Here is a 53,383-nt window from a genome sequence, read left to right as displayed (position 1 = left end):
GAAAAGCCGCGAAGCGAGACAAAGCGCCAAATAAAATGTATGAGCCTTGTCATAGGAATATTGAAGATAGAGAGCTTCAAATTTATTATGACATGACTCACTAGGCAATAACGCACCTAACACTTTGCTCTTTTCACTTTTCATGAATTAAGATCTTGTATATGAAACAAGTCTTATTTTCATCAAGTGATCTCCTTTGTGACCCTTACGCATGCAATGATAATGCAAACTACAACCACATGCGAAAGTAAAGTAAACATGAAGTGCACATCTATATGACAAGAAATGCATAACAAGAAATTAAGATCTACTTGTCAAGTTTGAACCCACGGGAAGCTTCCTCATGATGAGCCTTTCTACAAGCCTAGAGGAAAACAAGTGGACCACCACCTCTAGCTAAACCCTTGCTCGTCACTATCTTACCATGGTTAGACAAGTGTCCTATATGTATGCATTTTTCTATATGACATGGCAACTTACATGACGTTTGCCGCATCTAAAACATTAAGCTCATTCCTTAGCCTTACAAAAATACTCTCGTCTAATGGTTTTGTGAATATGTCCGCCAATTGCTCCTCGGATCTCACACCTTGAAGGGAAAGGTCCCCCATGGCTTCGTGATCACGCAAGAAGTGATGGCGAATATCAATGTGCTTTGTACGAGAGTGTTGAACCGGATTTTTGGCAATTTTTACGGCACTTTCATTGTCACAAAGGAGTGGAATCCTATCTAGTTTCACACCAAAGTCCAAAAGGGTTTGCTTCATATATAGAATTTGGGCACAACATGCACCGGCCGCTATATATTCCGCTTCCGCGGTGGACAAAGCCACTGAATTTTGCTTCTTACTCGACCAAGAAACTAGAGAACGCCCAAGCAAGTGGCAACCCCTGGAGGTACTCTTGCGATCCACACGGCTTCCGGCAAAATCCGAATCCGAGTATCCCAAGAGATCTAAGCTAGCGCCTTTGGGGTACCACAAGCCTATGCTAGGGGTGTGCTTGAGATACCGAAGGATCCTATTCATAGCCGAGAGGTGTGACTCCTTTGGGTTAGCTTGAAAGCGGGCACACAAGCACACACTAAACATTATATCGGGCCTAGATGCGGTAAGGTAAAGCAAAGACCCTATCATAGAACGATAGAGGGATTGATCAACCGATTTATCGTCCACATCCAAGTCGAGATGCCCATTGGTTGCCATGGGTGTCTTGATTGGCTTGCACTCATCCATCTTGAACTTCTTCAAGATATCTTTAATATACTTTTCTTGATGGATGAATGTCCCTTCCTTCACTTGCTTGACTTGAAAACCAAGGAAGAAGGTCAATTTGCCAATCATGGACATCTCGAATTCCCTAGACATCATGGTAGCAAACTCATGGCTTAGTAAATCATTAGTTGAGCCAAAGATAATATCGTCAATATAAATTTGACAAATGAAAAGATCCCCGTTGACGTCTTTTGTGAACAACGTGGTGTCCACCCTCCCGATCTTGAAGCCTTGCATGATTAGGAAGTCACGAAGCCTCTCATACCAAGCCCTTGGAGTTTGTTTGAGCCCATAGAGTGCCTTGTGCAACCTATAAACATGATTAGGATTCCTCGGATCTTCAAACCCGTGAGGTTGCTCAACATAAACAAGTTCGTTAATAACGCCATTTAAGAATGCACTTTTCACATCCATTTGATATAACTTAATATTATGATGTGAAGAGTAAGCAAGAAGGATGCAGATAGCTTCAAGTCTTGCGACCGGAGCAAAAGTTTCACCAAAATCCAAACCTTCGACTTGAGAAAACACTTTTGCCACAAGTCTAGCTTTGTTGCGTACCACCACCCCATGTTCATCTTGCTTGTTTCGAAAGACCCACTTGGTTCCGATGATGTTCTTGTCTTTCAGAGGAGCTTCGAGGGCCCAAACTTCATTGCGGGTGAAGTTGTTCAAATCTTCTTGCATGGCCATCACCCAATCCGAGTCCTCAAGTGCTTCCTCTATGCTAGTGGGTTCAATACAGGAAACAAACGAGTAATATTCGCAAAATGAAGCATGCTTGGAGCGAGTTCTTACTCCCTTGGAAGGACTACCAATGATTTGACCAATTGGATGATCCTTGGAGATGCGACCATGCTTCACTAGCGGTGCTTGCGTGGATGCTTGTTGGGGTGGATTATGGGTGACTTGTGCTTGTGGTGGAACACTTTGCTCTTCTTGTTCTTGGACTTGGGGTGTTGGCGTTGGCACATCTTCTTGAGGTTGTGTATCATCTTTGTCTTGATCTTCATCCACTTGGGGTGCCATGGAGGTGCTTGGTGTAGATGAGGAAGGTCCTCCCCCTTGACCATTGCCTTCATGCACCTCTTCCGGCTTGATATCCCCAATGGACATTTTCTTCAAAGCTTCATCAATCTCATCATCACCTACATTGTCATAGCCAACAACCTCCTCTTGAGAGCCATTAGATTCATCAAACTCCACATCACATGTTTCTTCAACTAACCCGGAGGTTTGATTGAATACTCTATATGCTTTGGAGTTTGATGCATAACCAAGAAAGAAACCTTCATCACATCTACTCTCAAACTTACCGAGCATTTTCTTCTTATAAATGAAGCATTTGCAACCAAATACTCGAAAGTAGGATATATTTGGTTTCCTCCCGGTGATGAGCTCATATGGAGTTTTCTTGATGAGTCGGTGGGGATACACTCGGTTGGATGCATGACACGCCGTGTTGATCGCTTCCGCCAAAAACTTCTCGGACGTGCCATAATCATCCAACATTGCTCTTGCTAGGGTGATGAGTGTCTTGTTCTTCCTTTCCACCACTCCATTTTGTTGTGGCGTGTAGGTGGCGGAAAACTCAGGCTTGATGCCCTCTTCATCGCACCATTCTTCAATCTTCATATTCTTGAACTCGGTGCCGTTGTCACTCCGGATCTTCACAATTGGAGAGTTGTACTCCCTTTGAGCTCTTCTTGCAAAAGTCTTGAAGATTTCCGGAGTTTCACCCTTATCGCCTAGAAACATGACCCAAGTGTAACGTGAAAAATCATCAACGATTACTAGGCAATAGAGGTTACCACCAATGCTCTTGTATGTAGTTGGACCAAAGAGATCCATGTGAAGTAGCTCGAGCGGCTTGGAGGTAGACAACATCGTCTTGATGGGATGATGTGTTGCAACTTGCTTCCCGGCTTGACATGCTTTGCATAATTTGTTCTTGTCAAAGGTAACATCCTTCAAGCCGGTGATCATCCCTCTCTTGTGGGCTTTCTTGAGGTTGCTCATGCCGATATGAGCAATTCTTCTATGCCAAAGCCACCTAAGAGACGACTTGGTGAAGAGGCATGTCATGGTGCTTGTTTGCTTTGAAGAGAAATCCACCAAGTAGATGTTGCCATGCCTAAACCCCGTGAATACCAATGACTTGTCTTTTTCAAGAGTTACTACAACACCATTCTTGTCAAAGGTACACGTTAGTCCAAGATCACACAATTGAGCAATAGAAATAAGATTAAAACTAAGAGATTATATAAACAAGACATTAGAAATAGATAAATCTTTAGAAATAGCTATTCTACCCAAACCTAAGACTTTCCCCCTTGAGTTATCACCATAGGTGACATGTTCATGATCACCGGGGTCTTCAAGAGAGGTGAACATGCTATCATTGCCAGTCATATGTTGAGAACAACCGCTATCAAGTACCCAATATTTTCCACCGGCTTTGTAGTTCACCTACACACATGAGAATTCACTTTTGAGTTTTAGGAACACAAACAAGCTTTGGGCCTTGCACATGTGTGACAAGAGCTTTTGGGACCCAAAGTTGCTTGGGGAGCTTCTTCTTTGACTCCTTAGCAATTTTGCCAATGAACTTGGCCTTCACCTTGCCCTTCACTTTACTCAAGAGAAAATGGTTATTTTGAAATATTGATGAGTAATTCTTGGGTAAATTAGGAAGAGCACGTGATGGTAAAGTGCACTCCCTAGTGTGGTGCCCGGTGACTTGGCAATGTTGGCAATATAAACCAACTTCCTTGATGAAGCTAATCTTGATCTCCGGAGAAGGAGTAGTAGCTATGTTTGGCTCCGGAAATGAACCAAGACCTCTCTTGCCATAGTCACGGGCATTGTTGAAGAGAATCTCCTTGTGGATGTATTCTCCTCTTGAGAGCTTCTCCACACTACTCTTGAGGCTTGCTACTTGATCCATCAATTCCTTTTCCCTAGAAGAAGCAAGCTTGGGCAAAGCATTAGTAGCATTATCATTGATGAGTAGGTCTTCACATGAAGTAGAAGCATTGACCTTCTCAATTGTTTCATGAGCAAAGTTCTCAAGACTTGGGTCAATTGCTTTATAGGCAAATTCAAGTTCTTGATACTTGTGAGCCAACTCTCTATGCTCTTGTTTAAGCTTTTTGTGTCTCTCTTCAACTTGCTTAGCGAGTACAAGTGACTCATTGTGCTTTTTAAGCAAGTCATTGTACTTGCCAAGCAAGTCGGAGTGGGCAAACTCTAACTTGGCATGAGTGCTCTCAAGAATCTTGACTTTGCCCTTTTCCCTCTTGATGACGGATGTATACTCATTAATGAGGTTAGTGAATTCATAAGGGTCAAGTTCTTCATCACTATCATCTTCACTATCCACCTCACATACCTTGGTGTTACCTTTTGCCATGAGGCACATAGGAGGTGGAGGTAGTGGTGGTTCTTCATTTGTGAGGGCGATGGTGACGATATCTTCTTCCTCATCACTTGACTCTTCACTTGATGAGACATCGGTCACCCACTCTTGTTTTTCCACCAAGAAGCTTCTCTTGGTGTGCCCTTTCTTCTTTGGGAAGAGCTTGGTCTTCTTGTCATGACTCTTCTTCTTCCCAAGTCTCTTGTTTTTGTTATTCCTTTCTTCTTCGTCATCATCGCTTGAATCATGACGATGCTTGCTCTTGTTATCTTTGTTTCTTTTGTTCGGCTTGGGGCAATTTGGACGGATGTGACCTTTTTCTCCACAATTGTAGCAAATTTTGTTCTTGACATCCATTGGCCGGAACATTCCCTTTTTAGAGTCAAAGTTGAAACCCTTCTTATTGATCTTGTCATTCAAGCGTGTGAACTTTCTCATCATGAGAGCAAGTTCTCCATCATCTTCAACATCGGATGAGCTTTCATGATGATCATCTTCTTTATTGCTTGAGCTTGAATCTTGCTTGATCATCTTGAGCTTGCGGGATTTGTTTGCCTTGGTCTTTAGAGCAATTGATTTGCTTGAAGTTGGCTCTTCGGACATACCAAGGATACTCATTTCATGTGCGCGAATTTCGCCCACAAGTTCTCCCACTTTCATTGTGTCAAGATTCTCCTTTTGAAGCATAGCATTAATGATGTTATACTTGGGCTTCAGTAGGAGCATGAGAATCTTGTGATTGATGGAGGCACTGTCAATTTTGGATATTTCAAGTGCATTAATGTCCTTGACAATGACATTCAAGCGAGAATGCATATCATTGCAATTTTCATGAGCTAGCATTTTAAAGGAATCATACTTAGCTCTAAACAAGTGATATTTTTGCTCACGAACTTTAGTGGAGCCTTCATAAATTTCAATGAGCTCCTTCCAAATATCACTTGCTAAGTCCATGCCATTAACTCTAGCAAAGACTTCCTCACTAATGGCTTCGAAAATTGCATTTCTAGCCTTGGCATTCCATTTTAATTGTTCCGATGTGGGAGTTCAGGTGAACCCGGTCTTAGTTGCCAACCACACTTCGGGGGCAATCGCATCAAGGTATGCGGCCATGCGAACTTTCCAATAAGCAAAGTTCTTGCCCTCGAAGTGAGGCGGCGAACCACCCATCTTGGCCATAGCTCTAGGCGGTGAGGCCTAATGATCCAAATGAGCAACGAGGCTCTGATACCAATTGAAAGGATCGATGGACCACGAGGGGGGGTGAATTGGGCCTTTTTCAATTTCTAAAACACAATTAAGCAACCTTAACCTATGCAATGCTAGTAAGGCACCAATTCACCAACCGGATAACTAAGCTACCTACACAAGCTATGAGAGATAAAACGAGAAATAAAGCCTAGCAAGGTAGAGCTAAGTTATGATCTCTAAGTCAAGCACATGAATAAATTGCATGAAAGAAAATGCTTGAATAAAGAGAGTGAACAAGAGACGACCGGATTTTTTCCCGTGGTATCGATGTGTTGGCACACACCCCTAATCCACGTTGTGACACTCACAAAGAGTCTTGTCACCTCCCAAGTCACCGAGACGAGGGTGCTCACTAAGAGTCTCCGTTCACCATCCTGGCGTGGTGGAGATCAAGCCACGTACAATCTTCTTCTCCGGGCTCCCACAATCCTTGGCAAGCTCCGCGAGAAACACCTCGATCACCAAGATCGCCTAGGTGATGCCAATCACCAAGAGTAACAAGCTAAGGCCTTCACTTGAGCAAGAACTGATCACCAAGAACGAATGCACACAAGCTTCTCTCTACTCAAGTCCTTAATCTTGCTTCTTGATTGATTGAATGAACAAGTATGTGAAAGATGAAGCTCAAGGTGGCTCTTGACTATAGTATGAGTGTTTGGATGTTGCCTGGTGTCAAGAGTGGCAAAATGACCCATTGGAGGGGTATATATAGGCAGCTCACACGGATAGAGCCGTTGGAGAAAAAGCTGCCAGAAAACTGCGTAGCGCCGGTTAATCCGACGTACCTCCAATAGACATCGTCGGTTTAACCGATGAATGTAAACTGCTCCTTCTGAAAACTAGCCGTTACAACTTGGGCAGATTAACTGACGTATCATCGGTTTAACCGGTGAGTGTAGTTGTCCACTGATCAACTGAAAAACCAAGTCTCTGGACAACTGCACCGACCTTAACTCAAAACCATCGTCGGTTTAACCGGTGAGTACAACTTCAGAAATCCATGGAAAAACCATCTCACTGGTCAATTGCACCAACGTCTCATTTCAAATAGCGTCGGTTTAACCGGTGTATAGAACTTGAATTACCCTGGAAAAAACCAACTCTGGACTAATGCACCGACGTTAAATTCAAACACCTCGGTTTAACCGGTGTATTGACTTGTCCAGACTCTGCTGACTTCGTTTAACCGACGTATATAAAAGGGAGAGCGTCGGTTAAACCGGTGTATTGACTTGTCCAGACTCTGCTGACTTTGTTTAACCGACGTATATAAAAGGGAGAGCGTCGGTTAAACCGGTGTTAACGACTTTTTCTGATTTTGCCTTTTCTGATTTGAGTCTTGAATGAAATCCAAATATTCTTGAGATATAAGTTGAAAGCCACTTATTTGAACTTCTAGGAACCTGAGTGACCATAGTGTGTATCCATTTTTGATTGACCATGTCCATGCTCAAGTTACTTGGCCTTAACCCCTCTTAATAGTGCGATCACTACAAAACTATAAAACCTATACTAACCTAAGTGTCCTTCTCAACCTTGTGACACTTAGGACTAGAAAGATCCTTAGTCTTGACATATATATGAGTTGAATACCGAGATCGTCTTTTTGAATAATGAAATTAAGGGGCCTCTTTTGACATATGACCAAATGAGCGATAATGATCTATTAAGCTGCACAAACTCATTAGTCACAATAATGGTTGTCATTAATCACCGAAACATACCTTGAGGGCCTAGATGCTTACAGGGGCGTCTGAGCGGGGCCTAGGCAAGCGGAGCAGGCTTGCGGGGGCGCATGGCGGAACGGCGCCGCCGACGAGTTAGCGCGGGCGAAACAGAACGAGAAGAAGGGAGAGAACAGGCCCGCACGGTTCACTACCTTGATGCGAACCTCGGGGGGGGCTCGAGGTCGTCGGGAAGGCGGTGGAACGGTGACTCCACGGAGCTCCGGCGAACCCCAACAATGGCGGCGGCTGTAGCTAGGGTTTGCGCGAAACGAAAGCGACGGCTGGGTAGGGTTCCAGGGTGCGGGCGGCGCCTTTTATAGGCCGGAGGAGGGCCTTGGCATGGCCCGCACGATCCGGACTCGGGACAGAGTCCCGGTCCGTCACGAGGTCGAGGATGACCCTGATGGGCGCGCGGGTTGGGCCGGGACAGGAAACGGGCCGGCGGTTTGGGCTGCGGGGAAGGAAAGGAAAAAGGAGAGGGCCGGCTGGGCTGAAAAGAGATGGGGAGAGGGAGAAAGGTTTTACATTTTCTTTTGAAATATATTCAAACATATTCAATTCAAATTCAAACTTGAGTTGAACAACAAGCAATAAAACAATGCAAAAGTGGCATGAATGCAACACAAACAAAACAACCTCAATTATTTTAGAAGACAACCAATTATTTTGTTTTTTTACTAAATTCCCTGTAAAGAAAAATAAATGTTGAGAAAATTTTAAAACTATGAGAAAATTGTTTATTTATTTTTAATTTTAATCACATCCTGAAATCCAAAAATTTCAGGGTGTGACAGTTTTTTTAAATATAAAAATGAAAAAAGGCCGAATCCGCCCTGTTTTCTCGGGGGTTTTGGTGGGCACCTGGGCCGCCAGCCAATCACTGCGTTGAGCCCGATGGGCTTGGTCGGCTGTTTTATTGGGTTGAGTGGGCCCAAGGCTTCTTTGCCGGATCGGAGAGTACTCCCTCCGTTCTAAATTGTAAAATTATAGTTCGTTTAATTTTTTTTATTTTAAATTTGACCATTCGTCTTATTCAAAAAAATTGTGCAAACATAATCAAATTTAAGTCATTCTGAAGAATCTTTTGTTAATAAAACATGCCACAACAAAAGAAGTGATATTTTACATAACTTTTTGAATAAGATGAGTGGTTAAATTTAGAGTTGAAAAAATAACGAACTACAATTTAGAACGGAGTTGAAGAGAGCAACTGGACATGCATCATCTGGCAACTCCCAACGAACAACGGCTAGAGCAAGTGCGTACTCTATTTCAGGCGCCGCCCAACCCCCCGAGGCCGTCCTCGTCCGTGAATTGGAAGGCTGGAGGCTGGAGCTCTCCCTGCCGCCGGTACTGGAACTGTAGGTCGCATAGCGGCCCTGTTTGTTTTTTGTTTTTCTCTAGTAAAGCATAGCACATAGTTCTCGAGAAAAAAATCTTATATGCATAGAGTACTAAATGAAGTTTATTTGCAAAATCTTTTCACAAATGGGTATAACTTTTTACAACGAATCTAACGATAGTAATTAATCGATGATTGGCTACAGTGATGCTACAGTAATCATCATCTAATCGTGCGGTCAAAGACCTTATTAGGTTCGTCTTGCGAAGTAGAACAAGACTGTGAAGTTAGTTTTGTAAATTATTTTTATTTAGTACTCCTAATTATTATTCAAAATTTTTGTGCTTCCTGTGCTACTCTCGTCCATACAGGCCAGCATGCGCCTGGGCCTGGCTGCGCTTCCTCGCTGCAGGGCCGCAGGCAGTACGGTCTGGGTATTGACTATTGACGGATGGCAGCGGGCCCCGTATCCCATCGCACGGTTGCTCCACGTGCTATGCTAAGCCCCTTGACACATCTATGGATAGTTAAAATTCTGATATAGCTATTATGTAAAATAAAATAGCTAGCGAAAAAAAGATAAAATCCAACAGCTTCTCCAAAATCCAAAAAGAGATGGCTAGCGCTCAGCGCTAGGCAATACCTAGCGGCACCCTCTGGATAGAAAACGAGGTAGATAGAGTTTCTGTTGAATAAGAGTTTTTTTTGTCTTTTTTTTAACTAACTCACCCAAGATACAAGAGCTCTTGGAGATGCTCTAACTCGATGACATTCGTTTGATTGCATTGAGTCACTTACATGTAGGGTTATATATAGGTCTTGTTTAGTTACCTTTAAAATTCCAAAATTTTACAAAATTTCACATCACATCGAATCTTTGAACGAATGCATAAAATATTAAATGTAGTTAAAAAATAATTAATTACACAGTTTGTCTATAATTTGTGACGAATCTTTTGAGTCTAATTAACTTATGACGGAACAATAATTACCAAATACAAACGAAAGTGCTAGAATATTTTATAGATTCACTTTTATGCATATAAACAAAACCATATACTAAGATTTTAGAGAGCAAGCAAAGACTTGTTGAGAGGATTAATTGTCCCCTACCCCGTTTTCTTTCACGAATACTGAACCTCGAGAGTTACATGTCGTGGAGCATTTCTAAGCTGGTACCGCCAATAAAATTCAGTATGCTCGGTGTACTTCAGTCTGCAGGCTTGGAGCAACGGCCCTGTTTGTTTCTTTTGCGCTACAAAAATAAATTTTCATGCATGAAGTACTAAACGAAATTTATTTATAAATTTTTTTTCACAGATGGGTGTAATTTTGCGCGATGAATCAAATGAAGATAATTAATTCAAGATTGGTTACAGTAATGCTACATTAACAATTCTCTAATCGTGCGATCAAAGATCTCATTAGATTCGTTTCGTGAAGTAGCACAGAGGTTTAGTTTTGTAAATTAGTTTTATTTAATATATCTAATTAGTGATCAAAATAAGCTGCAATATCCTGTGCTACATAAACCAAAGAGGACCAACAATGACTTTCTCGTCATCTGATCCAACACAATTTCCATGGTTGAGCCGCCCTGACTCATTTCTGATTCGATGGTGACTAGAGAGGAAGAGCGAGGACAATGTGGGCCAATACGACGACTCATCTTGTTCGTGTGTCAGTTTATTAGTTGAAAAATAAAATTTTTATGAGAAGCACATGAATGGTGAAATTTGGACCTTTGGACGTTGGAGTGTGCCGGAGACGGAGATGCTCAGCAGTCCGCACCCCAACCACAACGGCGGAGAGGAAGACAACTGCCGAGGCTCCACATGAACGATGAACCACGGCGGCCACCTGCCGCACAAGGAAGACCGTCCGTCGTCCACTCCCTGCCCCAACCGCAGGCACGCCGCGCGCGCACAGGCCAGGTGTCGGGGCGCCCCTCCAATCTACCACCCTCGCACGCCCCCACGCCGGACCCACCCCAATGTGACGGGCGACCTTTCCAGAGCGACGCCGCAGTTCGCTGTCCGCGAGGGAAGGGAACCCAGCCAGCAAGCCATAGCCATAGCCATCTGCCTCACCAAACCACTCTCATCAGGCCGCGTTGCCAGCCGCTCAAGCCAAGACAGCCGCCTAATCCCCCTGGGATCGCGGCTCGTGCTGGGCTAATCGGGGCGCCCCAATCATCCCTCGCCAAGATCTCGACAGGACTAGCCCATGGTGAGCTGCGCCGATTTTTTTATTAGCTCGCCAGATTGTGTTACGCTACTGCTAGCTTAGCTGGTAGCAGCTGCTCACCTGATGGGACTGGGTTTCGTTTTAGTTTAGCTTAGCCTTTGATTTGTCCTCTTCGCTTCTCTGGATCAACCTGCCATGGTGAGCATCGGCGCATCGCTTTCCTTTTCTTTTTCGCCTTTTCATTTCATCTTTGCCTGCAAAGTGTGTGGTTCTTGCTGAATAATTCGGCCTTGGTACGAATCTACGGCGGAGCTTGCTTGAGCCGTATTGCTGGATGTTCTCCAGTTCGGTTTGCTCATCTGTTGTGGCGGTCAGGGAGTGGGTGGTTAGGCAATGATGAGCTGTTGAGTTTGCTTGCTGGTTTCTGCCTGGTAGCTCCCTGATTTGAGTGTAGGAAACGTTAATTCAGGAATGCAATCTGGTTGGTTAAAGGTTTCCTGGAGAATTTCCAGCTCCCAGTTTCATTTGCTGCAACTGCGCCTTTCTTAATTTGACATGCAGATCAGCCTGTTCTTTCCAAAAATTCCAACCGCTATTGATTGATGTCTATTTTTCAGTTTTTGAGCTCAACTCGTTCCATTTTGCTGCAGCTCGTGTCGGTTGGAGTTGATAAGGGGTGCCATGGGTTTGAGGAGCAGGCACCAAAAGGCGTTTGGTCTCCGCTGCTATCCAGCACGCCACCGGTCGGTAACACTGTTACTGTGGAGCCTAGCGGCGCTGGTTGTCGTCGTGAATTTCCATCTTCTCATCATTCATAAGGAGGAGGATGAGAGTATGAGTACACGCGAGATCCGTCAATCGATTATGAGGGAACTGGAGGCAGTGGAGGAGGAGAAGTTCAAGTTATCTCCTCCCCGGAGCCGGAGGAATCCCTGGGCTGTGCGGCGCAAGGGCGAGAGGAAGCCTCCTACAATAGTGGATGAGTTCTTGGATGAGTCTTCTGCAGTTCATGATATGTTCTTCCCAGAACCGAACATGGCTGTAGATCCAATCAATGGTGGGAATGACAGCATGTACTTCTACTACCCAGGGAGAGTCTGGCTTGATACCGATGGCAAGCCGATCAAAGCTCATGGAGGAGGTGTACTGTATGATAAGAAGACCAAGGCATATTTCTGGTATGGGGAGAATAAGGATGGCAAAACCTACAAAGCTCACAGCAAGGGAGCAGACCGGGTGAGTAATACTATTCTGACGCCCTTAACACCATTTATGCTCAGGGATTTGTGATATGTGGCTGTAGAAGCACTTAAATGTTTCAACTAATTTTACATTCCTCTGTAAACTCAAAGGTCCTAGCTACTATATAGTGAACGTGATTGTGGTACGTTTGTATCATGGGGCATGGATACTAACAATATCAGATTGTTCTTCACACTCTATTTTTAGAGCTTAGGCAGATACTACATGTAGAAACCAACTTGATCGAGTTGCTTTAGCATAGACCTGGGCAAACGTCGGGTCGGGTCGGGTTCGGGTCGGGTCAAGGTCGGGTCACGGGTCGCATAGGACGGCCCGCGCCCGACCCGTACCTATCACCGGGTCGGGTCGGGTTGGCCCGTGCACCCTGCGCGGGCGTGTCGGGTCGGGTTTTTTTTCGGGTTGGGTCGGGTTTTTTGGCCTTTGGATCGGGTTTTTTCGGGTTGGGTCGGGTTTTGGGTCAAAAATCACAGCCTGTGCCCGGCCCGTTGATTGTTGCGGGTCAAAAAATACGGCCCGCGCCCACCCGCCACGTAGCTCGGGTCGGGTCGGGTCGGGTCGGGTTTTTTTCGGGCGGGTTGGGTCGGGTTGTTCGGGTCGGGTGACCCATGCCCAGGTCTACTTTAGCATGAACCACACATGGTCACGGCAGGCTCATGTAGACATAATGGTGCTAGAAGCATGTAGAAAAATGATGGGAAAACATCAACTTCCTTTTAGAAATTTTTGCAGCATTATCCTAAACTAATGTGTTGCTCAAAATTGTTTTTTTCCCTCTCTTTGGTTAAAACATCTTGGAGATAGCTAAAACCTAAAAACTAGTATGTCGAAGATGAAGTAGAAGTCGAACATATAAAAAACTATTTTTTCGATAAGGGGAACATTATTAATTCAAGATTTTTACATTGAGTTGATACAAAAGACTTGAACCACATTCCCAACCTAAAAAAATTAGTATGCAGAAGAAATTTTGTTTCTCTAAATATGACTGAACATTTCAGTACATGTATAGCAGTGCGTGCTAATGCATACATCTAATTTTTGTGACCTTTTAGATTCTGTTGATGAGGCCAAATTGCTAGGGGACATGTTGGAAGTTATGAACTTATGATCTATTGGGAAGGTAAGAAAATTGACTGGGCTCGTTTAAGGCGGCTCATTTGGTGGGTAGAGATGAAAAGCTAGTAACAATTTAAACAATTTATTCATCTGAAATTGGTTCGGGATCCAACATTTCCCTTGCGTACAAACTAACATCATTATATTGTAGTGGTGTCAGAATCATAGTATGGCAAATTGTCACAATGAAATATCAGTAGATTTGGGTTCGGGTTCACATAATACCAAATGAAGAATTACCTCGCGTTGCAGGCTGATATCATGCAAGTAGCTACCTAATAGCTTATATTTTTTTTCGAAAGTCAGAAGGTTAGATCAAAATTGGAAAAAGGACTTAGCTTCAGATTGTAAAGTAGAGACACGCACAGCTCACCAGATATGAATGCCAACGGTGATATGTTTGGGAATTGCATTGTGCCAGTGTGATTGCTGACTTGCTGTTCTTTCACACCCAATAGACATTCACACCAACGACAATGGCAATGTATTGCGAGGTGCATTGTGCTGTTGCGATTCTATCGTTGATTCAATCTGAAGTGTCTGCATATGATGTTTCCAACAACCAGAATGTGCTTTTTGTTTTATTTTTCAAATACGAATGGCTTCTTCTAGACAGCAAAACAATGGCTGCTAGTTATGGGGAATTGGACTATTGTAGGCATTTCTAGTTCAGTAAGGATTCCCTGGATAGACTTGGACTTGATTATTCTGATACACGGAATCCAACTTTGAGTGGACTGTACCATTCAGCACTTTGCTGAATTTTGCAATAACCAGAAACACAGAACTGTGTATTTTGCTTCTGACAAAGTGAAGTGATATTTCAGCAACAGGACTTGTGCTACTGTTACTTTAGTACTTTAAGTGATTGCTGTTTTGTCCACCTAAACGTTGTCTTTGCCATCTCTAAACACTAAATAGGACAATGATTTTTCAGGTTGACATCATTGGAGTAAGTTGCTATTCTTCGAAGGACCTATGGACGTGGAAAAATGAAGGAGTTGTCCTCCAGGGTGAGGAAAAGAAAACACACGACCTCCACAAATCCAACGTCCTGGAGAGGCCCAAGGTGATATACAATGACCGGACTGGCAAATATGTGATGTGGATGCACATAGATGATGCTAACTACACTAAAGCTTCAGTTGGTGTGGCTGTCAGTGATTCCCCAACCGGCCCGTTCACTTATCTCTACAGCAAGCGCCCACATGACTGCGAAAGTAGAGACATGACCATCTTCAAGGATGATGATGGGAAGGCCTACCTGATATATTCTTCTGAGGACAACAGTGAGCTCCACATTGGTCCACTAACTGATGACTACCTTGATGTAGCTGATGAGATGCGGAGGTTTCTCATTGCACAGCACCGAGAAGCTCCTGCGCTTTTCAAGCATGAAGGTACCTACTATATGGTAACCTCTGGCTGCACAGGCTGGGCACCAAACACTGCTCTGGCTCACGCGGCAACTTCAGTGATGGGACCTTGGGAGACACTGGGGAACCCCTGCGTGGGAGGGAATGAGGTCTTCAGATCAACAACATTCTTCTCCCAGAGCACATTCGTGTTACCAGTTCCAGGGCTACCAGGCTCATTCATCTTCATGGCTGATCGGTGGAATCCGTCCAACCTGAGAGATTCTCGGTACGTCTGGCTACCTCTGACGATAGGGGGAGTCCCTGATGAAGCTGCGGACTACAGCTTCATGTTCCCTCTCTGGTCCCGGGTGTCCATTTACTGGCACAAACGGTGGCGTCTCCCTGAGGGGTGGAGGGATTCCTGAAAGTTGGAAATTTCTTCAAAGAATTGAAGTTCTTATACGCTGTTACATGGATAGATATCAAAGTGTTGACATTTGACACACTGGGCTGCGCTGTATAGATCAGATGTAGATGCAGAGTTTGTAAATGTGCAGTTGAGTTTGAACTAAAATCAGATAAAAGTTTGTGGCCTTTTGGGCGAGGTGTGGTGTTGATCCACTCGTCTTAGTTTCAGAATAATCTAGCTGCACCTGCAGTTCTTTTTGTACCAGCAAGATTTACAGGAGAAGTCGTGCCATCGTCCATGGCTTCTGCCGATGTCAGGCAGGCGATCGAGGTGGAGGTCTTATCCGTAGTCTCAGGAGACGATGGGGTCATGGGGGTTCAGGACTGGCGGCGGACGAGATCTGATGGAGTCCGTTGCAGTCAGCTGATTGTCTACGTGACTATGCAGATTTGTTACGCAGTTCACGGCCCCCACGCGCCAATCCCGGAAGATAACGACGCCTCGACGCTAGGGTTTTCGATCGTCCGAAGTATATGAACCATCGATTACAGATCACACGGTCCGTATTTGATTTGAGGCTCGCCGTTTCAACAAATGAAATGAAATTTTAAACTCCTTTCTTTTTTATCTCTACATGTTTTTGTTTCTCCAGGAAACTCTCTCTCTTCGATTTTTATTTTCCTTTTATTTTACATGTGCCAATGTGCCATAATAAATATCTCGCCCAACAGACTTCCCGAGCCCTTCCCTCGCCTCGCCGGACCATTTGTTTAGGGTGCACGAGGGCGATCTCTCTCGCGCGGCGAAGCAAGCCATCAGCTACCGGCCATGGTCGGGGGAAGCATCCGCGCGGCCGCCAAGGCCGCGGTGGTCGGCGGCTACCGCTCCGCCGCCTACATGCGGCGCGCCGTCATCCCGTCGTCCCAATCCTCCTCCTCCTCATCGGCCGCCGACAGCAGGAAGGCGTCCACGATCGCGGTGGACGACTGGGTCATCCCTGACCACGAGGTGTTCGGCCCCGTGCCCACCCATGAGGAGGCTATGGCCGCCACGCTCGACCTCAAGGATGCCTTCGAGATGTGTGTGCTCTCACTGCCCTTCTTTGCTTTTGCGATCTCTTCTTTACTTAAAATACTTAAACCTGGGCGATTGTAACAAACAGCACTAGTAATAGTAGCAATGTTACTTAGCGCGGAGGGTTAAAATTTTGATCATCATTATTAGCTAACGTAATGGTATCCAATCAATGATAGTTTTTTTTAAGGCAGCGGCAGAGGATATAGTTCTTGGTAGCATATAAATGCATAAGTGAAAAGTATCTACTGGTAGATTGCACTTTGTTATAAAATAAAAATGTTTTGTTTACGTAGGCACTAGATTACGTAGACACTAGAGGCCATGTGTTACAGAACGATAGCTGTTCATGCTGGGTTTCATGATATGTTTCATCAGAAACAAATGAGTATATATATGGAAGAGAGTCACTGTTAAAAATATTAACTCAAACTCAATGGATCATGCGCAAAATATTATAAACCAGGATTGGATTCTATAAAGAACAACCTTACAGTTCATTTGTTTTCTTCTACTTTCAGTTTCATTTTTTTTGTACCTGTGGTATTTATTCTTCGTTGTCTTTTTTCCTGAATCGAACTGATGTGTCATATGTTTCTTGTAACCAGTGCTCAGGTTGAATCTACTGCTCGCATTGATACCCAGAAGACGCACCTCTCACCTACTGACCAGGATAATCATGCAAAGATTGCCCAACAAATTGCAATCCCAGAGCTTGTTCACTCTGAAACAGAAACACCTCAGGTCGTTGTTCATTCAGAAACATCTAAGAAGGAAGATACTCAGGTCGTCGTTCATTCAGAAACATCTAAGAAGGAAGATACTCAGGTCGTCGTTCATTCAGAAACATCTAAGAGGGAAGATAACTACGAAAACTTACTAGCTGCAGCTGGAACTCGTGGACGTGTTGTGCAAGCATTCACATTGCTACAGGAAATCCCTGAAGCTCAGGTCTGTCTCTCTGATCCTGTATGCAAATGCCCAGGCATAGGCTGCTCCATGTTTGTTCCTTTCTCGTGTTATCATCAGGCTTGGATTTAGTTTGTGAGTGGTACTTAATTATTTCATGAGGTTTATTTTATCTTTGAGAGATCAAAAGTCCTCAGTCCAACAACTATTTTCTGTCTAGGAAATCATTATTCAACTTGACTACTTGGAACCACAAGTTTCGTGACGAGTACTAACTGAACATTTGTTTCTATGATATATAGTTCACGTTTTGATTACTTCTAAGAGCATGCTCATATTCACTCTGATCCCACCATAACCTTGAGTACAATAAACCTATTTTTAGTTAGTGGTAAAAAGATTTACAGGATATGCTTCAGTGCCTGTCCCAGTTATATTATTTTGGACCTATAGCACGATAACTTGTGCCCTGCACACTCCCAGGTTACCTTGAGCAGACACTAAATTGTTTTATCTCTCCCCAGTTTACGCAGAGTCTAAATCGTTTTATCTTGATTACATACACTTTTCCCCCATATTTCTATCTTCCCTCTTTACAATCCATAAGAGTTCTTTGTAAAGAGATCTCTTTCTCCACAACCTTTGCTGCTTGCAGGATGTTGTTGCCTCACTTGCTTCTGATAAGAATGTTTGGGATGCCGTGATGAAGAACGATAAGGTTATGAAGTTCTACAAGACATACGAGTCGAGTAAGCATTAACATCAACATTCTTCGGTTTAGGTTCGTCTAGCACAGCTTGTGTTCTGAACTTTTGCCTTCCCGTTTTACAGAGCTCAGTGAGTGCTCTAGTGCTGCTTCAAGCGTTTCTGGGGATGAGGTGGAGGATGGTGATGCAGCTAGCGTGCAAAACAGCAATGACCTCCATCCAAGCGCTGGCGAATCACTCAAGGATTACTTGGAGAAAATGAAGGCCCTGGTGTCCGAGATGATGAGCAATCTGTCAAACATGATGCAAGATCTCGTCTCAACCTCGGACGAGGGCCGCTGCAAGGGGAAGATTAAGACACTGATCTTGAGCTCCAGCAAAGATTTTCCAAGTGCGCCATCAGCCTTTGTGATCTTGGCTATTGCGTCTATCATAGTAGTTATGCTTAAGCGTGCTTAGGTCAGTCAAATAGAATAGATGAAGGAAAAGCTTTCCACACATATTGGCGTGGCTGTTTGCTACTTTAGGTTGCGAGGATCTTCTTTTCTTAGGCGGGGCTTAATCTCCTTAGTTCAACAAGTGGTTGGCTTTGAGTGTGCATCTGTTAGCAAGACAAGTTTTTTTTTTTTTTTTTTTGCACCGAGTTGCTTCTATTCAATATCTGATTAACTGATACTCCTATTTGATACATGAAGTCTGCTAGCTGCCTCGTACAGCTAAGTGGCATCGAGTTTTCCTGAGTTTGTGCATCAGCAAGCTGCAGCTCCATGCAGAACTCACATCTCAGCAAAACATTATCAAGGTCAAAAGGCAGCCCCAAAAGGGCAGAGAAGGTAATCTATGAAGTGTGTTAATCGTAGGCTGGTATCCACTAATAATAAGCACAGCCGTCCGTCGGTCCGTGCAGTAGTACATAGGTTGGTGCAAACCCCATGAAGTGATTCCACAGTTTTACAGCCCCTCCCAACGTGTTCAGTTCTGCTTAACGGTCTTTCAAAAAAGTTTCCGCTTAACAGCACGTCCTGCATATGGCAGGAATTGAAGGTTAACTTGACAGTTCCATACAGTAATCAACGCGGTAGTGATAATACTCCACCAACCCAATCTTAAATACAATACAAGCATCTTCGGAGCACTCAAGAATGAAGGCAAACCTTCTCCATATTCTTAGTCGGCAACGTATGCTATGGAAACCAGCCTGCTGTGAAAACCCGTGAAAACCACGATAAAAAAGTCATCTAAATTTACCAAAATAATTACACATGCAGATGATATGATGACACACGATCTTGTAAAATATCTTGTCCAAACTCGACTTCGTTTGTGAGATATAAAAATAACAAATTTCTAACAAATCATCTGACAGCTTTCTGGGTTGAAATTTGTTATTTTTATATCTTACAAACGAAGTCGAGTTTGGACAAAATATTTTACAAGGTTGTGTATCATCATATCATCTGCATGTGTGATTTTTTTGATGAATTTAGACGACCTTTTTGCCGTGGTTTGCACGAGTTTTCACAGTAGGCTGGTTTCCATAGCATACGTTGCCTTCTTAGTCAACCTAAACCAGCCAAGCAGGGTAAATGATTCAGCGGGACAATATAAATTGTAGTAGTCAGCAGAAGATTCTACTCCTACCTCTCTCCTGCAGCAACAGCAATCATTATAGCGGATTTGTAGCATTTCTGTATGAAGCAAGTTTGAATCAAAACTTACAGAGCACACTCCCCAAATAGGCCTTGTGCACTTTGGTCAGTTTTTTTTTTTTTTTTTTTACCACAGCATGAAAGAACATGTTAAAAATACAACCAGAGCATGCACCAGGAGATACTTCTGACGGAAGCAAGAGGAAATGCACACACAACATCTACCATCCAGAGAAATCTTTGAACTCTACACTAGATGCAGTCGCTTTTCTCTTCTTGCTCGAATCATCAGGTGCACCAGCATTTCCAGTCACATCAACAGAGCCAGCAGTCCGAGCTTTTAGATACTTGCCAACTCCACCACCAGTGCTTGTTGAACCAGCAACACCAGTTCCTGGGTTGCTATACCAAGATCCCACCTTATCCTAAATTAATACAAATGGATGTTAGAACAATTGGGGAAAATCAAATGCAAAAAGTCGATGACTGTAGCTAAAACAAGAAACAAAAGTCAGCATTACATAATCCTCATCTTTTTTCTTCTCCTCTTCCTCCTTTGCCTTTTCTTCTTCCTCATCTGGCTCCGTGTAAGGATTCACGAACACACTGACTCTTAGAATCTTTATTTCCTCCTGTAAAGAGAGGCATAGGAATAAAAAAATGCAGTAGTGGAAAACAATATAACATTCAAAGCTAGATAATACCGACTATACATCCCAAAAACAGTCTGGAATATAGAACATAATGCTTAAAAGACAAGCATCTTGTAATTGCACCACACCTAATGAACACAATTCTCAAAATAACCATCATACTACCAGAAATTTGCTTGGACAATACTAACCAATGGCCGGTCGTCATCATCAACAGGAACCTTTTCCATAGCTGAAAGTGTGGTTAAACCACCCACCACCATGCCAAATACCGTGTGCTTGAAATTTAAATGTGGTGCAGACTTGTACAAGATAAAAAATTGGGATCCATTGGTATGAGGGCCTGAATTTGCCATGCTGACTACACCTCTTCCTGAATGTAGCAGCTTTGAGTTAAGCTCATCCTTGAATGGTTTGCCCCATATGGACTCTCCTCCGCTACCTGTGCCAGTTGGATCACCTCCTTGAATCATGAAGTTTCTGTACAAGGGGTACAGCAAAAAAAAAGGAAATAAACAAAGAAAAAAAGATTTAGATTTAACCTTAAGATTTAAAGGAAGATTGGTAAAAAGAACGAACACAACCAGAACATACTTGATGCTCCGATGGAAGATAAGGCCATTATAGTAACCGTTTTCACAATGTGTGAGGAAATTTTCACATGTCCGAGGAGTTATATCACAATGGAGCTCCAAATTTAAATCACCATGGGTCGTATGCAGCTGAACATATCCTTTCTTCTTTGGATTTCTTTCAACTTTAACATACTCATATTCATTTTTGGTAACAGGATCATAGGCAGTTGATGTGAAAGAGCGTGAAGCTGCTCCAGTTGTGTAACGACTTTTGACCTGAAATCATTGAATTATTACGATAACATAACACTGATGGATAGGTAAAACAAGGCCATTGTAAAACATGAAGATGAGATGACTTCATACCAATTTGGCATTTACAGGAGCTCGATCCCCTGCCATATGCATAGCAATTCTAGCAGCGGTTTTTTCAGCAGAAGCTGCTTTTGCTGCTGCTGCGCTCCTGCCATGAACAGAAGCAGAAGCAGCATCTACTATACTGAAAGTTTGATGAGGTTTAGGTTCCTTTCCTGATTTTGAGTCATCCTTCTCCTTTCTTGCTAAAATAGCAGCAAGAGCGGCAGCTCTTTCCATTTGAGCTTTCTGCCCACCACCACCCTGCAAAAAAGCTTCCTTCCCCTTTTCCGTACCAAGTTCCTTAATCATTTGCTTAAGATCACCAGAAATATTTATGTTGTAGGTTGGATCATCTTTCATTCGCTGCAACTCTGTAAAGCAGTCAGACTGTCAGAATATGCAAAATAGATCAACCATCTGAAAGAAAAAATAAAAAAGAAAGAAAGGAAAAAAGGAAAGAGGGAGCATAATCAAACCTTCATCCTCAAGTTTCAGGCCCTTTTTGACATGGTCGAATTCCCCTAAGACCTTGCTATCAAGCACATTTGGATTCTACCAAAGTTACAAAAGGTGAACATAGTTAGCCTAAGCAGCTAAATGTTGATAAGAAACTCTTTTTCATAATACATACCTGAATTGTTATCAAGTCATTTCGAGTGAAGGGCTCATCAGTTAGCAATTCTTTCCAATTCTTTGGTTTGATGTTAAGTTCTTGGACTGCCTGTGTTTATGAAGCACAAACATGTAAGCTGAGAAAATAACATAACATCAACCTGGACGCTTGAAAAAGCTTATGAAGTCACCTCATAACAGAAGACATTTCCAGTAGTTTTTACAGCAACTATGTGAGTGAATTCAGTAAAAACTTTGTTCAGAACGGGACACTGGAACTCTCCTGCCAAAAATGAAGACTGATTTAACATACGAAATGGTTGTAAAGCACAGATATCTCAAGATAGAAAGAAGGCATAATTGTATTAGCAGATATGAGCTACGTTGGTACTCTCATAGCCTAAATTTAACTCACCATCTGAGTTCTTGTGGAACGTGAGAGGAATCAAATCTTCCTGCTTGAGCGGTGCTCCGCTTACTGGATGTTTACCAAACTTTTTAAGGTATGGGATTATACTCCTACATAGACAAGCAAAAAACACAGAATTACTAATATTTTTGACCCCCTTACACTTTTCCATAAAAAAACTAAACATTGAACCACAGTGCTTAGCCACTCACATTAAATCGAAGACGCTTCCATCAACAGTGCACACTGGATCCTCAAATGGAAGAAATGTGAGTCTACACAAAACAAAAGAATTATAATCAGCGATGAAAGACAAAAAATTAACATTTCTCTAGTAACATCTTAATGACTTATTCTCAACTCAAATAATCTGCAATCCACTTGCTTATCTCCTCTACCTCTAGAGCTGAACTTTAGGACAGAATATAGCTCAGAAGTGTGACTGCTTAAACTAGCACCGTATCATCGAAGGGACTAATTTTAGTTTAGCAGAAAACAACCATACACTATACACAACGCAATCAAGTGCGCAACCTAAAGATGAAACCCTACAAGCTCAAGTTCCCATAGAATCAGAACCCGGACAGAAACGCGGCGGCAATCTTTGCTTAGACTAACGACGGAACGTAATTGTAGGGCAAGGTAGTTACGCGCAGCAGTAGAAGGGGAGGCGCTTGAACGGCGCGGCGACCTCCTTCTGCTTGGCGCCGCCCCATTCGGTCGCCCACTCCGTCCGCGTGATGAACATACGGTCCTTGCTGTGCTGCTTCTTCCCCATCTCCGCCTCCCGAACTGAAACTGCACACTATACTTCTGGTAAGACCACCGCCGGGGGTTTCGCCGGTGATGAGGGTGAAGGCTGGCGGGCGGCTCGACGGCGGCAAGCGCGGGTTTGCAATTGGATCGGCAGGTTGGGGGAAGATGCGGCTAGTTCGTCAGCGGCTCGGCGCCGTGTTGGAATACGGCTCGAGCCGCCGCCGCTCTAGGTCGGTCCGAAACAGATTGGGCCGGGGCCGGGGCCGGGGCCGGAAGTGTCACGCGGCCCAGCGCACGCAGCGGCGAAACGAGTCGAGTCGGCTCGAGCAGCAACAGAGAGAATGGGCGGCGGCGGCGGCGGGAGCCCGGCAGCGAGCGGCAGCGGGAGCAGCAGCGAAGATGACGGGGACGCCGCGTGGAAGGCGGCCATTGACTCCATCGCCTCCGTTGGGTTCGGCGTCCCGTCGTCCAACGGTGTGGCCAAGGCGGCCTCTGGCGGCAGCGGCGAGGCGGACACCGACGCGGAGCTGGAGCAGCCGCATGAGGGGAAGCCACAGGCTCCTAGGCTTAAGCTTTACCAGATCAAGGTACCTTCGTTTTCTACTAGGCTACAATCATTAATTTGTGAATCCTGTAATCCGTTTGTTCCGTGGAGGAATTGAATCCTGTACCATTTTCGAAGCTAGGAGTATGTTCTGGGCTAACGCGAACGCATTTTCCCGTTTGTTTGATCGATTGAATGGTGATGTTTGTTGCTACGTGAGAGGCAAGAGCACAAGTCATGAGCTTGAAGCATCAGTTTATACAAGAAAGAAGCACATTTTACTTGTTTACACCACAGTAGCACCGCATTTTCTGTTCATGATTGTAGCACCACGGCAAATGATATGCTTCTTTCTTGTATGAACTTAGTTTGTGTCAATGGAGAGCTATATTGCTGTTCCAAGTTGTGGTATGGGCGGTTTTGATGGTTTAGTGTATGTCCCAAAGGCATGCATAGCAGACTGAACATTTTTTTTTATTAAGAGATAAAAGGAAACAAAATTGAGATAGCAGAATCGTAAGACCAAATTGTGTAAAAGGGTAAATTGCGTTGTTTATTGCCTTCAGGAATGACGATGCTAGAGCTGTTTATCGTATCATCAATTAAGTGATTGGTAGATCTGTTTGACAGCTAAGTTCATACCTTATGCTTGCTTTTGGTGGTGGAACATGTGAATTCCATCTACTATGTGATATACGCATATTCATTGTTCGCTTGAACAATTCTTCTCCTAATGCAGTGATGTCTGATCCAACCTGGCAAGCCTAAGCAGTTGCACAATTTTTTATGTTGAGCTGTATCCTGTAGCATAACCATTTCCATTCAATGAGTTTCCCAGCTTCTGCACATACTTTGGTTTCTTTCTAGTCAAAGCAATCTTGCTATTTTTCTATTTTTACATTTAATCTTACAACCTTCAAATTGTACATTTCAGGTAAGAAATATGTTGGATGCTATGTTAGAAAAAAATATTGAAATAGTCAAAGCTCCTTGCTTGAACTTAACCGACCCTACGGAAACAGAAGGAGTAATAAAGTTATTTAAAAAAGCACCACCTGGTATTAAAATGGATTCTATGGGTAAGTGACAGAACAGTTCTCTTGTCAATCTGAAAGCCAAGATTATTTCATCATTGTGGCCTGTGTCGAAACATACTCAATAGTTATATTTCCAGATAAACTGCATGTACAACTCAAGAGACCAAGAATTGTGCCTGGTGAAGAGGTCGATGAAAAATCAAAGAAGGTTGGATACCAATTGTTTCTTTAATTTGGACTATGATTGAAGTTTTTACTCGTCATTTATACTGGTCTTACTTTGATCTTGGTTTCAGTTCAGGCATATGCTCCGGTCTGTTGTTGTTGATGGCAGTGACATCCTTGTTTCTGCAAAGAAAGCATCCCAAAGATCATTGACTAGATTAGAAGCGAGAGAAGCTGCAGCAAAGGCAAAAGCAAAGAGGGAGGAAGAAAGGGTTCAGGAATTGAAGAAGGTTAGGGGAGAGAAATGGCTTCCTTCTATTGCTAGACAAATGAAGGTCAGTTTTGATATCAACATGTACTGTAATTCATTGTTCCCATCCCATGCAGGTATTTTTTTGTGCGTGATTGGTGTGCACATTGTATTGCTGTTCCATCTTTTTTTTTCCTTCACAGGAAGAAAAGGCTTGGGAGCAGCGAAGGCTATGAACTGCGGATCAATGGCGCTGCATACACTGATCTTTAACTCCAGCTATCCTGGTGCCCTTAAGTGGCCAAAAGTACTGTGCCCTACATTTGACGATGTTGATATGATCAAGATAGATTGTCATACTGTAAATTTTTGGTCTAATTGAGAGTGCCTATTTGTGTACCTTTTGCATGCAAGTTCTGTAGCAAAGTTTGCGGTTGACATTCCAGAATGTAATATGGTAGCAATCTCAACCCTATTTGAAGATGCATTTTGTTTCTCTTTTTGTCACGCAGAACACACAGTCACATGAGCCTCGATGAGTAGTAGTTTTGCGAGAATCCATTACCACGCGCGAGCGTCAGCGACCGTGCTGGCACTCGATTCCCGACCGCCCCCTCGTTTCACGTGTGGATGGAGTATGCTTACCTTTTTTTATTTCTCATCCAATTCCTTTTCTCACACGTCAATTAGCTTGTGTTAAGAGCAGAATTAATGATTCCGCAGATAGCCGGCTAGAATGACTGACACGATGGCGGTGGATCCCACTGCATTTGATGTGCAGGAAAATAGGGCAGCGAATGGCAGGCTTGTGCATGCATGTGGCAGCCAATAGAAACAAGTTGGAGGGTTTATCCGCCCGCCAACGTGTCGCCGGCGTGACTCTCTCTCCTGCTTTCTCTTCCCTCCACCTAGGATTTCGTCGGCTCCCAACTTATTATAATACTTGCTCTAACTTCCACCGTGTGCGCGTCGCAAGCTGTACTTATGTTTGTCGTGCATAGATATAGAAGATATAAGAGTCTAGTTGTCTAATTTAGAGTCTATATGTTCTACATATTAGGCCTCAGCCACACTCTTTTCTTTATCTTTTTTTCAACCTTTTTACCTTCTTTATTTTCTGTTTTCAATGTTCTTTTTGACAAATACTGAGTACAAAGTATGCTCAAAAGTTATCTCAATAAGCTGTATTTTTACAAGTTATATTATGAACTTACGCATCAAAGTTGTGTGAGAAATTCTGGTGGAAGTTACATTCAAAGTTATCATTTAGTAAGGAGGCTATTCTATTAAATGGTTGTTGAAAAAGTTATGTGTAAAAGTTACAAGTATCGTAAAAGTTGTCCTGAAAAATTATCATTTAATAGTTATGCTGAAAAATATCATCCATTAGTTATCTACAAAAGTTATACAAACTATTTTTCTAAAAGTAGAAAAATTGTGGAGACTAAAAATATTTCCGAAAAGAAAAATCTACTGCTGTCCGAGATCGCGCGTTAGCATCCCTCCCAGCGCCAATGTGACAAACTCCGGTCCATTTTTTTTTTCTCTCGGTGCTCTAAAAAAACCTTTTTTTTCTCGGTGAGGCCACCGGCCCGCCATCGAACTGCGCACACCAATTCCTCCGTAACCGGGCCTCCATCAAGCCCACCAAGGCCTCGTCTCCAGCCTCTTCCTTCTTCCTATTGCCTCCGCCTGCAGCGCCGTCACACAACGCCGCCTCCCGTCGCCATGGACACTCCACCTTCAACCTCCGCCTCCTCCTCGCCGGCTGCATCCAGCCCCCGTACTGACCCCGACTATGCCCTTGTCTCTTCCGTGGCGGACGCGCTCGTCTCCGCCTCCCGCCTTTCCTCGCCGCCGCCCATGGACACCGTCCTGGCCCCGTACCTCCCGCGCCTCACCGCCTCGCACCACCCGCGCGTGCTCTCCCTTGCCGCCGCCAACCCGTCGCTCGCCTCGCCGCACACTCTCCTCGCCTACCGCCGCCTCGTCTCGCCTCATTCCTGCCTTTCCTCCCTCCTTCCGCTCCTCCCCGTGCTCCCCTACCGCGACCTCCTCCCGCTCCTCCTCGACTTCGTTCCGCTCGACCCGCTGTGCCGCCTCCACCGCCATCTCCTCTCGAGTCTCCCCACGAGCGCGCTCGCCGACGCCGCGCTCTCCGCGTACGCCCGCCTCCGCCGCCCCCACCTCGCCGCGCAGCTCCTCCACTCCCTCCGTCGCCGCGGACGCGTCCGCCCCTCCCTCCAGGCAGCTAACGCCGTCCTCTCCGCCCTCGCGCGCAGCCCCTCCACCTCGCCGCAGGCCTCTCTGGACGCATTCCGCTCCCTAATCGGTTTGCGGCTCCACCCCAACCATTACACCTTCAACCTCCTGGTCCACACCCACTGCTCCAAGGGCACCCTCGCCGACGCCCTCTCCACGCTCTCCACTATGCAGGGGTTTGGACTCTCCCCCGACGCTGTCACCTACAACACGCTTCTCAACGCGCACTGTCGCAAGGGCATGCTCGGCGAGGCGCGGGCGCTGCTAGCCAGGATGAAGAAGGATGGGATCGCGCCCACCAGGCCCACGTATAATACCCTCGTCTCGGCGTATGCGAGGCTCGGGTGGATGAAACAGGCGACCAAGGTCGTGGAGGCCATGACAGCGTTCGGGTTCGAGCCTGACCTGTGGACGTACAATGTGCTTGCAGCAGGGCTCTGCCAGGCAGGGAAGGTTGGCGAGGCATTTAGGCTGAAGGATGAGATGGAGCGGCTCGGCATAGTATCACCTGATGTAGTCACCTACAATACGCTTCTTGATGCGTGCTTTAAGTGGCAGTGCCCTTCAGATGCGCTGAATCTGCTCGAGGAAATGCGTGACAAAGGGGTGAAAGCAAGTTTGGTCACACATAACATTGTTGTGAAGGGGCTCTGCAGGGAGGGACAATTGGAAGAGGCGTTAAGGCGCCTCAAAATGATGGAAGAGGAGGGGTTGGCACCAGATGTGATTACATACAATACATTGATTGATGCATATTGCAAAGCCGGCAATGTTGCCAAAGCATTCATGTTGATGGATGAGATGGTGAGAAGGGGACTCAAAATGGACACTTTCACCCTGAACACTTTACTATTTAACCTATGCAAAGAGAAGCGTTATGAAGAGGCTGAGGAGCTCTTACGTTCACCACCACAGAGGGGTTTTGTACCTGATGAAGTCAGCTATGGTACAGTGATGGCAACCTACTTTAAGGAGTATAATCCAGAGCCTGCTCTGCGTCTGTGGGATGAAATGGTCGAAAGGAAGTTAACACCTAGTGTTTTTACTTACAACACATTGATCAAAGGGCTTTCCAGAATGGGGAGGTTGAAAGAGGCCGTTGATAAATTGAATGAGCTGATGGAGAAGGGGTTGGTGCCAGATGACACCACCTACAATATCATCATTCATGCCTATTGTAAGGAGGGGGACTTGGAGAATGCTTTCCAGTTCCACAACAAGATGGTGGAGAACTCTTTTAAGCCAGATGTTGTTACCTGCAACACTTTGATGAATGGACTTTGTCAGTATGGCAAGCTTGACAAAGCATTGAAGCTTTTCGAGTCATGGGTAGAGAAAGGGAAGAAGGTTGATGTCATCACATATAACACCTTAATTCAAGCTTTGTGCAAAGATGGCAATGTTGATATGGCTTTGCATTTCTTTGCTGGCATGGAGGCCAGAGGCTTGCAGCCTGATGCATTTACTTACAATGTTGTGTTGTCTGCACTGTCTGAGGCAGAGCGATCAGAGGAAGCACAGAATATGCTGCATAAATTAGAGGAGAGTGGAAAATTATCTGAAAAATATTCTTATCCTCTAATGAATGAGACAGGGAAGAACCCAGAGCTTAAATGTGACATTGAGATTGGTGGAAATGCACAAGGTGATGATCAGGAGAACTATAACAAACGTGTGAATGAGCTCTGCATTGGAGGGCAACTGAAAGAAGCTAAGGCTGTTTTGGATGAGATGATGCAAAAGGGCATGTCCGTTGACAGTTCGACTTATATCACTTTGATGGAAGGCCTTATCAAAAGGCAAAAGAGGCAAACACATGCAGCTGGATAGTAGATGTGGGTTTTGCTGCTTTGAGATGTGACAATGTCCATGCTTTTGCCATGACTTCCTCAAATGGTCATAAGCTGACTAGGTATACTCTCTAGTCCATGGAATATATTAAATTCAAGAATATCAGTAGCAAGAATTTGAAATTTTTTAATTTTCGGGTTCCTGGTAAATTTCTCTCTCCTGGAACACAAAATAGATAGAAAGATAGAGCAACCGTTAACTACGTGCAAGCACCAGATCATAACAAATCTTGTTATTTCCTGGAAAGTGAAGAATCTTACTAGATTATTTGTAGACAAATTTAGAAAGAGCTGAGCTTTATGCTTTATTAGCCTTGTGGATGATTCTTAATACTGTTGCCAGCGTTTGTTACTGGAAAATCCTGGTTCTGGTTTTCAGAGCTCTGCCTGATTTGTCCTCATACCTCTGTCGACTACCAGCCAGTGCAATCAAGTACATTTGAAAATATGTGTATTTCGACTTCAAACTCATGTCCTGAAATTTTGAATCGGAATTTCATGGAAAAGAAAAGATAGGCAACCAAATTACTGAGTGAAATATAGTTGCTGACCAAGAAAAAGTGAGATCTCGACGTTTTCGGAATCCTGATCAGGTCTTTACTTGGGATACTATTTTCTGGAACAGTTCTTTCTGTCTTATTATGACATGGTAGATAACATTAACTCATATTAAATTGTGGTCCTTCTTTAACTTTAAGAATTCCTCTCCTCCTGATGAACCTGTCAAGACTGAGTTACTGTTAATATACTTTGCGCTGTATATCTTTGCTAGAATTTAGCATGCTCATCAATATACATTAAACACTTTCTTCACATACTTCTTAGTAACATCCAGGATCATTTTAAATCAGTTAGGTATGTTATTTTTACCAGTTTTCCTTTCTGCTATTAGTGAAATCAGAGGGTGATGCCAACCTTTCTAACAAGAGAAAATGAAGATCATTCTGAACAGGTCCAGTTGGTGCAAACAGAGCATCAAATAGATGAGAAACTATTGTTTTTCTCTAACGTGCAGGAGAACTGTGCATCAATATATTAAGCAGAAAAAAGGGAAAAGAAACCCTGGAGTGTTACAGAATTAAGGGAGAAACTATTGTTATTTGGACCAATTGGGTATGTTGTTTGTTGCTCTCATTCCTGTTCAAACTTTCATTAACCTTCACTTTGTCTGTTCTTTTATGAAAAATTGCTTACTAGTTGTACTATAGTTATTGCCATGATTCAAGGCATGGGACATGCAGTTCTTTTCTATTTTCTTTTGAGATTGAGACATACAATTCTTTTTACCAAGAGATATTAACTGCACTATCCACTTGTTTCGTACTTTTGTGAGAACATAGACAATGTTGCTGCGCGTTTGACCCTGATATTGTTTGTGGATTCAACATCATAGATAACTATTTTGTTTATCTTAAAACAATGTATATTTCATCCTTTCTTTTTTTAGGAAAAAAATATGTTGCTCTTTGCATTTATTTTAAATTGCGCATATGTATTGCCTTTTTCAATTTAATTAATATCATTCTCCACTTATCTTAAGCATAGCACTACACAACCAAAGTTTCACGAGTTCATAATTTATATGCATAATACTTAAAAGAAAAGACCACACTTAGCTCATGATGGATCTTTGTTTATTCTCCGCAGCTGGCAATTTGATTGAAATATGGGGAATGATTTTCATAGAAGCTTTGTGGCAAGCATACTACTGCCTTAATCTTGCTTCCATCATTGCAGGATGGTTGCATTAGTGGGCCATTCATTGTTTCGGTTGAGGTGTGCGTGTGCCCCTTTTTGGCCCGTGTTGTAAACTTTGAACAATCTATTTCTTCTAAATGCAATGATATTCAGCTCTCCTGCGTATTCTTGAAAAAAAGTGGGCCATTCATTACCCATTTAGATAAGATAAAGCTTTTGATACCCTTTGGGCCTGCCCTTGCTGTATGAAATACTGCTTTAGGTGCTCATAGGTTGCTGATTCTTTGTGATTAGAGAGTGACTTGGAATTTTGAAGTTATTTTGTTTGTTGTCGATGGACAATTTTGCAACATCAATCTTACAGTAGAGAATTAAATATTCAATCTGACTATTTATTGTCATTCTTTGGTTTCATTGACTTAGTTTGGCATAAACAGTGTTGGTGCTTAGCTCCCTCTATGGTACTGCCGCTCGTGAGATAGGTTGCCTGGCACTTAGGCAAATCATAAAACATTTTGTAAAGACTCTTCACCGAACTTGGGCTAATAAGTATGTTGAAATTGTGAATGTGATTGCAATTTCAATTTTTCGTAGTTTCATTGGCCCCAATTTGTATTACCACACATAAACTAGCGCTTCAATGTGCCAAACCCATCGGCGGTTGTCTGCAATAGCAATATGTGCAGAATCAGTTTAAACCTGTTGTTTCTCTACCTGCCAAATTTCAGTCTGCAACCAGCCGTTCTGATGTTGCATCTTGTTACTACATCATATAAAAGTGTCTTGTTGCAAGCATGAGAAGTAGAACCTGCTTAAAATTCCATGCAAATGGAACTACTAGTAGCTGCAGCACGAATAAACACGCCTGGTAAACTGTGCAAGTGCCTCCATACAGTACAAACGCAAGTATGTAACAAAAGCAGCATGCAGTTTAAGTTTCGAACCTGTCATGCTCATGCCTGAATATGGATGAATAGTCTGTTTGGTGCAGAAAGAGGAGTTTAACATTTTTCATTTCTCATGGAGAAGAACTGAAGAAGGGAGTCAAGCATAGGACACTGCCGTCTCCATCCCAGCGCCGGCCCAGCCTGTTGCTCCTGCTCGATCATGCAAAGGGAAGCTTCCTGCTGTAAGCTCCTGCTCGTCCCCTACTCTCCTGTACGTTCCGTTGGTTGCGCCTTGCTGGCTGCTTCCCGGCTGAAGATCATCGTGACATCTCAGTATTTCAATTCTGTCAACCAATGAACCCATGGCGAGTGGCACCTTGGTGATGAACCGGCCATGAATATTAGTAGTCGAGTTTAAATTCTTTAGAGAAGCAGTGGTTGTAATGTCACTTCGAACTTGGACTATATGGACGCCATTTGAGGTAGGTGTGGTCATCTTTAATTTGTTAATCATGGAAAATGGTCATCCTGTTTATGTTGCATATTGCAATTACACTGTAAAAAGATATTGTTTAAGGCTTAAGAGTACTTACATGTGGTGCTTAGTAGGAGCACTTTAGCTTTTGTGCTCCATTATTTATCCTTGACTATTACTGAGCAAAAAGTTCTACGTTTTTAGTCAGTATGAAGTGTCGGCTGTTTTTTTTTCTTTACATCTTCAATGACTTCCTTCCGATAAATTTGAAATTGAATACAAAAAAGAAATGTACAGAATTTCGGCAAGTATTATGTACAACAAGTAGAGTTCCTTTCATTTTCAACGAAACATCAAGTTAGGTATATTTATTCATCCAAGTAAGCTGGAGCAAAGGGAGGAGGAATTTACCCTTTTTCACTTATTTGCCGTCGAAGTTACCTGTAACCATGGAAGCTGCATCAGCAGGAGCTTCACTTCCTGGCTGCGCTAAACAATCTTGCACTCTTTTTGTCCCTTTACGTCCCACATCACCTGAGCAAGACCAAAAAGGAAATCGCATAAGTTAAAACCGCATCACCTGAGCGTGACCTGAACGTTCACATGAGGCGCTGCGTAGAATGTTCTTGGGCAGAATAGCACCGGGCGATCGCCCGTGGATAGGCAAAAGAAAGCTTGTGGGGTTCATCTTCGACTTTGGTATATACGGCCATGAATGTTGGAGGGGCCAGGATCTGTTCGTACCTCTGCTGCGGCTGCGCCACATGTTTTCTTTTCTTTTCTGCCTGTTTTAACTTCACATGAACTCTTTCTCTGACGAAACAACCGCACATGAATTCTTTGGCCAGTTGCCAAAGCCGGCTCGAGTTCACATGCATCCAGCAATGGACATAGCACAAAAACGGATTCTGCCAATTCTGTACATTTGGCCTTGGTTTTCATATACAGATCGCCAAAACCTGTACTAGTGTAATTCGAAACAGGTACAAATCACTATTTTTTTTCTCTATTCCCTTTGCTCATCATGAACACGAACAGAAAATCTATGAGAATCAGTGGAGCCAAATCACTGAACCAAAAGACTCCAGAAGAGGTTCACTCGCTGAGAATGCGTGTCAGTCGCGGTGAACTACTACACGATGAAGGCCGTGCCGTGCGTGCCGGCCGGGGCATACAGTGATACTACATGGAGATGGGACGGGGATACCAAACACCCTCGCCACGCACTGCCAAGTCACACTTGCCAGTAGAATATGAAAAGGGGCGGCGGCGGCAAGCCGGCAACTGTGTTTGCGCGCGATGAAGTCAAAGCCCTAGCGAGCACTCTTTGGCCCTCGCCGGCCGGGAGCTCTCCCGTGGGCGTAGGTGACCACAGCCAGCAAGCAAATGCAACGGGCATCCCACCCCCGGGTGCTCGCCGCCGGCGCCTATAAATGGGGATCCGAGCCCACGCAAAGATCGCCCCGTGGTCCCCGAATGTTTCGAGTCCGCATTAGCAGAGCTCAACAACAACAACAACAACCTCGGACCTAGATCGACCGCCTTCTTCCTCCTTGCTGGCTCCACTGTGCCCGTCCACTTTTACTCACGAGTCACAGACGCCTTTGTTTGGTTTCTTCAGGGTAATGCAGGCGCCATTGCCGGACCTCAGCTTCTCCGATCCGTAGAATCATCTCGCCATTGGCAATACATGTTTGAGCTTGTGTTTAGTTCTGATGTTGTCCATGGTGTCCGCTGCTGCAGGTCCAGCTAGCGCGTGCTGAGAGAGGAGATGAGGAAGGTCGCCGGCGGCCTGATGGTGGCGAGGCTGGCGTTCTGGCTCCGATGGATCGCTCTCCTGCAAGGTACTGCACTGCATGAGCAACTAACCGATTGCTCGCTCGCGTTCCTTGAGAAGTTGTCTGTTCTGAACTCTGAGTTCTGACCTGACATCGCTAGCGATTCCCTGAATTGTCCAGGCTGCATGGTGGGAGCTCTCCCCTACGATTACTCCGCAAGCATCGAGGCAAGTCCCTGCTCCTGTGCCCTGTCGCCTCCGCTTTCCCAACCCAACATCTCACCTGGGTGGCTGGCGCTGCGGCTAGCAGAAGCTTCATCGGCCGGCCATCCCGGCCTAGTTTATTACCAAAACAAATTATTAAATCGTTGCCAATTGGCCGGGTTTATCACGGGCCGCACGATAATCCCCCGCACGCAATTCTTCTCTGTTAATTTGCTCGTACGTACCTTAATATGCTTTCCAGTAGCATGCACGACAGCGGCCGGCGCCGGCGCAGCCGAGCCTAGTGTGTGTGTTTACGTGTCATGTAAGCCACTCCACACGTCGTCTAGTATTTTTTATACAAAAAATGGTCCACGTGGCATGCGACACAAGTAAGCTAACCTTTTGTTGGACTTCTACAAGTCGTTAGCGATCGATTGTCTGATGATGTCACAGGGAAGGTTTCTACAGTAAAGCAAAGCATCTGCTTATTGCTGCCAAGATCAAGGGAACGGACTTGTTGCCAAGATCAAGATCAAGCAAAGCAAAACATGGCCTCATCCCTCATGAGTGCCATCGTTAAGGATTTGTAGTCGTAGTTCTGGATTAGTTGAATAAATGGAAATTATAATGGGATTTTTCAATTTTTGCGATGCACGCGTGCAGTGCTTGCCGGAGCCGCTGGAGCCCCAGTACGGCGGCGGCATCCTCCGGAACGCCGACTTCAGCGCCGGCCTCCGGGGCTGGTCCACGTTCGGCTACGGCAGCATCGCGGAGAGCAAGTCGGCGGCGGGCAACGGCTTCGCCGTGGCGCTCAACCGGACGCGGCCGTACCAGAGCGTCAGCCAGAAGGTGTACCTGCAGCGCGACACGCACTACACCCTCTCCGGTACGATTCACCGATCGATCCCTCTCGCTCTCCCCGCGTCGTTTGCTATGATGCCATCTCGGGGCTAGCTGGAACTGATCGAGCTCCGCCGCCCGGCTGTATTGCAGCGTGGTTGCAGGTCGGCGACGGGAGCGCCGACGTCCGGGCGGTCGTCAAGACCGTCGGTGACTTCGTCCACGCCGGCGGCGCCGTCGCCAAGTCCGGGTGCTGGTCCATGCTCAAGGGCGGCCTCACCGCCGCGTCTTCGGGCCCTGCCGAGCTCTACTTCGAGGTAGGATAGGAATTCGTAATCTTTCATCTGTTCTGTTCCAGGAAAATGAGCACACGAACTGACCGGGCCATACGACATGCATGCGTCCGCGCAGAGCAACGCGACGGTGGACCTCTGGGTGGATAGCGTGTCGCTGAACCCGTTCTCCAGGGACGAGTGGGCGGCGCACCGCGCCGAGTCCGTCTCGGCGGCGCGCAAGAAGACGGTGAGGCTCCAGGCGACGGACTCCGCCGGGAACCCGCTGGCGGGCGCGGCGGTGTCCCTGGACGCCGTCCGGACCAACTTCCCGCTGGGCTCGGCCATGACCCGGCACATCCTCACCAACTCCGCGTACCAGACGTGGTTCGCGTCCCGGTTCGCGGTGGCCACCTTCGAGAACGAGATGAAGTGGTACAGCACGGAGCCGGCGCCGGGGCGCGAGGACTACACGGTCCCGGACGCGATGATGGCGTTCGCCAAGTCCAACGGCATCGCCGTGCGCGGCCACAACGTGTTCTGGGACCAGCCCAGCCAGCAGCCCGCGTGGGTGCAGTCGCTGCCGTACCCGCAGCTGCTGGCGGCGGCGTCGCGCCGGATCCGCTCCGTCGTGTCGCGCTACGCCGGGCAGGTCATCGGCTGGGACGTGGTCAACGAGAACCTGCACTTCAACTTCTACGAGGGCCGCTTCGGGTGGGACGCGTCCACCGCCTTCTACGCCGCCGCGCGCCTGCTCGACGCCGGCTCCGCGCTCATGTTCATGAACGAGTTCAACACGCTGGAGCAGCCGGGCGACATGGCCGCGCTGCCGGCCAGGTACCTGCAGCGCCTGCGCCAGATCATCGCCGCGTACTCGGAGAACGGCGCCGGCATGGCCATCGGTCTCGAGGGCCACTTCACCAACCCCAACATACCCTACATGCGCGCCGCGCTCGACACCCTCGCCCAGGCCGGCATCCCCATCTGGCTCACCGAGGTCGACGTCGCCGCCGGCCCGGCGCAGGCGCAGCACCTGGAGGAGGTGCTCAGGGAGGCGTACGCGCACCCGGCGGTGCAGGGCATCGTGCTCTGGTCGGCGTGGCGGCCGGAGGGGTGCTACGTGATGTGCCTCACAGACAACAACTTCAAGAACCTGCCACAGGGGGACGTCGTCGACAAGCTCATCGCCGAGTGGCGGTCCACGCCGCGGGCCGGCGCCACCGACGCGCAGGGCTTCTTCGAGGCTGAACTCGTGCACGGCGAGTACAAGGTCAGTGTCAGCCACCCGGCGCTCAACAACTCCGTCACCCGGAGCGTCAAGGTCGACCTGGGCTCAGGGAGTGAGCACTACTTCATTGACATGCAGGTCTAGACCTGCTGATTCTTCAGGCGCTAGGTGTAACGCAGCATTTCTGTCAGGGCTCTGGATTACCAGTTAAATTACCTGCTGTTGTGTCAGAGTTGTGAAAGCTTAGAAGATTAGCCATTCATGTATCAGTTTTCACCTTGGAAAATTGCAATGGAAGGCAAAGGAAAAATGGTCATTTTTATCCTGCTGTCGGAACTCGGGAACATTCCAAAGTGAATTATTCGACGCTTCAGCTCATCATCATCCCTTTGGCTTTGCCTTCGGGTCAAAATTAGCTGCGGCAACTTTGATGCTTATTGTGATGTATATTTCTTTTAGCTGAAACGAAAAGTGAGACAATCATTTTCGCTCTTTCAAATACCAACTAATTTTCTTTCTAACAATATTAGTTACCTTCATTGTGATTCTCGTATTATTTCTTTCGGAGTCGATGTCATCTAGAAGCAAACAAGCAAAACCGCGAGTGAAGCAGTGACAAAAAAGAAGTTCATATTTTTCTTGCACGACTTGTGTCGTGGGCACAGCACATCCAGAGTTCCCAGATGAGTTGCTCCACTTCCAACAAAATTAAAAACACATCACACTCTGCACTCCTTAAATAAGGTTTAGCTCTGCTATTCTAATCAACATCGATCACAGGAAAAAGCTGATGTAAAAAAATCACACACGACGACATGTACATACATCAACTAATCAAACAGGAGTTATGAAGGATAAAAAAGGAGAACTCTCTGATTCTTTCAGCTTTGTAGAAGGCACTAGGGTTGTCATGAAGCTTCAACGAAGCCGAACTTGCCAAGCACCCGTGTTGTTTCCTCCCTTGAACTGCAAATTGATGTCAAACATTATTCCGTCTATGGTAGAAAAAGTTTTATGATTCCATAACTCAATTTGCTGAGGGAGGCTTCATTAAAGTTTCAAGGAATTCATATCACTAGTAATGCTTACCTTCCATCTCTCAATATCTTGTAGACTCCTGGTGTTATTAGGTCAACAATTGTTGAACCAGCACGCCCAGAAGGAAGTATTCCACCATCAAAGACATATGAACAATGCGGCCATAAATCCTCGAAATCTCTGATGCTGACACTACTAGGTCGTCCGCTTAAGTTGGCACTAGTAAGTGCAAGTGCACTTCCAGCACCACGAGCAATGGATCGTATGAAATCCAGATCCGGCACACGAACTCCAATGCTATCCAAGCCAGGATTAAGTGATCTCTCTAATATACTGTCTTCACCTAAATGTAAACAAATTCGTTGTATGCTTAGCGCCTCATTCAGATTAAGATAGATGTTGGACAAAACTAAGAAAAACGGTCTGGTATCTGAACCTCGTTTTAGAACAACAGTGACAGGCCCAGGAAGTAGACTATGAAGCAATCCATGCGGCAAGTGATCTACTAAAGCAAATCGTGATATGTCTGAGACATCAGCAACACAGATTGCCAGAGGGCGTGTTTGTATGCGCCCTTTGATCTCATAGATGCGATTAACTGCTCCTGCAGAGCTGCCACGAAGAGTGTTTTAAGAAGCTAAATCAACAAAACAATACAGAAAATTAAACACAGACAAAGAACCTCTTAAACGAACTCTTTTATCTTGAAAGGATGAAACAGTCCTAAGTTCTAACTGGATGTGGAAGCAGAACTCAAAAGTAGATGATGAAGGTTGATCATGTTTGTGGACGCTTCCTCTCACAAACTTACAACAACATAGCTTTTTTTCCCAAGCAAGTTGGGGTAGGCTAGAGATGAAACCCGAAAGAAATAAGTTGAAGGTTCAGGCACATTGATAGCTAGTCTCCAAGCGCTCCTATCCAAAGCTATCTCTTTAGAGATATTCCAATCCTTAAGGTCTCTCTTAACCGACTCATCCCACGTCAGTTTAGGTCTACCTCTACCCCTCTTTACATTATCGACCCGCTCAAGAACCCCATTACGCACCGGCACCTCAGGAGGCCTTCGTTGGACATGTCTTCCTCTCACAAACTTGATTCTGAATTATTATGAAAGTACTTTTGAGTTTGATATGCTATAACATATTGCTGCATAATTGTAATGTACACTAACATGGAGTAAAACTGTAAAAGCTGGTGAAAAGGAACTATGAATTAAAATTCCTGTGACAGCAGGGAAATTAAGAAAAGACTAACCAGGCATCGCAAGCAAACCCGTATATTGTATCAGTGGGCACTGCAATCACTTCTCCTCTGTTAATTGCATCAGTTGCTTTTGTGACATGATCTTTGGTTGCTGGGAAAATATTTTCTGCTGTGGCCTCTATTCTATGCGCTGCATTTCCCGACACCCCAATGGAGCAAGATACTTGAGACTTTATCCATTGAGAGGGTAATCTGCTTACCTTAACAAAGCTGAACATAACGGATGTGTCACTGTGTCAGTACTTTATGTAGCGCTGACAAAAAAGAGAAAGAAAGAAAAATAATGCAATTCTCCTGTCCTCTGAAAATTGAATCTCTGTGAAAGGCAAAAAGTATATGTATGAAGTCTCTAGCAACTAAATTGATTTGAATAGATTGTTTTATTTCAGGATTAACATGTCCACAGTATTTGGAATCCATGCTCACTATTTTCTCAGTACCCTGTGTTTCCATACTACTTTAGCAAGTAAACATTCCCAGATTTCTTTCAAGCAAACATGATTTCTCATAATTAAGGAACCCACAGACTATTAATTTGCATGTAGCAGACACATAATATATATTAGCGATGTGAAATTGGAACAGCGAGGCAGGGTATCAGGCTCAAGAAGCATAAGATGGCTACTACTGGTGGACATATTTACTTTACTGTTTGTTAACTAATATTTACTTTACTGTTACAGATACAGTGTTAATCTACAGTGATTCCATGAGAAACAAGCATCGATTGCCGTCACATGATTTGCATCCAAATAAAATAAGGGGAGGGAACCCAATTGTTCATGTAATTTTGCACTTTCCACTCCCAGTACATTGTACATACAAGGAGCATGACACATATCAATTAATTGATGAGGCCAGGCCACCCTGGAACAATATTAACACAACTATGTGACAATTAGTTCCTGCTCACTAGCAGAACAACTCAAACTAGATGGATACATGAACAATCTGACAATAAAAGACCTGAAATCTCTAAGAAAATCAGAATTTCCAAACGGGGAATCGACTAGCGAGCAAGCAGAGAAGAATCGGAAGACCGGGAGATAGCAATACCTCCGAGCCAGCGCCCGCCCGGTGGGAGGACGAACCAGGGGGAGCCTCTCCCCCGCCGCCTTCGCGCACGCCTTCATCAGTTCATCTCCCTTTTCCTATCCTCTTCTTCCCCCGAAGGCCGCCGCCACCGCAAGCGAGGAGAACGAGCAGCGGAGGAGCTGGAGGTCTTAAGAGTAGCGCTTTCGAGGCGGGGTCAAACGAGTTCCCGTTCCTCTTTGACTAATCCGACACGGGTAAGGGTCCAGGGGTTTCCTGTGTCTCTCTGACAGCTGGGCCCCGTGCTACTCCTCCCTGGTTTCCGGGAGTTCGGCCGTCTCGGGCTCTTGTGCAAGCTAGGGTTTAAGCGCGGCGGCGGCGGCGGCGGCGGCGAGGAGCAGTGATGGCGGAGGCGGTTGTGAGGTACCTCCGGGACGGGCGCCTCGACGGCGAGCACGCGCCGGCGCTGGCCTTGGAGGGATCACTCCAGTGCTGCTCGCTCGCCGCGGGCGCGATGCTCCACGTCGCGGCCGCACTCGCTTCCCAGGCCGCGGCAGGGAGGGCGCAGGCCAGGTTCTGTCAGTCTCTTCGCCTCCTGGTGCGTAGGCTTGGCATAGATTTGGCTGATGATGCGAATTGCTTGGTTGTGAACTCACGGTGGTGCAGGGGGTTGGTGGTTGTGGCGTTCGATCGGAGCCCGGAGGTGTACTTGGAATTCATGCGGCGCCGCGGCCTTGACGCAAATGCTTTGAACCGATGGTACGATCACACAAAACCATTTCTGAGAGAAATATAAGAGTGTTGGGTGTGCATGGACTCAGTTGACAAATAGTTTTCAGACACGGATTGTCATTCGGACAAGGACACAGGCAATTCTGATTTGGTTCTCTATTCAACATGTTTTCATTGCGACAGAAAAAATTGGAGCGGAACTGGCACATTATTGAAAAATGAGTAATAGTAAACCAGAGCCTCTTTCCTATCATGATGTTGTACAGCCTAGCCAATGCATGGGTAGAGGCAGCATATTAGCACCGGGGTCTGATGACCCCCAATGACATTTTGTTTTACCCTTAAGTAATCTCTTGCTTATGAAGATAATCCAAACTTCAAAGTTTTACTTCTAATTCATACTCATGTTGACCCTGGTGACCCCACTGTTATCTTATCTTGGCTTGGGCCCTGTACCTTCTCCTTAAGCACAGATGAAAGTAGATTCTCATATTAACTAACTTTCTGGATGAGGAGCTTCTAATTTTGATTTTTGGTTTGTCTTGGTTGGTTGAAAACAACTTGAACTGTTTGGTATCTCTGTATGTGCAAAATAAGACTCGGTATTCTTTGGCAAAGCAAATACGAAATGCCACTGTGGGCTCACTATGGAGAGAAAATTAATGTTCATAAATGATTATACAATCTCGTTTTCAATTTAAATTTCAAAAGTTGATATACTAATTTGTCAGTTTGACATGCCAATTCAGAGCGAAATGGTCAAGCTAACAATATGCTGTTGTCACACTGCTTTTAAGTTTGAATGCATTTCTATTGATAAAATGTACATGGATTTTCATTACATGCATTCAACAGTGTTCGAATATTGGATTGCTATTCCGACCCCCTTGGATGGAAGCAGAAGATTCAAAACCAGCAGCATCAAGAGAACAGTACAAAGCAGTTCTCAACAAACAAAGAGAACATTACTGTTTTTAGAAATGTGAAGGATGTTACCAAATTGATGTACTCCATTACTGAACTCGGAGGAGGTACTATCCACCATAGAGGATTTTTTTTACCTTTAATGTTACTTTGTTTATGCCCTATGCCTAACCTGCTTATGCTGTGGATGCCAGGGTTTCAAGGAGAGGGCAAAAGGTATTTTTCAATTGCTGTTGACTCGGTAAGAACCAACTACTTCTCTGACAACCCTTTTGTAGGTGGAAACAATACTTAGGTTTGTTTCTCCATAGCTGAAACTGGGTTCCTGCAGATATTACTATCATTTGTTAAAGATTGTTTCATCGTCCCTATTTAATTGTCTGTGGAAATGATTTGACAAATGAAATTTCTGAAGTATGAGACAAAATTGAACAGCATATGCTTCGATAGTTTCATTATTAGAGTTCAGTTTTTGTTCTGTAGGTTGTAATTTTGGTAAATTATCATCACGTATCTGGAGCTAAAACATTATCCCACAATAAACAAGCTGCATAATATCGTTGTAAAGTATTCCACTGTTTGACTCATTGTACTCATATGATACTTTAAATTCCATTTTATGCTTAACACCAAACATCATTTGTCTTATTTCAGATTAGTTCTTTGTTAAGGCATGCTTCAGTGCCATCAGTTTCAGGCCTTCTTAGTAATCTTCGAAGCCATGGTAGTTGTTTCTTTTTCTCCCTTTTGTTCTATCTTCCATGCATGTTCTAGTGTAACCTTCATGAGTAGCTGAAACAGAATTTCCAGCACTCTATTACTTCTTTAGGGATGTGAAGTTGTGAACCGTCTCGGTCACTTAGGGTTGATCAGTAAATTGTACATTCGTATTTCAAATTATGGACAGCTAAATGACTTACGTTCAGTAAGTGAATTAATATAAATATCTCCTATTGCAGAACAAGGATCATCAATCTTTTGGCTGATACATACAGACCTCCATGAACCAAAGGTACCCCGAGCATTTGAATGTCTTTCAACTATGGTTGCTTGTGTGGAGCCAGCACTTGTAGATCCTCTATGTGTAGAAAGTCCTGGAAGCATGTCTACACTGGAGCAAAACTATTCAAAAGCAAAGTTTATTGTGCGCCTTAAAAGACGAAATGGACGGGTGAAGCACTTTGTAAGCCTCTTATTGCTCCAGTATTCTTTTTTCGCCTTCTCAATTCCATTGAAGAATGCGGGTTGGTAATTAGTACGATCCTTGCCTGTGCAGTATGAGGACTTGTATGTTGAGGGAAATGATGTTAAATTTGATTCTGCTCCTGCAAGTACAGAAGTGAACCAAAGTCTAGTACCTAAGGTTAGTGCCTACATTCTTGATTCTAGAACAATTATGTATAGTCGCATACCACTTATGTCAGTCGTTATATTGGCACACTATATAAATATTGGTTGTGAACTTTGTAATTCGGTTGAACAGGTTCAGTTCAATCTGGAGCTGTCAGAAAAAGAGCGCACTGACAGGGCAAATGTTGTTCTTCCTTTTGAACATCAAGGTAATTTATGAACTCAAATTATTTTCCAAGTAGCATCTTAGCAAAGGTATCATTGGTTGCATTTTGACTTTGGGAGGTGCATTGATGATGCATTTGGAACTAAGCTTTGCTAAATTATCTCAGGAAAGGGTGAACCAATTCGAATATATGATGGTCGCCGATCCCTACCTGAGGAGCAACGAGACCCAAACTTAGCACCAGCCCTTGTGGATGATATAGTTCCCAAATCTGGAACTGCGAAGGGTGAGATACATTATGTCCGTGATTCAGATGACGAGCAACCGGACTCAGATGAAGATCCAGATGATGACTTGGACATATGAGTAGGCAACGTATGAGCTCTTTATCGTAGGAGGCATGCACAGATCAATCCATGGTCATAGGTGGCTCCATTCAGAAATGCAATCGTTTTGGGGTTAGTCTTTTTTTTAGTGCTTCTATGCTTCACTTTGTTAATTGAATTGCACAAATACTGAAGCACTAAAAAACTGATGCTTATTTAGGAGCAAATAGTGTGTCTGCAAAAACCAACCTTGTTAAAATTTTGACAACCCCAAGAAACTGGTGTTTACATGAATGGTTGCCATAACTTTGACAGATCTGTCTCTGTTCATATGTCTCTGGCAAGATGTAGGTATCAGAAACCAACATTTTGACTACCGGAAAAATGAAACTAAAAGTTGGATTTCGTTTCATTAGGATAATCCTTTGTGTCCAGCAATTACTCTTGCTATTTCATTGACTAACATGATATCGTGGCCGCCGACTTGGTGGAGTCGAGGTCCACCGTCTGCACGATGGGCTCCTTGAGCGACTTGTGCTTAACAGTGACCTTGTACTCGCCGTGGAAGAGCTCGGCCTCGAACACGCCCTTGGCGTCCGTCTTGGGCTTGTCGGGCACCTTCCTCCACTCGTCCAGGAGCTTGTCGACAGCGTCGCCGACGGGGAGGTTCTTGAAGTTGTTGTCCGTGAGGCACATGACATAGCAGCCCTTGGCGTGCCAGGCGGCCCACATCACGATGCCCTTCACCCCCGGATGCCCGAACCCCTCCCTCATCACCTCCTCCAGGAACTCCACCTGCTTGGGCCCCTTGGTGACGTCGACCTCGGTGAGCCAGACGGGCACGCCCATCGCCGCCAGCGTGTCCAGGGAGCCCCTCATGTAGGGGATGTTGGGCTTGTCGAAGTGGCTCTCCAGGCCGATGCCGTACTTGAGGTCCTTGTTGCCCGGGTAGGCCTGGATCTGCTTGAGCTTGGCGATGTACTTGGTCGGCAGCGGCGCCAGGTCGCAGGGCTGCTCGATGGTGTTGTACTCGTTCATGAAGAGGATGGGCTTGGGGTCCAGCTTGGCCACCTCCTTGAAGATCTCCCCGGACGCGTCCTTGCCGAGCTTCTCCTCGAAGAACTTGAAGTGGAGGTTCTCGTTCACCACGTCCCAGTGGATGACCTTGCCGGCGTAGTGGGTGACGACGCTCTTGAGGCGCTTCGCCACGGCCTCCTTGAGCTGGTCCTGGCCGAGCTTGCTCACCCAGTCCATCTGGTGGCTCTCGTCGTCCCAGAACACGTTGTGGCCGCGCACCGAGATGTTGTGCTTCTCCGCCAGCGCCAGCATCTTGTCCGCCACCTCGTACCCCACCTGACCCTCGTGGAACTCGGTGCTGTACCACTTCATCTCGTTCTCCATGGTCGCCCACTTGAACCGCTTCGCGAACCACTCCTCGTACTCGGGCATGTCCAGGATCTCCTTGGTCATGGCGTTGCCCAGGGGGAAGCCCTTGGCCACCCACTCCACCGACAGCTCCGCGTCCGGCAGCGGCTTGCCGCCGGACTCCACCGTGATCTGCACCTTCTTCTTGCGCTCCTGCATTGCAATTTCAACGGTTTCTTTTCTTTCTTTTCTTTTTTATACCAACAATGATGATTCCATCGGAATTGCGTCGGCGTCGAATGGAAAGCCGCATTACCTTGGCAACAACTTCTTCGCGGTGAGCATTCCATTCCTCGAAGCTGAAACCCTGCAGCGCGATGCTCTCCGCCATGATCTCCGCGGTCGAGTTGGTCTGCAGTTTTGACCTTCAGTATCAGTTCTCCATCCACGTCTCGCTCAGCTGATACCTTTTGCGCATCATCATTGCCTAGTCCGTTACCTCGAAGAAGAGATCGCCCTTGCCTTCGGAGTAGGCGGTGGCGCCACCCTTGAGCAAGGTCCAGCAGTCGGATCGGGCCACAATCGCGCCGGCGGTGATGAACTTGCCGTCAGGCGGCACGATGATAGCAGTGATGTTGCCGGTGCCCTTGGAAAGCTTCAGCCAGGCTGGGAGCACTCAGGGGCGGAGGGGGGGGGGGGGGGGGGGGGGCAGGGGCCTGGCCCCCCTATGATCCAAAAATTTACACTAGAAATTTAAATTTTGGTTAAATTTTTATATAAATTTGTATGATTGGCCCCCTAACAATGGAAAAAATGACTTTCTGGCTCCGCCCCTGCGGGAGCACACGCACAACACAACCATTGTTCAGTTCGTCCATTAGCTACATCCTCTTCATTCTTCATCAGCACCGCATGGTTGCAGTGATCACATGGAGATCTGCGGAGGAAATGGTGAAGAACAGCTGGTGTAATGGTGTTGTTTGATGATTACCGGAGAGCGCGTAGTGCTGGTCCTTCTTGAGGTCGACCTTGAGGACGGAGCCCTTGATGGGGGCGGCGAGCTTCTTGCCGCCGGCCGAGGCACCGGTGACGATGCCGCCGCCATACAGAGGTTTCTCCGGCTCCTTGACGCACTGCAAGCACAGGCGTTACAGAGCAGTGCGGTTCAGTCGCGGAGCCCGGCATACGTGTGCTGAAGGAAACGGCTGCACAAAGAGGAAGAGATAGCTAATGCCAGGAGGAATGTGCTACTTGCCTCGATGTTTGCTGAGTAGTCGTAGGGGACTTTTACTGACGATTTCTTTGAGGTAGAGCCATCGGCCTTCTCTGCTGTTTGCTCTGAGGCATCACCAGCGGCCTTTTCTGATGTTTTCTCTGAGGATTCACCGCCGGCCTTTCCTGGCTTTTTCTCTGAGGCATAACCACCGGCCTTTACTGACGTGACAAAGAATCCTGCGCCGAGAGGAGAGATGGCTATGCATCAGAATCTTGATCGTGCATATACTGATATATAGAATCACCCATCGATCCAAAGTCCAGACCAGCCATGCAAAAAAAATTGTGGCATTTAACCTCCCACTTATTTATCTTAATATTAAAAAAAACAAAAAAAACAACGGAAAAGTTCAGAGATGACAACATATACTATAACACGAAACGTAATCTATCGCTGAACTTATTATATTTCATTGTTTGGCTCAGATAGAATCCTATAAAATTAACATTTTTATGCCCGCAGTTTGTGATTAGGTTAATCAGAGGCTTTTCCAATATGTAAATTTTTTTAAAAAAAAACAACGCAAGGAATGATAATCCATAACAGAGTAGTAAATATCTCCATAGTGTTTGCATTCGAAAAAGAAAAGTCTGTTGTTGAAACCAATTAGAAGAACAAACCTTCAAACAGCACGATCAACAAGATCAAGATAAACTTTCCTGTTGAAATCTTCATATCTGTTTTACCACCAGTTTCGAATACTGCATGGCGACTTGGAAGATATCTGTTTATAGAGCTATCGGAAGAGAGAACATCTGCTAGCAAATAGCTATATTTGGCCTATTCAAGTTAAATTAAAACAAGCTAAGATAAGAATAGGAGGAAAGGCCGTTTCGCATGTAGGGACGGGATTGATCCATAGTACTACTGCTTGTATTTAGTGGCTGGTAACATTACTCTTAGCAACGCATGCCGAGACCCTCGGTTACAGTGGTTAACCACAAAATGGGGAGCTATGTGCTAGCCATCTGAGAAACGCATATTGTTGGAGCCTTGGATGTAGAGGCCTAAGTACACTTGTTTTGGATCATTGGTTCCACCAAAGATTTGCTAAAAATGAGCTACAATGGCATGTCACATAACTAATTTAGGGGAGAGAAATGAATTCAAACGACATGTCATGTAGTAATTAATTAGATGACAAATATGCTACCTTTCTGAGTTTTTTCCCCCCTTTGAAAGGTAACCTTTCTTTGAGTTTTGACACGAAGGATCTCCATTTAGCTAGCTTTTGATTAAAAAATAAATAGCCTCGTAGCTAGGAGGCAACCCGCACTACCCCACTGTTCGGCTGGACTTTCAGTCAGCTCCAGCTGCGGCGGCGGCTGGTTGCTCCCTCACACAAGTACTTGCTAGTACTATTGGCACAGTTAATTCAGCCAGCCCAGCCGGCTTATTCATGTAGCGATCATTTACCATTGACATGGACAAGAATGAGATGGAAATGTATCTGAAAAACCAATCGAATTCCTTTTCTGTTTAATATATGAACATCTGACAGATCGCCTCACCAGGAATTCTATCTCTCGGGCGCGTATGTGTGTATATGACAGACTGACGACATCACAAACCACAATGCTCTAGAACCTACTAGAAGACCCCACAATGATGCACATGTGTATGCGTAGTACTAGTACTATAGGAGAGCTAATAAGCTGCTAGACGTGTATGGTGTACTCGTTCTCGGCGTCGGTGGTCTCCCTGTCGACGGTCAGGCTCTGCACCACGGTGGCGTTCGCCACCGGGTGGCTGACGGTGACCTTGTAGTCCCCGTGGAACAGCTCCGCCTCGTAGTAGCCGTCGGCGTCCGCCACGCCGGCGTGCGCGCGCGTCTGCCACTCCCTGATCAGCTTGTCGACGACGTCGCCGGTGGGGAGGTTCCCGAAGTTGTTGTCGGTGAGGCACATGACGTAGCACCCGCGCTGGTGCCACGCCGTCCAGAGGATGATCCCGTGCACGGCCGGGTGGGCGTACACCTCCCGGAGGATCTTCTCGAGGTTGGCCGCCTGGTTGGGCCCCGGCGCGACGTCGATCTCGGTGAGCCAGATGGGCACGCCGGCCCCGGACATGGTGTCGAGCGCGGCGCGGATGTAGGGGATGTTGGGGGTGGTGAAGTGGCCCTCGAGGCCGATGGCCATCCTGCCGTCGTTGGTGTTGCCGGGGAACTTCTTGATCTGGAACAGCTTGCCGAGGTACTTGCCGGGCACCGCGTTCGGGTCGCCCGGCTGCTCCAGCGTGTTGAACTCGTTCATGGACATGAGCGCGCCGCCGTCCATCTGGTGCGCCTGCCGGTAGAAGGCCGCCGACGCGTCGCCCCCGAACCTGCCCTCGAAGAAGTTGAAGTGGAGGTTCTCGTTCACCACGTCCCACGCGATCACCTGCCCGGCGTACCGCGACATCACCGACTTGATCCGCCGCGCCGTCGCCTGCCGGAGCTGCTGGTACGGCAGCGACTGCACCCACGCCGGCTGCTGGCTCGGCTGGTCCCAGAAGATGTTGTGCCCGCGCACGCGGATGCCGTGGCTCCTGGCGAACCGGAGCATCGCGTCCGGGACGGAGTAGTCCTCGCTGCCCTGGACGGGCTCCGTGCTGTACCACTTCATCTCGTTCTCGAAGGTGGTCACCGTGAACCGCGACGTGAACCACTGCTGGTACGCCGGGTTGTGCAGGATCTCGGCGCTCATGGCGGAACCCAGCGGGAAGCCGCTCCGGACGTGCTCGATGCGCACCTGCGCGCCGGGCACGGGCTTGCCAGCGGAGTCCCGGGCGCGGAGCCGCACCGTCTTCTTGCGCGCCGACTTGATGGCGGCGTGGTGGTGCGCCGCCCACTCTTCCTGGGAGAAGGGCTGCAGCGAGACGTTGTCCACCATCACCTTCTCCCCCGTCGCGTTGCTCTGCATCCAGACCAAGTTTTTTTTTTTTTTTTTTTGTTCTCGTATGAACAGAGCATGAATGGACACAGCCTACAGCTTCTTCCAATGATCATGCGATGCGGTTTGTACCTCGAAGTAGAGTTCTGCCGGCCCGGCGGCGGGGGCGGTGAAGCCGCCTTTGAGAATGGACCAGCACCCGGACCGCGCTTCGACGCCGCCGGCGTGGATGAACTCGCCGTTGGTCTTCACGACGGCTGTGATGTCGGCGCTGCCATTACTGACCTGCAACCAAGCTGCGCACCACAGAAACACAAATTTAGTAGTGTCGGGAATTCACCGTTCTGCCCATAAGAAAGATTTCCGAGAAAATGTGCTTCTTTTCTCCTCCCCGGCGATCACCGGCTGACCTGTCAGAGTGTAGTGCGTGTCGTTCTGCAGGTACACCTTCTGGCTGACGCTCTGGTACGGCCGCGTCCGGTTCCGCGCCACGGCGTACCTGTTGCCGCTCGCCGACGCGCCTTCCTCGACGACGCCGTAACCGAACGCCGACCACCCCTGGAGGCCGGCGCTGAAGTCGGCGTTCCGGATGATGCCGCCGCCGTAGTGAGGCTCCAGCGGCTCCGGCAAGCACTGCACCCCACACGTTTCACAGCACGAACGTTCAGGTCAACGCAAGTTTCACCATCGGTACACCAGTAACGTTACATGCATTTCGCATGGCACTAAAGTTAAACTGGACAGTGAAAAGTGAATTCAACCCAACTGTGAACTAACTGTCAAAACTGCCGGGCCTGTCAAGATCCTAGTAAAAGCCGTTGGAAAGTTTGTGAACGATAAACTAAAGTACTACTGGTATAGGAGACCAGTATCTGCACATACCAGATTTTGTTCGGCACGCTGACACTCATTCTCAGCCCCATATAAACTGGTTTATTTCTATAACTTTTTTGGAGTATTTGACTACCAGTCAACTAGCACTAGAGGCACATACTACACCGTTTGACCTACTAGCTGCCTGCAAATGTGAAAAGTCCAAGTGATCGCGTATCTAACTGCCTGGCCTAACACGAGACCAACTGACGAAACCACGTCCTACTTGGAAAACAGGAGAAACCATCGGCATCTCTGGCGACTGGGAAAAGTACCAGATTTGTTGTGTGCAGAATAACTGAAAGCAGGTCGCTTTTAGGCCCCTTGTTTGGAAGCTCTTGACTTTCCCAATCCTGGCCCTGGACGAATTCACACACGAGTGGACTGTGTAGACCTCTTTTATTTTTAGCTGAGACTGAGAGCGAGCAGGCCGGTTGAAATATCTTCACCAACCAATCAGCACAAGCTAATTAAGCTGCTGGTGTGGATTACTGATGTGTCCAACAAGAGGGATCAGTGGGGGCTCGCATGAGCATGATGCCGTGTGTGGCGGGCACTGGGGTACACACGCCCTCCCCTGCTTGGGCGTACGTGCAACCAAAATGCAAACTGGGAAAGGGCTCTGGTTTTGACGGTGTCTCGATCGTGAGGAATACCGGTCTGAATAAAAGCTTGTGTTCACAACACAGTCAGCAAAGTTTGTACAATAATGTGCGTGCGCATGCATATTGCAGCACACTGATCGATCAGTGGTGAAGTGGGTCGGTGCGCGCTGGATGATGCACGATCAGCTGTGTGGTTAGGCTCATGGCAACCAGATCAATGATCAGGGATTCAGACTTTTCAGAGTGTGCTGTGTTTGATTGCTACTAACTCCTGTTATTAGGTTCGTCAGAATGGGTCAAAACGCAAAACAATCGGCACGGCATGTGGTTAGGCACCTGGCCAACCTTTTCTTGTTCTTGTTGGAAGACATCTGGTCATGTTGTATTATCTGGGAGGAATAATTCGGCAGGGGGCTGTGAATTCTGTCTTGTTGTTCTGAACTTCTGATCCTTGTTCGGTCCGCTTGCACCAACGACCCATTGTCGATGTGCATGCTGCCCCTGCCCCATCAAAAGGGGCACACTATTGTGCCTGAAATATTACTACTAAACAATGAACCAAAAAAGCAACACCCAATTGTATGAAGTGTGTAAACCTTCCTGTCTTGAGTTCACATATGCATGGTCGATCAATTGGCCTAAAAAAAGCTCACATGGTTTTATTTATCACTAAAGAAGTAAAGATCTGTGACCTGCATGCATGCCTAGGCGACATGTCAAAATCTATCCCGTCACTGCTAGTGAGTGCCTCATCAGCAGGGTTCACCAAACCGGTGGGAACCGGTCCGGTTTGACCGGTTTGGGCCGGTACCAAACCGGCCCAAATTCAAAATTTAAATTTAAATTCAAAAAAATGAAAAATTTTCAAAAATTTCTTTAAAATACTTCAAAGTGCGACGAATCTAATGGTATCAAATTTTCTTAAAAATTCGTTCATTTAGTATAGTTTGCGGGGATTTGAAGTTAAACAAAAAAACGTGCATACAAAAGTATACAAATACAATGTAAAAGTAGTACAAAAGAGGGTTGGAGGGTTCATTTAGGTTAAAATATGTTATACAAACATTTATTTAGTATACTTTGCAAGCATTTGAATTTAAACCAAAAAAGAAAAAAATTTGAATTTGACCGGTTACCAGTCAAACCGACCGGTAAACCGATCAAACCGACCGGTAAGCCGTTCGGAACCGGTTGAACATGCGATTTTGAATTTGATTTTGAATTTGACCGGTTTCCACCGGTTTTCGGTCAAACCGGTCCGGTAAACCGCTACTGGACCGCGCCGGTTTGACCGGACCGGTCGGTTTACTTAACCCTGCTCATCAGTGGACTCCGGGCGGCACAAATGAACCACGGGAGGAGGCAAGGCAAGGCGAGCTAAAGCTAGACAAAAATGGGATTGTTTTTCAAAAAAAAAAGCTAGACAAATATGCTTGTGTGCGCAGGTAGTGCACACCCATGGCCCACATGCACGCGCGCATGTCACTTGTCAGTGAGTACATGCATGTCACGCGCGGGCAGCAGGCAACTAACAACGGCCGGTGTTAACCGCGCTGCGGCTGGCGGCGCACGCATCAAGTATACTGCTGGTGTTTTTTTTTTTGCTTGGACTTCTTTTTTTTTAAAAAAAAACATGGTCGTCGTAGTGGCAGGGATGGGATGTGTGACATGCGCAATGCGAATGTGAAGCTGATGCCTCTGATGGATTCTTGCCGCAGTTTGGTAACAAAGTTCGGCAGCCGGGCACGTCACAGGCATGGATCATGGATGAGAGAGAGAGAGAGAGAGGATAGAGAGATTAGCTAGGCTTGCTTACCTCAGAGCTCGACGAGTAGTCGTAAGGAAGAGCTTGCACCACGCGAGAAGCTGCGAGCGAGCGAGGAGGAAGAAGAACGGCGACGTGATTAGTTAATCAGTTTCCAACTCACAATCAGTAAGATTTTCTCAGACTCTGAACTGAACTCATAATATATAATAAACAGAGAAGAAGAAGCAAAGCTAGCCAAGTGCGGCTATAGCTCGAGCTTTATTACCACTCAACATGGCGACCCAAAGCAGCGACAAGAATAAGGCCCTCCCCATTGCTGAAACTGACCCGGCCTCCTCGATCTCTTCCCTTCCCTCTCTAGCTAGATCAGGAGGAGAAATTGGTGCTCCGATCCGTTGAGAGAAAGAGAGAGAAGGACGGAGGAGGCCCAGGCTATGTAGCTAAGCTCGAGCTGAGTTGATTGCACCGTGCATGCCCTCATCTATTTATAGAGCGAGAGAGGCTACCGGCTTCCTCGGCTGCTGCTGCTCTCGCTGCCGGGCGGGCGGGGTAGCTTGCGGCCTAGCGGAGGTGGGGTTCCCGCGCCCCGCTGCTGGTTAGTTACGTTCAAACGGATCGACGGGGAGAAATGGTCTTGGGCCCTGTGATCTCGAGGGACCGAAGCTGGCGATCAGAGAGGGTGAATGAGAGCCGATCAAAATTTCTTTCGAAATCGATCCGTCGGCTTATATTTCGAAAATCATCACAAATCCTCAAAACCTAGATGAGGTGTGGAGTAGCTATAGAAGAGTTAAACCAACACAAATCACCCCTAGGAACTAGCGAGAGAAAGCACGGAAGCGATCCAGAAAAATTGCAGATCTAGCAGTCAGGGACAGGTCAGACCGCTCGCTCTGGGCGGTCAGACCGGTCAGGCTGGATTTGAAATTCCAGACCGGTCAGACCGGTTTCTGCGACCGTTTAGACCGCTTCTGCCCAGAACGGAATTCCAGCCCGCGAACTCGAGGTGATTTCAAGATTACTCGTTCAAATCATCACCAAATGGTCTCAAAATTTGCAGGGAGGTTCCTGGGATAGAGACGAACCTCTCCACAAAAGGAATCAACCCAAAACGCAAGGGATCACAAGAATTTCGTGAGGGAAAGAGGTAAAAGAGGGTTTTCCAAAAACTCCAAAAACCTCAATCCGAGGGACTCGTGATTCTCGGGGGTTTAGCTCTAGGCTAGATGGTTGAGATGCAAATCACGAAGTTCC

The 53,383-nt window shown here is 46.0% G+C and overlaps 10 protein-coding genes across 20 annotated transcripts; 6 read left to right on the top strand and 4 right to left on the bottom strand.

The window, feature by feature from the left end:
- The first annotated feature begins 10,854 nt into the window (after positions 1-10,854).
- On the top strand, positions 10,855-15,606 carry LOC120692110. Of its 3 annotated transcripts, none has more exons than XM_039975338.1 (3): positions 10,855-11,241; positions 11,850-12,435; positions 14,516-15,606. In XM_039975338.1, exons 2-3 carry the CDS (start codon positions 11,881-11,883, stop codon positions 15,359-15,361), a joined length of 1,401 nt encoding a protein of 466 aa, XP_039831272.1. In that variant the 5' UTR covers positions 10,855-11,241; positions 11,850-11,880; the 3' UTR covers positions 15,362-15,606. The 3 variants fall into 3 exon arrangements, 2 of the variants coding, with proteins under 2 accessions (XP_039831272.1, XP_039831273.1); XM_039975339.1 differs by having other exon boundaries at positions 10,973-11,397; XR_005682487.1 differs by lacking the exon at positions 10,855-11,241 and adding an exon at positions 13,515-13,582 and having other exon boundaries at positions 11,977-12,435; positions 14,516-14,922.
- Positions 15,607-16,023: 417 nt separating this feature from the next.
- Positions 16,024-18,772, top strand: LOC120692111. Of its 2 annotated transcripts, XM_039975342.1 has the most exons (5): positions 16,024-16,424; positions 17,028-17,163; positions 17,206-17,370; positions 17,984-18,077; positions 18,160-18,772. In XM_039975342.1, the coding sequence occupies exons 1-5, from the start codon at positions 16,174-16,176 to the stop codon at positions 18,492-18,494; spliced, it is 981 nt and encodes a 326-aa protein (XP_039831276.1). In that variant the 5' UTR covers positions 16,024-16,173; the 3' UTR covers positions 18,495-18,772. The 2 variants fall into 2 exon arrangements, with proteins under 2 accessions (XP_039831276.1, XP_039831275.1); XM_039975341.1 differs by having other exon boundaries at positions 16,027-16,424; positions 17,028-17,370.
- A 932-nt stretch (positions 18,773-19,704) lies between these two features.
- On the bottom strand, positions 19,705-23,237 carry LOC120692109 (peptidyl-prolyl cis-trans isomerase CYP65-like). The gene is made up of 11 exons (XM_039975337.1): positions 22,941-23,237; positions 22,503-22,565; positions 22,297-22,400; positions 22,073-22,164; positions 21,901-21,990; positions 21,746-21,821; positions 21,279-21,640; positions 20,932-21,188; positions 20,529-20,817; positions 20,206-20,316; positions 19,705-20,109 (listed from the first exon to the last, which is right to left on the bottom strand). Exons 1-11 carry the CDS (start codon positions 23,066-23,068, stop codon positions 19,906-19,908), a joined length of 1,776 nt encoding a protein of 591 aa, XP_039831271.1. The 5' UTR covers positions 23,069-23,237; the 3' UTR covers positions 19,705-19,905.
- Positions 22,923-25,536, top strand: LOC120692112. The gene is made up of 5 exons (XM_039975343.1): positions 22,923-23,633; positions 24,525-24,669; positions 24,765-24,835; positions 24,924-25,127; positions 25,246-25,536. The coding sequence occupies exons 1-5, from the start codon at positions 23,388-23,390 to the stop codon at positions 25,276-25,278; spliced, it is 699 nt and encodes a 232-aa protein (XP_039831277.1). The 5' UTR covers positions 22,923-23,387; the 3' UTR covers positions 25,279-25,536.
- A 1,177-nt stretch (positions 25,537-26,713) lies between these two features.
- On the top strand, positions 26,714-32,377 carry LOC120690316 (pentatricopeptide repeat-containing protein At2g16880-like). 8 transcript variants are annotated; one of them, XM_039972930.1, is made up of 3 exons: positions 26,714-29,216; positions 30,170-30,267; positions 31,882-32,377. In XM_039972930.1, exon 1 carries the CDS (start codon positions 26,771-26,773, stop codon positions 29,132-29,134), a length of 2,364 nt encoding a protein of 787 aa, XP_039828864.1. In that variant the 5' UTR covers positions 26,714-26,770; the 3' UTR covers positions 29,135-29,216; positions 30,170-30,267; positions 31,882-32,377. The 8 variants fall into 8 exon arrangements, with proteins under 8 accessions (XP_039828864.1, XP_039828863.1, XP_039828861.1 ...); XM_039972929.1 differs by having other exon boundaries at positions 30,047-30,267; XM_039972927.1 differs by adding an exon at positions 30,802-30,930 and having other exon boundaries at positions 26,714-30,267.
- Positions 32,378-33,694: 1,317 nt separating this feature from the next.
- On the top strand, positions 33,695-36,899 carry LOC120692095 (endo-1,4-beta-xylanase 5-like). Its single transcript, XM_039975308.1, has 6 exons — positions 33,695-33,836; positions 33,958-34,058; positions 34,173-34,219; positions 34,862-35,084; positions 35,192-35,355; positions 35,450-36,899. The coding sequence occupies exons 2-6, from the start codon at positions 33,986-33,988 to the stop codon at positions 36,680-36,682; spliced, it is 1,740 nt and encodes a 579-aa protein (XP_039831242.1). The 5' UTR covers positions 33,695-33,836; positions 33,958-33,985; the 3' UTR covers positions 36,683-36,899.
- A 244-nt stretch (positions 36,900-37,143) lies between these two features.
- LOC120690443 (yrdC domain-containing protein, mitochondrial) lies at positions 37,144-40,544 on the bottom strand. The gene is made up of 5 exons (XM_039973087.1): positions 39,899-40,544; positions 38,834-39,052; positions 38,013-38,188; positions 37,628-37,919; positions 37,144-37,504 (listed from the first exon to the last, which is right to left on the bottom strand). Exons 1-5 carry the CDS (start codon positions 39,973-39,975, stop codon positions 37,447-37,449), a joined length of 822 nt encoding a protein of 273 aa, XP_039829021.1. The 5' UTR covers positions 39,976-40,544; the 3' UTR covers positions 37,144-37,446.
- LOC120690442 (elongator complex protein 5-like) lies at positions 40,188-43,688 on the top strand. Its single transcript, XM_039973086.1, has 9 exons — positions 40,188-40,447; positions 40,541-40,633; positions 41,462-41,637; positions 41,725-41,771; positions 42,185-42,254; positions 42,490-42,713; positions 42,807-42,893; positions 43,014-43,089; positions 43,213-43,688. The coding sequence occupies exons 1-9, from the start codon at positions 40,278-40,280 to the stop codon at positions 43,410-43,412; spliced, it is 1,143 nt and encodes a 380-aa protein (XP_039829020.1). The 5' UTR covers positions 40,188-40,277; the 3' UTR covers positions 43,413-43,688.
- A 98-nt stretch (positions 43,689-43,786) lies between these two features.
- On the bottom strand, positions 43,787-46,261 carry LOC120689356 (endo-1,4-beta-xylanase 5-like). Its single transcript, XM_039971643.1, has 6 exons — positions 46,258-46,261; positions 45,993-46,189; positions 45,729-45,870; positions 45,237-45,403; positions 45,054-45,149; positions 43,787-44,950 (listed from the first exon to the last, which is right to left on the bottom strand). The coding sequence occupies exons 1-6, from the start codon at positions 46,259-46,261 to the stop codon at positions 43,832-43,834; spliced, it is 1,725 nt and encodes a 574-aa protein (XP_039827577.1). The 3' UTR covers positions 43,787-43,831.
- A 1,197-nt stretch (positions 46,262-47,458) lies between these two features.
- LOC120692826 (endo-1,4-beta-xylanase 5-like) lies at positions 47,459-52,585 on the bottom strand. Its single transcript, XM_039976224.1, has 5 exons — positions 52,395-52,585; positions 52,178-52,227; positions 49,294-49,516; positions 49,016-49,179; positions 47,459-48,907 (listed from the first exon to the last, which is right to left on the bottom strand). The coding sequence occupies exons 1-5, from the start codon at positions 52,441-52,443 to the stop codon at positions 47,672-47,674; spliced, it is 1,722 nt and encodes a 573-aa protein (XP_039832158.1). The 5' UTR covers positions 52,444-52,585; the 3' UTR covers positions 47,459-47,671.
- Positions 52,586-53,383: the final 798 nt, after the last annotated feature.

The sequence above is a fragment of the Panicum virgatum genome, chromosome 9N (assembly GCF_016808335.1).
Source record: "Panicum virgatum strain AP13 chromosome 9N, P.virgatum_v5, whole genome shotgun sequence".
Taxonomy (NCBI): Eukaryota; Viridiplantae; Streptophyta; class Magnoliopsida; order Poales; family Poaceae; genus Panicum; species Panicum virgatum.
This window is presented reverse-complemented; position numbering and strand designations above follow the sequence as displayed.

Coding starts and splice junctions, on each gene's coding strand:
- LOC120692110 (XM_039975338.1), top strand. CDS start 11,881: ATGGGTTTGAGGAGCAGGCACCAAAAGGCGTTTGGTCTCCGCTGCTAT. Junction 12,436..14,515: donor ACAGCAAGGGAGCAGACCGG/GTGAGTAATACT, acceptor ATGATTTTTCAG/GTTGACATCATTGGAGTAAG.
- LOC120692111 (XM_039975341.1), top strand. CDS start 16,174: ATGGTCGGGGGAAGCATCCGCGCGGCCGCCAAGGCCGCGGTGGTCGGC. Junction 17,371..17,983: donor AGGAAATCCCTGAAGCTCAG/GTCTGTCTCTCT, acceptor TGCTGCTTGCAG/GATGTTGTTGCCTCACTTGC. Junction 18,078..18,159: donor CTACAAGACATACGAGTCGA/GTAAGCATTAAC, acceptor CCCGTTTTACAG/AGCTCAGTGAGTGCTCTAGT.
- LOC120692109 (XM_039975337.1), bottom strand. CDS start 23,068: ATGGGGAAGAAGCAGCACAGCAAGGACCGTATGTTCATCACGCGGACG. Junction 21,189..21,278: donor CTCCTGTAAATGCCAAATTG/GTATGAAGTCAT, acceptor CAATGATTTCAG/GTCAAAAGTCGTTACACAAC. Junction 20,818..20,931: donor ATCTTCCATCGGAGCATCAA/GTATGTTCTGGT, acceptor CCCCTTGTACAG/AAACTTCATGATTCAAGGAG.
- LOC120692112 (XM_039975343.1), top strand. CDS start 23,388: ATGGGCGGCGGCGGCGGCGGGAGCCCGGCAGCGAGCGGCAGCGGGAGC. Junction 24,670..24,764: donor TATTAAAATGGATTCTATGG/GTAAGTGACAGA, acceptor TTATATTTCCAG/ATAAACTGCATGTACAACTC. Junction 25,128..25,245: donor CTATTGCTAGACAAATGAAG/GTCAGTTTTGAT, acceptor TTTCCTTCACAG/GAAGAAAAGGCTTGGGAGCA.
- LOC120690316 (XM_039972931.1), top strand. CDS start 26,771: ATGGACACTCCACCTTCAACCTCCGCCTCCTCCTCGCCGGCTGCATCC.
- LOC120692095 (XM_039975308.1), top strand. CDS start 33,986: ATGAGGAAGGTCGCCGGCGGCCTGATGGTGGCGAGGCTGGCGTTCTGG. Junction 35,085..35,191: donor CACGCACTACACCCTCTCCG/GTACGATTCACC, acceptor GCTGTATTGCAG/CGTGGTTGCAGGTCGGCGAC. Junction 35,356..35,449: donor CTGCCGAGCTCTACTTCGAG/GTAGGATAGGAA, acceptor GCGTCCGCGCAG/AGCAACGCGACGGTGGACCT.
- LOC120690443 (XM_039973087.1), bottom strand. CDS start 39,975: ATGAAGGCGTGCGCGAAGGCGGCGGGGGAGAGGCTCCCCCTGGTTCGT. Junction 39,053..39,898: donor GGGCGGGCGCTGGCTCGGAG/GTATTGCTATCT, acceptor CGTTATGTTCAG/CTTTGTTAAGGTAAGCAGAT. Junction 38,189..38,833: donor GGGTTTGCTTGCGATGCCTG/GTTAGTCTTTTC, acceptor TCTTCGTGGCAG/CTCTGCAGGAGCAGTTAATC.
- LOC120690442 (XM_039973086.1), top strand. CDS start 40,278: ATGGCGGAGGCGGTTGTGAGGTACCTCCGGGACGGGCGCCTCGACGGC. Junction 40,448..40,540: donor GCAGGGAGGGCGCAGGCCAG/GTTCTGTCAGTC, acceptor ACGGTGGTGCAG/GGGGTTGGTGGTTGTGGCGT. Junction 42,714..42,806: donor ATGGACGGGTGAAGCACTTT/GTAAGCCTCTTA, acceptor TTGCCTGTGCAG/TATGAGGACTTGTATGTTGA.
- LOC120689356 (XM_039971643.1), bottom strand. Junction 45,150..45,236: donor AGGGCGATCTCTTCTTCGAG/GTAACGGACTAG, acceptor TCAAAACTGCAG/ACCAACTCGACCGCGGAGAT. Junction 44,951..45,053: donor GCGAAGAAGTTGTTGCCAAG/GTAATGCGGCTT, acceptor ATTGCAATGCAG/GAGCGCAAGAAGAAGGTGCA.
- LOC120692826 (XM_039976224.1), bottom strand. CDS start 52,443: ATGGGGAGGGCCTTATTCTTGTCGCTGCTTTGGGTCGCCATGTTGAGT. Junction 52,228..52,394: donor TTGGGTCGCCATGTTGAGTG/GTAATAAAGCTC, acceptor GCTCGCTCGCAG/CTTCTCGCGTGGTGCAAGCT. Junction 48,908..49,015: donor CGGCAGAACTCTACTTCGAG/GTACAAACCGCA, acceptor GTCTGGATGCAG/AGCAACGCGACGGGGGAGAA.